Here is a 72,089-nt window from a genome sequence, read left to right as displayed (position 1 = left end):
TTATATTAAAGCTCTAGTTGATTTCTTGTAGTTCATAAACTTACCCAAAATTTCCTGATAACTTAATTACGTTAATAAAGCTGGTGTTTAAAAATAATAATTTAAGTTTAATAAATAAACTCGAAATTATCGTAAAACTTTCTTGTATACTTTAATTGATGATTTTTGTTTAGTACTTTATGTTAACTATAAACAAGTTCATTAAAAAAAAATGTTTCAGAAAAGTACCATGCAACAAAAATAAAACAGTTACTTTATTTTTATGGTTTATATACTTTTAGTTTATTATATTCAGGTATTTATTTAAATTTTCAGGTTGTAATGTTATTTATAAAGCTAAACAGAATTTATTTTCTGCGTAAAAAACAAAACAGCTAATTCTAAAATATTTGTTTTCAATTTACATATAAACTGAATAACTATTCAAAAAGTGACAGTTAAAAAAATGTTTACTTTTTATTTTAATAGTAATAAAGCATAAAATAAAATCAGGTCCGAAAGGAAACGTACTTAAAGCAGAAAAAATGGAAATTGATGATACGCCTGTTGAAGAGAAAGGTAAATATATTTAGATTAAATGATTTGTTTTTTAAGTGCTTTTTGCGTTATATTTATATTTTTTGACAAATATTATGAAACTAATGGTCATTATTCTACTAAAACGGAATTTAAACTGTGATTGTAATTTATCAACTTACCATAAAGTTCCTTTCTGTTTTTATTATGGTTATAAATTTGTTACTTAACTAAAATATTGTGTGTATTTTATTTGAAATAACTCTTTTAAAGTTTTAGTATTAAACTTGTTTAAAGGATATGATATAAGGCGTTTAAAACAAAATTTGCTTTATTTTTTTATTAATAAATCCTATAAAAAAGTTACTTATTTATATACCTTATTCAGTTCATTATGAAAATAAACTCAAAATCAATTTTAGGTCGTAATGATACAAATGAAGCGAACTTGCTTCAGATTCAAAAACGGACGAAACAAGGCCTCAATGCGATGTTTGCCTCAAAAAATTTGCAACCATACAAAGCCTCAGAAGACACAAGATCACTCATACTGGAAAAAAGCGGTTTAAATGCCCTGAGTGTGCGTCATCATTTTACAGGAAAGAAAATTTGACTTCTCACCTGAAAGTTCACAGCAATGTAAAAAGTCACACATGTCATCAATGTCAAAAAGCTTTCAAACATTTGAAGTCGTTGCGAAGTCATATGAAACGTCTACACCCGGAAGAATAAATACGGTGGCAGAACCATCGTCGTATAATTAAACTTAAATGAATTAAGACAGTTTATTATTAAATATATTTTAAAAGATTTAATAGAAAAAATATTATTTAAAAATAGTTAAAATTTTATAATGTTAAAGCTACTTCTCTTCTTGAATTTAATGCTATGACTTAAAAGTATGTTTTTGTAACGATTGAAAAAAATAACTTCTTATGACATCTGATTATAATAAAATTAACTTTTTTATTTTAGTAAAACTTTGAACTTTTTATTCTTTTTTGACTTTTTTTAACTGAAGTTTCTTAATTAATTATTTATAGTTAAATTTAAATATGACACAAATTGTTTGCAATTTATTATATTTAAATAAGTTAGTTGCCGATAATTAATTTAATAAAAGGATTGATCATTCCACTTTGATTATAAGACCACAAGTTTTTCGGTTGTTACTGACTGATGAGTCCTAATTAGGACGAAACTGGTCTTAGTCTATCGAAAGCTTGCGGTCTAAAGATCGAGTTCTCTGCCGAATAGATCGAATTGGCATAATCAACTCTTTTGTTAAACTTTAGCTTGTCTCACGACATACGATAGTCCAGGTTTCTGCTCTGCAGACTTTCGCCGATATTTTTGTTGGTAATTAGTTTGAAAATGTAAATATATGCTAGTTGAAAACGATTTTTAAATTATGTGTTTTTAAATAATAATTGTTATAGAAGAATAAAGTTGTTTAAAAAATTATCAGTAGTTTTTATATTGTTTTTCATATCTACATTTAATATTTTAAAATAAAAAAAATTATATCAATTTAGTTGAAGTTTAAAAGACAAAATATATATTTTTATATAATTTATCATAAAGTATACTAAAAACTAGTCAGAAATAATCGCTTAGTGATTAATTTTTCAAATAAGTACATTTCAAAATTTATAAAAACTTGGTGTTAACAGATACAAAATTGCACGTTGCAGCATTTAGTTTGTTTTCGCCAAGTATTTGTGTTTTCTTGTTTCGGAGAATTCTCCTACAACGAGTGAAAAATAGTTTTTTTAAAATGGTATGGGCGTCTTTCGTTAAGTCTTTAGTTTTGCAAATCAGTATTTAATTTTTAATTTTTGACGTATTTTGTTCAAAAATGACGTCATTAATAAGCATTTTTTGGCCCTAAAAAATAGTTTCGGAGAATTGTCATAACCAAGAGTAAAAAAGGTCCTAAAAATTATAAAGCGTCTTTCCGAAGGTCTGCATTTTTGCAAATCTTTTTAAATTTTAAATTTTTGACATATTTTGTTTAAAAATAACATTACAAAAAAGTCATTGTTTGCCTTAAAAAAATAGTTTCGGAGAATTCTCATATAAACAGTCGAAAACTGGTCTTTAAAAATGGCATGAGCGTTTTCTTCAAGGTTTTAATTGTTGAAACATCATTTTTAAATATTAATTTTATCATTTTTATCATATAAAAATAACTGTTTATATTTTTTTTCAGATAACATATAATTTTTAATAGCATATTTCAATAATTAAATTAATTGGTAAGCAAACATTAATGTAAAATATTTAACTAAAATCTACACCGAAACTGGTGTTATACATTACTATGTTATATATCTTATTGACATTAAAAAAACTTTTATATTACTAAGAATTAAGCAAGTAATTATGGTCGTGAATTATTGATTTATAAAAAGTTAAATTTATTTTAGGTCTTTTTTTTAATTAGAAAGTTTTTACAATGGTGCACTTAAATTCAACTGATTTTTTTAGACCTTGGAAATTCTTTCCGTAATATGACCAACCATTATTATTATACATCCATTTTTCCAAAAAAATTATCAAAATTCTAAACAAGAATAGTTGAAAACAATGTGCAAGTTTAAATGTACCAGTTCTTCGGGTTATAGAGCTGTATTCTAATCCTACTTTGAACAATGTAACAAAATAAATAGATTTGTTAAAATACTTTAAGGTCTTTTTCTCTACTTGGTTCGTTATGTTAATATAATTATATTCTATTATATGGAGTTTAAAGTTATGTGAATTTCATTTGAGTACGGTTTTTTTGTTAATGAGCCAACAATCACATCATCTTCTGTAATCCCATCAAAGTTTTTATTTGACTTACTTCTACTTGAGCGTTCGTTATAAACAAGTTGAAGCCTGATACCAAACGATTCTGATAGTTAGTTAATAAAACAAGTTTAGCCTGGAACTTGAGTGGTTTTTGATCACACTCCCTGTTGGGTCAAAAAAGAGTTAACAAGAAAAAACAAGAAAAGTTACTAAATTAATGATATAAAAACTATTTACACTAAATAGATTTCAAAACGATGGTTCGTTTTAGCCAAATAGTGTGTGCAATGAGTTTTTGAAACAAAGTGTGCAAAGTTTCTTTTCCTTGAATTGATTTTTTAAACCATTTGCTATCAAAATTCAGTACACAAAAGGGGTCAATTTTAGAAAAGTACTTGTTCACTATCAGTTTATTGTATCCTAATAGTACTGTTTTCTGATTCCACTTAAAAAGTGATGATATATCTACTACTAACAAGTCCCATTAAAAATGGTTAATAACTTCGTTCAAACTTCTAAAATTTTTCTGAAAGCAGTTAATTAAAATTTTAAAATTAAAAACTCTGTAAACTGCTCATGCTTTGATGCATTTCTTTTTCTTCCTTGTGACTATCAATCTATTTTTGTTTATAAATTTATAACAGTCGAAAACATAAAACAAAATAAACTATAAAGGGTACTTTTACTTGCTCATCCAAATTTTTAAACAAACATTCACTGTCATAACATTTCACCTGTTTGTAAATTTAAGAAATATGATATAATAGCTTCGTTTTATTAAATTACAATAGAAAAGGTATAAAAGAGAAAATTGTATACTTTTAAAAATTGAAAAAATATTGCTGTTGAAGACAAAAACCGTAAAATTATAAACTTTAAAAACATATTTTTATATTCAAAGCAGAAATTTAAAAATTTTGATAGTTTAAAAAGGTTTCAATAGTTTAACATTTATAAAGCTTTTATAACTTATCGCTGATTAATTAGACATTTTAATAAAAAATTAATGTTCAAAAACATCTAAAAAGTTTAATAATTTATATATAGCGTCGTTATTAATTTTTTTTTACATAATGGTTTTAATTCTTTAGTGTTCTTAGTAAACAACAAAAAAAGGAGAACTATACTTTTTACTTTGATGTAGCATAAAAAAACCATGATAATCAAAAATTTATTTACAAAACAATTTGATTACTAAAAGTTAAAACAAATTATAACAACTATTTATTTAGTTTGTTTTACAAACTTTTCAAATATTTTTAAACGGCTATCAGTAAACAGCTGACTTTTTACTTTTTAAACAAAAGTAAAGTAACTTGTTTTAGTTATCAATTCAGTTACTCTATTTACTATACTTTGAATTGTTAAAATAAATTTTGAATTTTACTACTTATTGTAGTAGTGTTTTGTACACTTTTTTAACTTTGACATATAAATATTTTCTTCATTTGTTTTTATAACTAGTTTAATGTTTTTTAAATGAATTTAAATTAATTGTTATTTAAGCATCGAAAACTATTTAATTTGAAAAAATTTACAAAATGAATTTATATCAGATCAGTTTAAAAATTATATATATGTAATCTAATTAGTTTTAACAAGTTAATTTAAAATGATACTCAGAAAACTAAAGAGCTAAAAGAGAAAGCTAATACATTTTTAAGAATTAAATTAAATTTTTTTAAATACAAAACGTTTTTAAAATAGTCAGAAAACAATTAGCAAAATTACAAAACTTTATAAAGATTTTTTTTCAGTTAATCCACGTTATGTTGAAATAAACTAAAAATATATTTTTTAAGCTATTGTTTTTCTATGAACTAATTTCAAAAAATATCGATAATCAAAAATTATATTTCAAAAATAAAAACCTTGAAAAAGACGCCAATACTATTTTGAATAATCAATTTTAGCTCTTTATAGAAGAATTCTCCGAAAAAAGTTTTTTAAGGCAAAAAATGACTGAGACGTCATTTTTGAACAAAATACGCCAAAAATTAAAATCAAGACTGATTAGCAAAACTACAGACCTTGAGGAAGACGCCCATACCATTTTTAAGACCAACTTTGACTATTTATAGAAGAATCCTCCGAAACAAGTTTTTTAGGATATCATAAATAAAAAAACAAAAATACTATTATTGTGACGTAATTTAGGGTAAGTAAAAAATTATAAACTTAAAATTTAAAACAGTTTTCTGAACCTTCAGACCTTCACGAATAAGAAGGTACTTTTTTTGTTATATACATAACTTTTACAGTAGACTACCGCTTAAGTACGCAAGTTGAACCCGACCAAAAAGTGCGTACTTAGCACGGGTAGTGCGTACTTTTTGACGACATAGTATAATATGAAATTTTTTTTTTTTTTCTTACAACTAGCCACCAAATAATTAAACCAAATAAACAAGTCTTTTTATTTTAAATAACATTTAATACATAATTCTAATCTGCAAAATTTGTTAACAGATTTTGAAATGATTTATTTTTTCTATAAAAAGTTTCTACATAATTAATACATACATTTAATATAGAAAGTTAATGATATAAAAAAGAATATTGAGCCATATTTTCCATATTTTGTTTTGTTAGAGGGAAAGTACCAAACTACGTTCTGTTTACCAAACATTTTCAAAATATCAATGTGTGTACATTTATTTTAAATTATGACTTAACTATGTTGTAATTGTAGGTTTTTTTTTAACATTGTCATCTATATTAATTTTTTTTATAGCATTACAGCTCAAATATCATTATTCTTTTCACTTTTCCGCAACCACTTCATAAGTAATTAGTTTATTAACATTTAATAACAGGACTGTCACAGCCTCAGGCCACTTAGACTACTCAGGATTACTCACCCTAGTTTAAAAGTTTATCTAAAATTGATATAAATATTTTAAAAAAATATATAAAAAATTTTTGTCTTTCTGGATAAGTGCGTACTTAAGGCGGGGTGCGTACCAAAAAAAAGTGCGTACTTAAGCGGTAGTCTACTGTATATGGTAAATTATCTTTTGAAAAAAAGTCGAATATTTGGCGAATTCTACAATAAATGCTACAACGTCAAAATTACTACTAGTTTTATAAATATTGGGTTATTTAAGTTTTCTATTAGCGAATATTTTCCTTTTAAAATTCAAATTAAGATTGGTAATACTTGAGTAAATAAAACTAAAATGTACTTTAACTGTTCAAAAGGCTCTTTGAAAACGTTTAATAACATATCCTTTTCCATTTCCAAAAAACCTTTTAATTTATAAATTAGTAAATAATCTAAGACAATTATTTTTTCTACTAAATTTATTTTTGTTTTTAATGAAAAGATTATTTTTCCGAGGTCTTTTATATTTATATTCTAAAAATTTGTATAAATAAATATTTTTTCATAATTCACATTTATGCATGTACTTAAATTGTGTAAAACAACTAATATAATCAAATATTAGTCGAATTTTTTTTATAACAATTTATTAATTTTGACTACAGCTGAAAAAATAGCATAAAAATTTACTAAAATAAAATTTAAAACGTACAACAAAATTATTACAAAACCAAAGTGTTAAACGGTGATAGCTTTTAAGCTATACAATTTTTAATTTCTTGTTTTTAAAATTTAAAAGACTTTATTGGTGTTGTCTAGTCATTAAAAAAAATACATTTATCAATCGGAAAAGCGCTAAATATGGTCTTTAAAATTATAAAAAGCCTAGTTTTAAGTAGTAAAATATCAGAAGTTCAAAGTTTTACATACTATTTGTATATTCAAAGCAAGTTAATTAGTAATTCTTTATACTATCACATTATACTAGAGTTACACGAAACTTTAAAATTTATCTACTATTTCTATTCAATATTCAGTTTTCCGTCATTTTGCTTCCACTTTCCGTTCCAATTTCCATCAGTTCTCCTGTAAATTTTTACCGCGTCCTCAACAGATTCCTTCAACCTCAAGTAATCAACTTGTTTCTCTTTAACTGGTGATTTCGCATCAGTTGGAAGGTTGTCAGTCACCTGTTTTGAAAATCACAAGCAGTTTAGTTAAACACTTTGTGCTCATGAATTTTTTAAGCTATTATTAAATTGTTGTAATGCATACATTTTTAAGTATATAAGAATTAAGAGCAAGTTATTTGTTTCTATAAGTATCTATTCTGATGTTTTTCTATAACAAAACTAAAGACGTAAAGACGTAGGGGGTCCAACATTTTTTTAATACTAAATTAATGTTGGTTATTATATCAGGGTTGCCACTGGTTCTTAGAAAATTTTCTCCAGGTTTTCAGAGATTTCTCCAGATTTTTTCAACTACACGTTTTTGGGTCTATGTTTATCTTAAATTAAGGTTTAAGGTAAAAAATGTGTTAATTATCATAACAACATTGAAAATATATTTTAAAGCTATTTTAAAAGTGTTTTTTAATTAAAAAAGTTTTGATGATAACAAAAAAAAAATTATCTGTATGGTATAATTTTTGTTTCAAATCGAAACAAAACCGTAAAAAGTAATTTCAACTTCAAAAAAAAATCTTAAGTAGTAAAAGTAGTAATAGTAGCCGTATCTATATGCACCCCACTGTATATAGTTAATAAGTAGTTTGGGGTAGTCTTATATATTTACTTAATAAGTTGTACAGAGTTCGTGCGCGAAATTTTTTTCATTTAGCCTGACTGAGAACAATTTAGCCTGAAATTTTTCATTGTAAGGAAAATCCCCTATAGAAGTAATTTTAGGTATTGGGGGGTCTTGATCAGTACTATTGTAGTCTCTGACTTCAACCAGCTTTATCTCAAAAATATTTTGAGTTTTAAAGATTTACAAAAAGCAACTCATAACTTAGTTACAACTCAATAAAGTAAGACTTAATTGTGAATTAGGTGATTGACCCCCCCCCCCCCCCCCCATGCCCTTAACATGACAAATTCAGTGATAAGTTTTAAGATAAGTGTTATATCTAATCTATTACTAATATATATTACTAAACACAACTGTTCAATTCAATTAAGCACTTGTAAAAACATTTTAACCAGAAGATTTATAATAAAACAACGTGCATTTTTGTGTTTTAGTAAATATTAAAATGAAATGCTTACACGAGAACTAAAATAAGTAAAAAATGTTTATTACAGTATTTTGACTAGTATTTAAAATTGATTCATCTATAAATCCTAAACTCTAAATAAATACAGTGATTGTTGATGTCATATCAGATTTAAAAAGCTTACATTTAAACTTAAAAAAAACTTTAATACTTTATTCTTGTAAATAAAAATGAACTATACCTAAAATTTGTACTCCCACAAAACTTAGTACTTAAATCTTAAAGCTAAGATTTAGTGTTGTGAATATCTCTAATAACTTTAAACAAACAATAAAATATATGAGTGAACTGCTAAGAATTTTAATCTAAAAAGTATTTGGTATAAAGCCTTTAAATTAGAAACTAAAACAGTTCAACCAACTAAGCTCTGAAAAACATAGCTGGTGTAAAAAAATTCAAACAAACAGCTAAGTTGTTGAACTAAACTGTATTGTTTAAACTGTATTTTTTTTATGAATTTTCATAATTATGAGGTATATAATCTACTCAAAACATAATAGTGAAGATTTTTAAAATTTAGAGATTCAACAAAAGGTTTTAAGCATTTATTTTTACAAATACTGACTGATTTAGTCTTTAATAACTAAATCATTATTTAGAAATAAATTCACATCCCAGTTTAATCTTAAATAGATTTCTAATTTTTTTTAATCATTAAATTTCAAGCATTTTAACTGAAAAAAACAGATATTCTCCAATTTTTTAAATAAAAAAACTGATTTGGCCTGACGTTTTTTAACTTTTTCAAAAAAAAATGATTTAGCCTGACTTAGCCTGATTTAGCCTGACGCGCACAAATCCTGGTTATAATATATTTAAAATTTAACAAAAAAAAACACTCACCAATTTCCTGGCTCTGTTCTCCAAAATGGTCCAGACCCGGTGGTGGACTTTCTGCTGCTCGGGAAGAGAAATTCCCTGCACCCTTCTCATGTTAGGGGAAATTTTGTGGAGCTGGAAAATTATATTGAGTTTCATAAAACTATTTATATCTGTTTAAGAGTTTAGTGTAGAACGAATATTAAAAAACTTTTTTTTTGTGATATTCGTTAATTAATTTTCACTAACTATGAAAAAATTAATGAATGTTTAATGAGAATGAAATTCTAATGAATTTTTTTTAAATGTTAAGAAAAATTATAGAGATATTGACAAAAAATGAGTGGATATATAGCAATAACAAAACAAAATTAAATTCAGCTTAAATATTATATTACTAATTATCTTTAAAGAAATAACTTTAAATTAACAGCGGTGACAACATAATGAAACACGTGTTTCGATGTAACTTTTATTCATTTTATTTTTTTCAATGTAATCTCCCAATCTGTGCAATAATTAACTTTTATTCATTTTATTTTTTTTAATGTAATCTCCCAATCTGTGCAATGATTGTATATATACTATTAAATGAAAAATATATTTTTTACTTAAATACGATCACCAAACCTGATAATAATAAGTTTATTTCATTAAATTATAAACTTAAGTTAATTTAATTTCAATGAATTTTCCGAATCTTTTCAATAAATGAATTTGTATTAATAAATGATAAATAAAATTTTCATTTCAATTAATACTCTAAATTGTACACCAATTAAGTTTATTTTATTATATGATATAATTAGTTATTATTTCGATATGTTCTACAAACCTGTACAGCGAAACTTGATCGTCCGGCTGATATGGAGATAATCTGTCTAATCTCGCTCTGTTGGGAAATGTTATAAGTTTTAGATGAAAACCTTATTTTGTAGCTTTTCTGTGTTACTGTTAAACTAAGAAAGAGATAAACTTAACAGACTGCAACTCATATAAATTACTAAAATACTATAATTTATTAACATCTGTTTTGAATTTTAAACTAAACAGAAAATAAATAATTAATACTTTTGAATTAAAAGGTTATACCCTCTATACGCTACATTTTCTTATTTCTTTTAATCTAAGACAATTAGTTTTAAAATATTTATTAATTTACAAATTAAAATAAATATTAAAACCTATCACCTATCCAGTTAGGTACATAAATTACGTATTTTAGATCTTTGTGTTTAAAATTATAGGGTTTTTGGCAAATTCCTCCACATAGAAATTACACGTTTTTGGGTCTAATTGAAGTTTAAAATTGAAATTATGGTAAAAAGTAAAATCGTATAACGACATTAAAAAGCAACTTTAAAATAAGTTATTTAAACAAATTAAATGATGATAAAAATTATTTATCTATGTGATATATTTTTAACGTCAAATCAAACTTTACTAGTTAACATGTAAAATTTGTTTAAAATTCCAGATTTTTCAGGTATTTTAGTTGTTTATGTTTAAAATTCCAGGTTTTTTTTCTCAAACTCCATAATTTTAGGTTAAATAACATTTAGCCAAAATAAAAACCTTTTATGACAAAAAATATGTTTTAATAAGCGAAAAATGTTTTCGAAGTTTTAATAAGAGCTTTTTATCTAAAAGTTCATTATTGCCAGTTTTTCTATTATCCTGCTTAACTTATATTTTTAAATAATTTTTCTTATGTTTTACAAACATCTGTTTAAGACGTTTTTAAGTGTTTTTGTAATTTTTTTCCTAAAAGTTTGTTCATTGAAAGGTTTTTTATAAAAACTGTTAAACTTTGATATATAATATATTTTTAAATTGGTTATACTGAAATCTAGGATATTATAAATATTTTATAAAGAGTTTTTTTCTAAACATTTAATTTACTTAAAAGGATCAATGTTTGTACATATATATACTTTGTATATTAAAAATATATGTATTTATGTATTTAGATAGAGTTATAAAAACTACAGACTATAAACAATTAGATTTTAAGTAAAACTAGGTATAGTATAGCTTAAAAAAGATTATAAACTCGGGAATATACGGTTTTTTTATGAGTTATAAATAAATATTATTACCTTTCTTTTGAATTATTATATTAAACTCTCTTAAACTTAACTTTATTAATCAAATTTTATTTTGAATAATTTTACGTTTGTTTTTATTTTGTACCTAATTAAATTTATTTATAGTAATTAAATTATCAAGTTATATACATAATATAAAAAATAACTTATTATTATTATTAAGAATTAAAATATTTATTATTTTACATAACGTATGTTTTCGAATTTTTTATGTTTTCTAATCCTTATTTTTTTATTACTTACTTTTGATACTTTCTGTTTATAAATATTTTGACAGCACATTTTTAGAATCATAATTATTATTAAAGGTTTATATTTAATTAATTTAGATTTTATAACATACTATTTTTTTTTATTTTTTCTTCAAAAGATTACGTTTTAAAAATAGTGGTATATATAACATTTTGATTTACACTAAAAAAGTTTAACATAAGTTGCTAATTAAAACATTTGCTGTAATTTATTAAATAAAAACTTAATAAATAGTTATATCATTAAGTTATTTAAAACTACCAACTGAATCTACAGAATTCATTAAATTAATTACGATAGTAATGTTTTATATTGCGATTTTTTTTTCTTAAGATTATTTACTTCCTTTCATATGGTTTACGATCTTATGGTTATTATTCTTTGCTATTGCATTCTTTATTTTACTTTTAAGCCCTGCTTTTAAAACTATTTAAGAAAAAAACTATTTAAATAAGGGAATATTCGCTGAAAACTGGTAAAATTCTGGTTTAGATGGTAAAACTATCGTTTTTGACTTATCCATAGTCTATAAATTTTAGTGACATGATAGATTGACAATAATATGTAAAATCATGAGATAAAAATAAATATTTTGTATAGGATAATTTGATAAATAAATAATTAAGAGTTAGATGGGCGGACTAAATACTCGTTTTTTTTGTTATTATTTCAAAATTACACTAAACTAGGGGTGGGCAACGTAAATAATTGACGGGCCAGATCAAAAAAAAAGTCCTCAGCGGGCCGGAGCATTTCGAGTCAGTGATCTACCGGATTCAGTCGGATCCTTTTTTAGATCCGAATCTTTATTCAAAAATATTTTACGGATCAGGCTAAATACTAATTTTAGACAAGGTTCGTATCCGAATAGAACTTACTTCTAAAGACTTGGATCCGGCTGGATGCTAATTGATCTGGTGTTTTAAAATTTTAATTCAATTTACTAATTACCAAGGTTCTCAAGTTTAAAACTTTAAGTTAATTTTTATTAAGTACTCATATTTCTGTATTTATTACAACTCTGGACCGAATCAATACTAGTTAGTTTTATAAAAACAATAATTTACTTACTAAAAGTTATTTGAGCCTAAGATTTAAAACTAAAGCATTTAAAATTTTCAAGTATTCAAAATTATCTAATCTTGGTTACCCTTGGCTCGAGGCTACATTAAAATTATTATTCAGAAGTTGACCAACATTCCAATGTTAAACTACTATCTTTTTATTTAAAAAAACTTATAAAGATTCATTAAAATTTTGTTAGATTGTAAACTGTTATTAGAAACATACACAAATAAATTTCCTAAACAAATCATACTTAAAGTTAATGAGATCTTGTTTTGAAATATTGTCATCAGTTGGTCATCAATAAACTTAACCATTTAATTAATCAAAAATCCCTTAATTAAAATATCAATAGCAGAAAAGAGAGCAAACTGTAATCTCTACTTAGAATATTCTACTAAAATGTAAAGCTGAGCAGTTTTACTTAAATTAGGTGTCAACGTTATAAAAAACTACTTTTCTTAAGATATATAAGAACAACTCACTACACATCTGGGAAAGACATCAATTTTTTACATGTCATTTTTTATGAAAATCATTATGATAGGTAGGATCATCAAAGTTAGCTCAGCAAACAATTTTTTTGGATAGTTTGAGAAAGAATTAATTCAACTGAATTTAACTGACTCGATAATAGGGCTTGGGGGCCGGTCATTTCGACTCCGGGGGCCAGATCCGGCCCGGGGGCCAGATCCGGCCCGCGGGCCGTACGTTGCCCACCCCTACACTAAACTAACGTTTTTGAATTTAAAATGCATTTTAATTTAAATACCAGGTCCAATCATTTACATAAATAAGGTGAACGACTATTGTAATTTGAATAATTCAATTTCCTTTCTTTGGTTGCCACTTTAAAAGTAATTTACTAATTGATATCTTTAAGCCATTTTCTTTTTTGTAAATTTTAGTTTTTTTTTGAGATATATTTAAAAAATTTATATTGTATATTAAATGCTATATTTCTTAATACCTCGAAAAAAAAATTCAGAAAAAATGGTTTGTAGATATTGATAAAATTTACACACCTATTTAGTTATTATTAAAAATGTTTATACTGTAAAATATGGTTTCTTAAATACTTTTTATACGAATTTGAATTATCATGTACCACATATACACTACAACAAATAAAGTTTACTTAAACTTATTCGTAACTAAAAATAATATAATAAATGTAAAACTTTTAAAATGTTTGCACATATACGGTGAGTAAGAATAAATATATTAATAGTACACTTGATTGAAATTATAAAATAACAAAAATAATGCTTTTTACATACTTTTTGTTATACCTTTAGTTTTTTCTATTAATTTTTAAATATTTTTCACGTAAAGTATAATTATAATTTAATACTATATTCAGTTTAAAAATGTAAAATTTGCGATAACTATTACTTTGAAAATAGTTAATAAAAAATAATACTTCTTAGAATTTTTTTCTTAATTCTTAAGTTTTTTCTTCATTTTATTATATACAGCCTTCCTTAATAAAAACAAACAATTTTTTTTTTTTTTTAACAAATATCAACAAATTTTCGTCGAAGTGGTACAATTGTAGCAAAATAAAGAAAACTTAACCTTATATAGCCTTATAATTACATCAAAAATTATTTTATCAAGCAATGTACTAAACAAAAAAATATTTTAAGTGTTTAGTGTATCAGTACAAACATCAATTAACTTTTTCATAGTTACATTTGTAAAAAGCTCGTTACATGTAATTGCAAAGAAAAGTATCATTAGCTTTTTGATGTTTTAATTCATCCACAAATTCGAAAAAGTCTATTATAATAAGTTCTGAAAAACATTTCAAAACTAGTTCTAAAAAATTTTTTCAATATCTAGATAATACATGTTGCGGAGCTCTTACAATAGAGATAATAGGGGTACATCAACAACTTTACGTAAATTTGGTAGACTATACTAACGTGGTCCTATAGAACCTACTGTTGTACTTAAATAATAATTTTCTTGTGATAGGTTTTTTGTTTTCAATAACTCCTTTTAGTATTTTACAGATTCATTTTTCGAACTTATTTTTTTTAAATTGTCTTTCACGGGTTTTAATTCTTTAAACTTCGTGTCATTAATTATTATTTTCATCACTTTAGAAACAAAATCATCTTTGTTTAGATTACTTCATTTAATTACTATTTTGTTTTTGCTTTGTTAACTAGCATTTGATTTTTTATAAAGTTATATAAGTAATGAGATTTCTTTATTTTGTTACTATTGTATCACACTGAGAAAATTAGTTGAAATATGTATGTTTTGAATAAAAAAGACTTCGTTTATTTTTATTTTTCTAAATGTAAATTATATGTTTACTATATTTATGTAAAATCAACTATATTAAACAAATCTGCTCAAATATTGTATTTAAACATTTTTTCACATAAAAAAAGAATTATAATTAGGTTGTATAGGATGTTTTTCTCATTCTTGTAACTAAAAATGTTTTTTTTTGTTAGTTTGAAAACTTCAACTACTAATTTTACAATTTTTTGTCATAAATTTACTTTAAAGGGTTCTGTTAAGGATGTTTTATCAAGTTTTTGAATTACTGCTGTTATCAAGTATTGTCTGTTATTCTCATAAACGTTTATAAAAAGGTCGTTTAATCCTTTCCTAGTGTTTAATAAAATTAAAATACTTATATTTCGGAAACTAATAATGTTTTAATCAACTTAGACATTTGATTATAAAACTTTGGTTAGATTTACTAATTTAATAGTTTGTAAACTCCTCTATAGATATTTTCACAGTTTTTTGTTTCTGTTTTGAATAAAAAGTATCCTTATAGTCAATAATTACATAAAAGTCTTTTTTAAATAGTTTTAGTCGTATTTTTATATTCATATGTAAATAATTAATTAAAACATATGGTTTTTAGTCTCAAAACCTCACTGAAAGTATTAAAGAAAATTTATATTTTAACCAAATAAGATATACTTTAATGTTTTTTATGTTTATGTCTTAAAGACGTGGTCTCTAGCAGGGGCGTCGCGTGGGGTGGCACACTGGAGCTGCAGTCCCACCTATTCAAAAAAAAAAAGAAAAAAAAAAGAAAATTTCCCTTTGTTTCAGTTTTCCTGCTTTTTTTTAATTGAACTTAACGATAAATTTGTTAGTTTTTCAAATTTTACATTCAATTTTCAAATATTCGTTAAATGGCTGGCGATGCAAGATAAAACTGTGTGTGCTGCATTTTAAACATATTCAAATATCCTATACAAAAAGTTGTTAAAAAGCTTATTTTTGGAGCTGCATTCAATGCAGCGACATGTGAATTAAACTGAATATAAAGAATATAGTGAATATGAATATACTGCTAATTAGTTTTTGAACATTGTACATTGAAAAAACTACTAAATGTAAACAACTTGAATACAGTGAAAGCAAAGTTTAGTTTTTGAGGTGAAAGTTGCAAGATCAAAACCCAGTGGTCAACACATATACAAAAAAATCTATATAAGCCAAAAGTTCTAACAAGTTTTTAAAGGATATTATTAAAAAAATTTCAAAACTCAATAAATTTGTGTGTGTTTTATTGATAATTCTTTAAAAAATGGTCATTAAGTTTTTTTTATATATCATAATTTTTTATTCCAGATTACCTTAAAGTCAAAGAAAACAAAGACTACCTATCTTATTTACTAACTTCTTTTAAATATAATTAACTTTGTTTTTTGATAATTTTTAGTATTGAAATAAGCAATATGTAGCTAACAAGTTACATGCAAGTTTTAAATGTAACTGCCTTATATTGATAATAAAATTTGTGTAAAAAATAAAAATTTTCAAGTTTAGATCTACAACCTAAAGTTTTCTCAACTTAATGTAAAAATATTTAGAACAAGATTATGATTAAAGATATAAAAAAAATTATTTTAAACTAAATACCGCTCAAAAATTGAAAACTTTATTCTTAAAAAATTTCAAAAAATCTTAATTATTTTGCTAAAAACTTTGTTAACAATTGCTGAAAATAAAGGAAAAGGTAAGATATAGTTAAATATTTTTTTTTCTGTAAAATTGCTTACATAAAGAACCTGTTGTTGCCCTAGTTTTATTTTAAGCATCTATTTGATTCTGATCAAAATAACAAAAATTTTTTTAAAAAGAACTCTGATACCACTCCATGATTTCTGTATGGTTTGACATGAAATTTAAATTGATAACAAAGCATTTATAAAATAGGTTAATACAGCTTGAGCTTACTTTGTAGACTTTTAAGTAAACTATAAATTGTTTTGAATTGCTCTTTGAATTGAATTTTGACATATAGTTAATTAAAGTTGGAGAGCACTAAAATTTTATAAAGAGAGGAAAGTACAAACTGACTTAACAAAAGAAAAACTAATTGTTTATCTCCAATTTAATTTTTTAGGCAAATACATTAAAGTTTTTAGATAAACTTACTTACACAACAAAAGACAATTCTCATAGTTAAACTTATATCAACCTGTTTTAAAACTAACAAGTTTCATCTATTTAATTTAAATGAAAAAATTGTTTAATACAAAGGACATAGGGGGTCTATCATATTTTTATAACAAAAATTAGCATTAGAAATTGTATTAAAGCGTTACTTATATATTACAAGATAGTTTTCAGATTAAAAAAAATAATTAGCTTTGAAATATCAGTACCGTGTAAAGATTTTCACAAATAGTTCAACACGGGCATAATTAATTTTTTAGGTTGTTTAAAAAATAACAACATGCAAACTACAAATTATAAAGAATGGACTGTGGATCAGCTTAAACGCCTTGATATAAATGCTTTGTATGAGGTTGAAAAGCTCAAGTTAAAAAACAGCAGACCAACACCAGATATTCCAATTACCCAAGAGTGTACATCAAGAGGTTTGAAGTTTATTATGTGACTAAGCTAAAAGTTTGAACTATATGAAAAAAATATTTTATTTTATATATGTGTTTGTTACTTTAAAAAGAAAATATATTATGAGGAAAAAGTTATTATGTTTACAAAGATTGTTGCAGTTTTAACTAAAATATTAGCTTTATAACTTAAAGTCTTTAGAGCTAAGGTATATTTGAAACATTGTTTCATCCTAATATATTTTTTAGCTGAGATTAATTAAGATTATTTTGTTTTGTGTTTTTGATTAATATTTATTGTTATTAAGTATTAAAGTTTATATGTTACTTTCAAACTTTTAATTTTTATAGTTTGCAAATAGGAACTACCTAAAATATTTTATTTTTAATTCTCTGTACTGAATGCTACTTTTGACTAAACTTTATATTTTTTTTTTTTCAGATACATTATATGTTTATAGTTAGTATTTCATTAAATAGATGCTAATGCTTGTAGGTTATTTTACAAATTTTATTTTTTTAGTCAACAAATTAAGAACTATCACATAGATTTGCTTTGATTGTTAATTTTGTATATGAAAACTAATTCTGACTTAACTTCAATTATGTTTTTAGTAAAAGTTAGTTGTTTTAGATAATTATTTTTTGATCCTAGATATAAACTTTTAAAGGTTATTTTACAACTTGTAGTTATTTAATTTGCAAACAAAGACCTTTTAAACAAATTTTGCTTCATTTGTTTATTATCTATATGAAAGCTAATTCTGACTAAATTTTTCTTTTTAGTTTTTTATAAGTGATATTAAAATTATATATGTTTCAAAACGTATGTAGAATTTTATTTAATTTTTTAGTGTATAAAACTATTTTAATAATAAAGTCAATTTTTTTTTTACTGCTGTAATAATTATAACTTTTTCAAGACCTTTGTGTTGCATTGTAAAAGTTTTAATAGAAAATTCCTTCTCGTGTGATTTTTTTTTCAATTTTAATGTTTTTTTTTACTGTTGAAAAATAAGTAAGTAACTCAAAAGAAACAAAGTTACTGTTTAAAGCAATTTGTTTTTATTTGCTTTAAAAGTTACTTTACTTTTTGAGTTAACTTTATAATCTACAAAAAAGTTATTAATGAAACTTTTTGATCCTTAATTTTAATTTTTTAAACATGTTTTCTTCTTTTTGTTAATGAAAGCATTGATACTTAAATAGTTAAATACGTAGTTTTTAATTTTTTTAAAAGTTGTATTGTAAGAAGTTATTTAAACACGAAAAATAAATATTTTTTTAATCTGTAAAAAAAAACTTATTTTGCTCTTATAATTAAGTTATGTTAATACAAACAAACTTTTTATCAATGTATGATATATTGTAAATTTATGTACTGTATTATGATAAACTTTTTTAGCAACATAGTAATCTATTTCCTTCATTAAGTACTTTTAAACAAATTTCTCGTATATTACAAATTAAGTATAAAATATATGTTTTGAAGTACATATATCATGTTTTTTTTATATTCATATTAAGAAGTATTTAAGCTAATATCTTAAAGACTTTTAGCTTGAAAATTTCCCTATTTCTCTCTAACTCCTTGAGCTTTATTTTAGTGTTCCAAATTAGGGGATTTTTTTAAGTTGACAACTCAATCTGCAGCACCCCCTAACAAAAATACCACGCGACGCCACTGGTCTCTAGTAACTTACTAACTGATTGGTTTAGTTACGAGTAGCTTACAGTAACAGTTAAAACTTATTCCTAAGTTAAGAATAAAACACTTTTTGAATTAATGCAGCTACTTTATTTAAAATGTTAACTATAAGTTTTGAAGAAAGAAACTATCAAATCACGACACAAATAAAGTCTATTAAAAAGTATTAACAATCGTAAAGTACAACAAAATACTAATGTTTTTTAGCACGCTATGTGGTACTTGATTCTCGAAACTTGTCTTTGAAACGTTGAATTTAATCGTAACTTGAAGTGCGGAATAACTAAATAATTAAACGCGAATTTGAAATGACAAACGCAGTTATATACCTGTCAAAATGAAATTAACACCTATGAATATTAATGTTGCTCTGGGAATTGGTAAAACTGTTTTCAGAAATTTTATCTAATGCTTTTATTGTAACGAAAAATTTCGTATTTATTCACACGCTTTAAAATTATAAAATGAAATGAACATTTCCTTACAATTTAATCAAGTTTTCAAATTTTAATAAATAAAAAGGTATACAATTGTGTTTTTATTTTAAACTTCAAATACATACTTGTTTATCAAATTTGATTTAATAAAATATGACTAAACAACCATATAATATAAACTATTTTTTTTTAAATTATAACTCAATTGTTATACAAAACTTTAAGCTTTATAAACTCAATAAAAAATATCTAAATTTATAGACAAAATGAAACACCCCTATGCCTTTCATGCATACTGTTTAATATATAAAAAATTGTTCAATTTTCAAATTAACAGTAAACTTAAACAATGCGAACTTTGTTAAAGAAAGCTAAAAAGAAAATATTTACAAATTAAATAACAAGATATTACCAAAAAAATACTTATTTCTTACATTCGTAACAGTTGTTTTAAAAGGTCATTATAACTTTTTTATAACATGTAAAAATCATTTTTGATATACTTTTAACATTTCTACCATAACTGTAAATTTGTTAAATTTGTTATTGATTGGAATATAGGTCATCTTGGTTGTAGTATTTAAACCAGTTGAATATCAAAATAGAAGCAAAAACCACAGTTACCAGAATTTTATAGCTATTTTTGCCCTTATATAGTTTTTAAGGAAAATTTGACGTACAAAATATTTTAACCGTTTGGTGTCGCCCAAGAGCTAAGTTTGACTTTCTTTGAATATCAATTAATGCTTAAATTACTGTTGAAAACTTATAGTATAGTGTTGTCTCACAAATTTCTAGTTTATGAAAGTAAAGGTTTTCATGACTAAATATTTAAACTATAGCTTTTGCATGAAAGCAGAACAATTCCTTTACTGTCTTTTAGGTGTTTAAAAAGCTACTTTCATAATTTATAATTTTTTGTTAATCAAACTTAGGACTATTTCTAAATGAAAAACTTTGTGATTTTGCACAGTCGGTTAAATGTGCAACTTATGAGTTCGCACTGCTACTTAAGTTTGAATTTTAAGAAATTGTGTTAAAATTATTTTTCTATTTTTTGCTAAGTAAATTAAACTTGAAAACTTTTATTTTAATGTAGTTATTTTTAATTCAATATTTTATTCTAATTAATATACTTAAACGAAATATAAGAAATTTACAATGTTAAAATTTCATTAAATGGTCTAATCAACAAAAACCATTCGCTAGTTTGCAATTTTAGCGATATTTTAAAACTCAATATCAAAATATTAGTAATCAATACTTATTCTTTTAAAAACAAATAGTCCCATAAATACTTTTGGTTCTTTATTAAAAACTTACCTTATTTGAGATCTGTAATAAATATTGTATTCAATGTTCAGAACTTAATCAATACCTTAATTATTTTAGTGATTTTTTATTTGAATGAAACAAAATATCAATGTCGATATATAAGCTGAAAAAGTTATAAAACAGTTGACTATTTATAACAAAGCAAAACTAAAACTGTGAATGCACCCTAAAAACAGTGAAATTTATTAAACAATGAAAGATACATAGAAGCTTTAGTTTTAATTTTGAGCTGGTCTTATAATCCTTTATGTTAATCATAAAAATGAAAAAAAAACATATAGATTAAAGCTACTTTAAAAATAACTTCTATGGGTTTTTATAAAAATTAATAAAAATAAAATATTATTTACATTCTTTGTTTAATAGTTTTATGTCATTAACTTAAATTAAATTAAAAAAAAAGTCAAACAACATCAGTAGATATACTTTGAAGTTAACAAAAAATCAGTTAAAATATTATTTACACTGGTATTCTTAATAGTCAAATTTAAACTATAATGTATAGCTTAAAGTTGTAGTTAAAAAAATTCAATTAAATACTTGTGTAATAAAAAATTAACCTTTAAAATATATAAATTTGATTAGAAGATACAGCTAAAAATACTTTTCACACTTATATAAAAATAAATATCAAAAGTTACAACAATAAGTTTAATTACACACTAAACCTCCTTTTTACAATGTAAAAAGTATACTTAGTTTGAAGCATTCACATACTACCAATGTTGCAAAAAAAAAACAGAGATTAAAAAAATAAAATTGAATAAAAAATGTTTAAAACATTACATGGGCCTAGTTTATATACAGTAATAATATGGTAGTAGTTTGTAAAAAAAAGGAATAAATATATGTTCCTTTAGTCTAATAAACTTACAATTTACTACACAACATATTTGTTCATGTAGTATAAATGAAATCTCTCTTAAATTTTTTTTTCTAGGGGTTAAAATAACCAAACTAAATGTTTAAAACAACTTACTCCAATACAACTTTCAAATAAGTTTTAAATAACTAAGCTTTTAAGAGCATTTTAAATTGCAACCTTGTGTATTTTTGTTTGTTCGACATAAATATGAAAATCAAATAAAACTTAGAATTTTTAAATCAGTTTTTAAACAAAAAACTTAGTTAAATGTAGTTTATTAAAAATAAGTAGAAAAAAAAAACAGTCATAACCATTTGGTAGATATTACAGTTGACTTAAAAAGTAAAGAAACTTTTAATGCAATCAACAACTAAATTGCCTTCATCAGTAACTTTTTTAAAGACCCTTACTTTGTTTTATCAAATTAAATTAACATCAAAGTTAATACAAAATTCACAATTTTCTTTTGAAAATTTTTCCTTTCAAAATAAAACTCTTCAAAGTGTTATCAACACTACAATGATAAAAGTATTATGTAATTGATTCGTTATTAACATGAAGAAAAAACAAACAGCAAAAATATATCTTTTTGTTCAATTTAGAATAGATTTACATACTCTATTACAACAAAAAAAAATATGTAGAAGATCTGAAACAAATTTAAATTTAGAAAACAATACTTTATCTAGTTGTTAAGATTGTTTCACAAATCAGTAAGTGATAAAGCTACAATTCTAACAACATGATAAAATAAAAGAAGAACATTTTTTTAAGATTTCAAATTAAAATTATTAAAAAAAAAATTTAAATTTTTAAAAAACTGTGAGTTACTGTGAGTTTAAAAAACTATAAGTATGTATTAATTAGCGTAAATATAGAAAATCTCTAAAAAGCTGTCTTTTTCTAAAAATTCAGTTTAAATAAAACATTAAGAAGAAACTATTTTAATATTTAAAGTATACCAAGCTCTGAAGTTTGTTATTTTACGGTTAAATCTTAATTAAAATTGAAAAACCTATAGAAAATACAATAACTTAACAATACATACTCTTATCGTTAATTGCAAGACATGTATAAGTTAATTTTAATTTTTTTACCTAGTTCAAACTTTTTAGCATTAAAACATATTCTAAAACAACAAGTTTCAAACTTCTTGAATTATATTTTTGGGTAATTGAAGCATGTAGTGTGGGTCTGCTATTTTTGATTTGAACTTTTTCATTTCAGACAAAGACATAAACTTAAGGTTTTCAGATTTTGAACTGTCCAACCACTATCATTGATAGTTTATTTCAAACCAGTCAAACAATAATAAAGCCCGATTAATCTATTTATACTTGTTATGACAAGTGTATGAACAAGGACATTCAAGTAGACCAATTAAAGTAACAAAATAAGAGTCAAGCTAAAAAAAGTTTATTTATATAATTTCGAATTTATTTAAAAAAAGATTTAGATAATATTGTTTAACTGTTCGAGGTGATTAACAGAACTAAAGTTGACTATTTTCTAAATTTATTTCATTAGAACAGCGTTACAATGTAAACATATAAATTTTGTTGCATGTTTTACTTAATTTGCTTTAAAAAACTTTTACTGCTTTATAATTTAGGTAACATTAAAAGTTTAAAATAAGAGGTTTTTGTATATAAGACTGTTTCTTCGTTAAACCCATTTATATTAAAAGACTCGTAAAAAAGTTTCAAAACGATTACAAATCATTACTGACTATATATAATATCATTACAATATTGAAAAATAAAAATTGCAAAATTATGTAAACAATAAAAACCTTTCTACTTTATAACTAATAAATAAACAACTAAAAGAACTTAATTAAGTTTTTAAAAACATTTTAATTCTTAACAAACATAACAAAAATGAAATAATGTTAATAAATTTGTTATCTAAAAAATAATAACAATTTTTCAATGCTTACCAAAATAGCTGATTTCGCCAGCCTTATCTGTAGCCTCATCAACAAATATTGAAAGTGGTCTACAGTTAATATTTTGTATAAGTTTTTTTGCACATTGGCATGAGAACACTCTTCACTGCTGCATTACAGTTTGTTCTTGCAAGATGTGCAGACTGAAGGACCTCATGCTTTCAACAACTTTTTAAGCTTTTTATAAGACATGTACTAGTAGCCATGTTTCCATGTATAATAAGATGCATTGCAATTTTAGCTTCAATTACAGCTGTTTGCCGACACTGTGTATCTTCAACTGATGTTATAGAAGTAGAAGGAACTTGTTTTAAATTTATTAAGATTTCTTTAAGCAGAAACTTAAAGTAAAGGAAGATTTTTTTTGTTAGGACCAAATTTTTTCTCTTTGCAACACAAAACTTTTTATTATACAGTTAATGTTATAAAAAAAGCAAACATCATTTTTTTAAATTTAAGTAATGGAATGTTTAATGCCCTACTGAAAAAAATTATATAGTTAATTCAATAATAAAACACTGTTACAATATGTTAAAAACTTTCACTTTTAACTTTATATTAGAAATTTAATAAAAATAGACTATTTTTAAAAAGTGATGTGAATTAATTGATAAATACTGATATTTGAAAATTCAATTGTGTTTTTAGAAGTTTATTTTACGGTAACAATGGTTATTTGGGAAATGTTTAGCTACTAATTTTAAAATTTTTTACCCGAGTTTATGTTAACACTAGTGATGTACTGGACCCACAATTTCGGGTACGACCGGACCCGGATCCGGACTTTTTTCCAAATTAGAATCCAGCCGGAACCGGATCTGGATTTTTTTTTTCAAATTAAGATCCGGCCGGAACCGACCCGGATTCTTATTACTCTTAGTTATTTGTAATGTAAGTAGTATAAAAACTACTATGTACGATAATGCAGTTTTATATAAATAACTACTAACTAAAAATAGTTGTGTGAACTTTATATTTTATGTGGTATATCTAACTATATACTTTTGAATTTTGAAAAATTATAGTTTAAAACAAGTTCAGACTAAAAAATATTAATGTGCTGCTAAAATTTTAAATATTAAGAAAGTTTATGATATGTTATTAAGGTCTAGTTAAAATTAACATTTAAAAATAGTAGCTGGTATGTTTGCCAATTTTCTGAACAATATTTACATTTAAATTTTATTAAAATTGAAAGAACAAAAGAAAAACTTAAAATTGAAAGAACTGTAAAAAAAAACTTCAAATTAAAAGAACAATAAAACACTAAAATATTATTTTTTTGCTAAACTAATGAACTTTCCATGATTTTTTGCAACCAGAATATCACCTAATTTTAGCTAATATCAGTATGGCCACTATTTGTTCAAAAAAACTAACTTAATGATTTTAAACTTTCCTGAGTCAGAATGAGGTTTTGAAAAACCAAAAAAAAATTACTTTAAGCTAATAATCAGTACAACAGCTAGCAACAAGGTTGAACATTTTAAGTAATATTTAAAATTAAGGCTATAGGGGTGTTAAACACTTTTTTTAAAAGTTGATCTTATTTAAAAGATGACTATCTTAGCTACTAGATGCTTTTTATAGTTTTACAAAATTCAAAGTAGTTTTTAAGATATAAGCGGTCAAAACCGGAGAGTTCCATAGGGACCTAATGGAAGGCGCAAGCTGAAAACGTGAAAATGTCCATTTAACTAAAAGTCTATTTCCTCCTAGGTTTTTTAAGCTAGGTACCTCAATTTTTCATAAAAAAGTTCCTTACATAGTTTAAAAGCTTTTGAGTGCTAGAGATTCAAATAGTTGAAATTTACAAATCTAAGGTCAAAAATTAAAAAAAACACCTTTTTTTGAAAAAAGGGGACTTTTTCTCAAGATAAAATTTTTACTACTTTCAAATTATTTAAAATTTAGTAAAAAGTAAACTTTGAAGTTTTAAATAAGATTGCTTAAAAACTTTAGGAGGAGATAGATTTTTAATAAAATGTTTTTTTTTTCGCCTTTTTAGTTTGCACCTTCTATAAGGAAGCTATTGAGCTGGCCAGCTTTGACCCCTTGTATCTCGATAACTACTTTGAATTTTGTTAAGCTGTAAAAAGTATCTGGTAGCTCAGATTAAAATCTACCAAATAAGATCAACTTGTAAAAATCAAGGTGGACCCCCCATAGCCTTACCAATCTAAAATCAATTAAAATCAAGTTCTTGAACAAAATTATCTAGAAAATCAAAAAACATTCAAAACTAGATTATCTCAACTCATTCAAAATCTAAAAGAAAACTATCCTGAGTTTTTATAAAAACTAAACTAGCCTGAGGCAGCCTTAGGTTTTTAAAAATTTCTAAAAATTTTCAAACTAGCAGGGTTGCCACTGTTTAAGTCAAAAAAAAAAGCTTGAGTGAGTTTAAACTATCATGAGTCTAAAATTACTTTATTCTAATAATCAGTAGAACAGCTAGCCATAAGGTTGACAATTTGGTAGTAAAGTTTTTAATTTTACAACAAAGGTAAAGAGTTGCATTTCTGAATGTTTGTTTCATAGTTAATGAAAACAAATGTAAATTAGTCACGTATGCAAAATGAGCCAATCACGGTAGGTGTTTAATTTTTGAACGTAAATTTTGACGAAAATGACTCATTTTGATTTACACAGGGTTTGTTTTTGAAAAAATACTTTTCTGTATGCTCTATTTTACTAACAGAGATCCGGCCGGACCCGGATCCGGACTTTTTTTTTCAAATTACAATCCTGCCGGAACTGGATCTGGAGTTTTTTCATATCAAAATCCGGCCAGATCCAGATATCAGACAAAAATGCCAATAGCCTGCCGGATCCGGACCCGGTAAGTGAGTGCGGTACATCACTAGTTAATACCAGATTAGTATGGTGGGTTATATCACAACATACGGCTATTATTATTATTAATGATGCTGTTATTACTTTTATTATTTTCATTACTATGTTTATTATCGATATTACCGTTAGAAATATCATTATTATTGTTATTATTAGTATTTTAATTTGTTTTCATGTATGTTAAGTTACATTTAAAACCACTTTTTTTTAATACATTTTCGTATAGAACTTTTATTTTATAATACTTCTTCACTGGATGATAATGAGCTTAAACGTTTCTGGGTCATTATTGGGATAGCTTTCTTTATATGTCGGGGTGGTCAGAATTTGAATTGATAAAATTAGTTGAACAATTTAGTTTTCGCTAAGGGCAAAAAGTAGCATCAGATAGTTTTAAGGTGACATCTAGAAAATCAGTCACTTGATTACCCAGATAATTTTGAAATCTATATCTGACATTACCTTAAAAACTTGTTTCCTTGTTCTGTCGTATACGTCAGGCTTTGCTAGATCTATGACACCTAACCCATCGTCTCTATACAAACCAAAGTTACTGAAAACATTTCCCAGTTTACTGAGGATATTAAATCCGATAAGGTCACAAATCTCTTGACCATTGAAGCTTCCCATAGGCACAATGAAAAAAGTGTCACTATTTTAATTTTTCCAAACATTATTGTCTGAAAAAAGTTAAGAATCGCATGCATGTAAAATAATTTATTTATCGGAATCGGCAAACTTTAAATACATAAAAGCATAAATTAAAGAACTTAAAAGGTGTAGTTTGGTGATAGAAACTAAACAGAACAGTTGTGTAACTGTGTTATATTACACTTTATTTTCCTCCGATTTTCAAAGTGAATCTCACTTTTCCCTTTTGCTAAACGATAATCTCATTTAATTATGCTTCTTTTTTGGAATAATTGTGGGGAAAAGTAAGTGTTTTTGTCTAACGGTATAATTTTCGGTAGTTTTTTAAAGTTACATCAGAAAAATAAAAACATAAAGTACATTCAATTAAGCTCAAAACTAATCAAAAAGGAAATTTTGAAGCAGATATTAGCAAGAGAATAAAATATACAAAAAAGGTGTAAAGTCTCTCACATTTAAAAAACTAATAGTACTTATATGTCTCTAAAATCCTTTTCAGAATATTTAGTTCCTAAAAATTCAATAAGTAAGCAAAAACTAGCATCAACATTTATATAAAAACAAATTTTTGAACTAAAAAAACTCATTAAATTAAATATTTAGCATGTTACTGGTATATGTTTTCTTAAGTATTTATAAATATTGGCTATTTTTATAATGCTATCAAGATTCAGAGTGTTGCATAAACTTAACTTGACTTACTGTAACTTACTTTTTATTTTTATTTTGAGTTTAAAAACTTTGTTCATAATACTAGAATTGTATATTTGATTGATATCTAAACTAAATATAAATTTTAAACATATGTTTCTACACATTTAAACTACAATTTCCAATGTATTTTATATTTTTAAACAAAATGAAATAAAACTGCTATTTATATTGAAAAGCAACAAACCCCAATTGAGTATTAATATTGTCAGATCAACTTGCAAAGCCATGGGATTTTGTTGCCATAACGTTTCATTTACCAACAACATGATAGAGGAGGTTGGAAAAACAAGCCTTTATAAGGACAGAGATTATAATGTACAAGAAAAATTTTTAATGGAAGAGTTTAAGCTTTATCTGCCTGCAAATAAAACTGTTTTTAGTGCAACCAAATGTATTTCTTTTTTTTATTATTGTGTAGAGCAGTGTTACCAGTTTATTTTTCTTTTGTAAGTTTAATTATGATAAATTACATTTTTTTTTAATTAGAAAAGTTTTGTGCTTTGTTAAATGTTTATAAAACTACACTAGTTAAGATGAATATATTCATTTTAACTATTTTTAGTTCAAACCTAATACTTCAAATTGAAAATATTGACAGTTAATAAGAACGTTTTACTGTTTTTTTATCAACATCATACAGAACAATTGTTTAAGTAAAAGTCATAAAGTAATTTCGTTTACATTTTTAGTTTCTACTAATGAGGTTTTTACCTATTTTTAATGTTTTGTTTCAATGTTTAGAAAAAAGTTGTAAGTTTAAATATGAAGATTTACAGTTTGCTTTCATTAGAAAAGTTTTGTGCTTCGTAAGTAATTATTAAGCTGCAATGAATAAGATGAAAAAAATATTGTTTTTAAGTTCAAAGGTATTCTAATTTTTAAATTCTAAACATTAATCCCCTGTATGATAGTTTGTAAAAGAATAGTTTTTATGTGGTTTAACAGTTTTTTTATGACTAAAATTTAAATGACAATGTTTATTTATTCTTGTTAAAAAGATTAACTGTTTTAATTTTTTTCTTTCAAAACTTTATTTATCAAACTAATTTTCGATCAAATACCTCGTCTGTGCTTAAAAATATAAAAATCCTAGCAAAAATCTAATAGTCAAAAATTCTAAATACCATAACATTTTATAAGACTAACTGTTTTGTAGAAAAATTCAATTTAAGCACCTTCTAAACTTATCTTACATAATAATAGAAAAAAAAATGAGGTTTGTTTACAACTTTAACAATCGCGCTTAGTAGAATATAAGGCTTTGTAAGTTGGTATATTTATATATAATTGAACTAGTTATTTTTCAATTGAACCAAGCATTTTTAAAATAAAGTGTTAAATTACCATAAAAAATGTACATTTTTCTGTTTCATAAAAATATTTCTTTTACAATTTTTCATTTATTTTTAAGTACGTTTTATTGTTTAAATTAATTAATTTTTGTTCTTATAACAGCAATCATATATAACAATAGAAAAAAATATACAATACACGAAAAGTTATTTAACAATTTTAAACCTATTTAGAGTAAGGAAAAATATAGTTGAAAAATTCATAAAACAACATTGCTAACTTCTTCTTATACTTGTTCTCTCACTTGTTAAACTTCTTTTTTTTTTACAACAGCGCGTGCTTGACAACTCTCTTGCTTAAACAGCTTTAATTAAGTGAAAAACAACTTGTGACAAGTCTGCTTCTTACCATAGATGGGATCCGACCTTAAGTTCAAGGCCAAAAATAAGATCAATGAAAAGGAGAATTACCGAAGGTATTTAAAATATGTCTTCAAAATGCATATGACTTCAGATATTGAAATAAATAGTTAAATTTCTATATAAAATTTTTTTCAGAAATGAGTTCAGCCAAAGTAAAAAAACATGTAAGTTATTCAATGATTAGTTTTTTAGCTTATATTGACATATCTTGTTTTAACTATAAAATTTTACTTAAACATGAGTTTAAATTAACATCTTGTTTTTTTTTTTTTTAGTTTGATTATAATAATTTAAAACATGCCCTAAATTTTTGTACATTAATGATTTTTCTTAAGTTACTTTACAATTGTTTTCCTCTGACTAAAATTGTGTGTAAGAGTTTTTTTTATAGTTTATATTGTTTTAAAAACAAAATCTCATTTAAATAACTATAACTGCTTAATTATTAGAAATATTACAAATTTCAATAAATTTGTAGAAAAAATTTATTCAACAAACAACTTATAATCAAGTAAAATAGATTTATATTAAAATGTTAGTAGTTGTATTGCCTAAAGTTTATAAAAATTTAAAAAACATTGTTCTAAATAAATACCTTTACTAAATTTCTGATTTAAGTTTAGGCATTTTAAACTTAACTTACATTTTATATTTGAGGCAATTAATCATAACTAAAAAGCAGATTAAATTTTACAAAGAAATAGTTTTATTTTTTAGCAAGTTTCATAAAAAATAGTTTATTAAGGTTTAACAACCTATTTTTCACAATAGTTAAGGCCCAAGAGGGGTAAGATAGTTTTTTTGAAAATAGTTTGAATTTGAGTTTTCAGTTTGGCTAGAAGTTAGTTTTTACATTTACTTTGTGCTTAAACTAGTTTTTAACATTTAAGGGAACAAAGTCAGAGACTTCATTCAGTTCTTATTAAAATCAGTGGCACAAATTAAAAAGAAAAATAAAGTAAACTATTTCATTGAAAATATTAATCCACACAAAGTTTATAAGCAATTATTCTTAAACCAGGGTTGCAACTTTACCTGGAAACCTGGAAAAACCTTGAAAAACCTGGAATTCAACAATTTAGGCAAAAATAGCCTGGAATTAGAGAAATTTTGAATAAAACCTGGAAAAACCTGGAATTTTGATCAAAAAATCTAGAAAAACCCCGAATTTTAAATAATTTTAATATTTTCAGTGCTAAAATTTCAATTTGACACAAAAAATCTGTCATATAAATAAGACTTTTTTGTCATCATCAAAAAAAAATTTTTTTTTTAATATATTTAAAGTAACTTTACAGCATCTTTTAATTGTTTTTGTACTATTCAATACAATTTCTTTTATATAAATTAACTTAAAACTAAAAAAAGACCTAAAAATGTTTATTTATAAAAACCTGGAAGAAATTTGGAAAACCTGGAAAAAATTTGAAAAAACGAGTGGCAACCCTGTTAAACATTCTCAGTCTAACATTGACTTATCAATAAACAGCCCTGTTCTAGGCTAAAAAATAATAAGTAAATTTACTGACAAAAAACCATATATTTTTTTTTACTTGTTGGTTATAAAATGTTTATTTTTTTAATGTTTTGTATTACTTTTACTATTTATATTTTGATATAATGGAAGAATTTTTCCTAAAAGTTTGAATTTATTTTCTAGAGAAGTAAGTAGAGAAATAGTTTTATTACCTTTGTTTAATCTAAATTAATTTTTTTTCAAATATTTGACAATTGGAAAAAAAAAATTTCTTCATAATAAGTTTGTACCAGAAACTTTTTACTAAAACTCAAAGTTATACTTAATTACAATTAAAGTGTTTAATGAAAAACATTTAATATTGTTTAATTTGAGTCTTCATTCAAGAGCTTATGTAAACTTTTGTTTAAAAAGAGTATTGAACCCCTTTTCTTGTCTCCTTAACATAAGATCCCATATAAAACCTAAGTATAAAGTGCTAGTAAGTTTTCATAAACCACCAAATATTTAATTAACTTTTGATAAATTATAACAGCTTATACAAGTACCTGAAGCAAAATTATACTTCTTTACATATTTTTATAATTTTAAATGTTCTTCTAACTTTAAATACCTCAAGTTTTAAGAAACCTTACTTATAAAGTTAAACATTTTCGTTAAACTAGAATTATAAAAATACTAAAAAAAGACTGATAATTAGAAAAGATAAATAGTACATTTTTTTATTTTTTATACAAAGGTTTCAATACTATTTATGATATAGTATTATTTAAAATGACAAAAGGTTTCCTACAAATCTTTTTTTCAGTAAATCTGACTTTACTTTCTTTTTTATTTTAGCTTAAATAAATAACCAGTTAGATGGTTACATAAAAAAATAGTTTAATACATTTAAACAGGCTCCAAAACTCCTTTTTTAACAGCTAATTAGCTTAAAATGAGACTATTTAGTTAAGTTTAGAATAGGTAAAAAACTTATTTTTTGTCAATATTAAGTATATTAAAAAATCCTTTTGAAAACCAAGTATCCAAGTATACCAGTAATGAAATGTACTATTTTCAATTTTGATATAATTCTTTTTCAGCTAATAACTGTGGAATTTATCGTTGAAGAAGATTTCAAAGAAGAAGATTTTGTAGAAGAAGATCATGCAGAAACTGAACCTAATAAGAAACATAAGAGGAAATATCGTAAGGAATGGGAAACAGATCCAAAACTAAAAAGTAATTTTTGACACAGCTATTTTCTAAGTTGTAGTGTTGTTCATACATGTTTATTGGTTCTTCAAAATTATATATTGTAAAAAACTGATTTGCCTAACCAATAACCACTAAATTTTTAGATATAGTTGATCAAAAAATTTATTAATTCAATAATAGAGTACTGTTTTATCAATTAACTTCAGCCCATATTGTTAAGCTTGAAATATGTTTTAAAAGAAATGCTGTATTGTACTAAAGATTTCAACTAGTTAATGAAATATAAACAGTTTTGTTACAAATTTTAACTATAAACCTTTTCACATCCAATTTTCTCAAAAGTTTGATCAACCTTTTTTATCTTCTCTAGAAAATATTTTAAGCAATTTACATCAAATTTTCTAGAACTATTTTTTTATTAATTAATTAAACAAAAAACTAGCATGCATGTTTTTAGTAAATAAAATAAAGTGGTGATCTAAATTATAGATTTTATTATATTAAAATACTCATGTATTCATTCTTTTTAGAGTTTAATAATTGACTCTTTGTGAAAATTTGAAGAAGATTGCTTAAAAATGAAAGTGGACCGCCTATTCCCTTAATAATCAGTTGCAAGTACAATTTTTGTGAAGCTAATAAACAAAAACATTTTAAAAACATATTTAATTTTGTGTTTTAACATAGAAACATGGCAACTTTTAGACTGGATTCAGCCATGGGATGATGGGTTTAAGGTTCACTGTAAAAAGTGCAAAATTCAATTACTCCCAAAGAAATATACACTAAAAATGCATGCAAAAACAAACAAGCACCTATTGCATGAATTATTACCACAACCTTCTGAAAAAGATGATGATTGCATTACAGATAGAAAATTACAACAACCTCAAATAGAAGTAAGATTTGACTTGTAATAAGCATTGCACAATAAAATGAATGCTTCCAACCACTTGCTTGATGTTTTTAAAGTTACTAGTAATACTTCAAACAGTTGTACACTTCGGCTTACAAAATGTACCTCTATAACAGTCAATGTACTTGCTCCTATATTTAGAAAGTTTATTATAAGTGACACGATTATACAGCAGTACTCTTTCTACTTAGACGAAAGCACTGATATTTCAGGGAGCAGTTTTTTGGGTTAGTAATGATTTATAAATATAAATTGTCTAATATTTAATGTGATTTAAGTATAAAAGGTCTAAGTATTTCTATACTATCATAATTATAATCATAATTAATATATATATATATTTATTTTTTTGTATATGTTTTATCATGTGTTAAATTATTTTGATTTTTTTAAATATACATACTTATCAAATATTGTTGTAAAGTATTTGCAAATTTGTTTACCATTAACTAATACTAATTTTACTCTCATTACATTAATCATCAACATGATTTACCAATTTGTACTCCAATCAAAATTAGAGTTCATAATGAACTTGAAAAGTATGAATAAACTGTTTTTTTGTCAAAGTTAACCTAGAGTTTTGTTAAATCATTTTATTTGTATGTTTCACAAATAAAAAAAAATATGTATTACAATTTCTTTGATAAATTTAAAAAGTCTGTAGTTTAACATTACTTCCATTATTGGAATTAATTTTTTTTTTTGTTATTTAAGCTGAGTTTTTTGCAAAGTATCAGTTTTCAGTAGTTGTTAAAGCTTTGAATGTCAAAAAAAACGGTTTCAGCTAAGTGTTTTTGTTCAGTGCAAAACATAATTTTTACTAAGTTAATTTGGTTTTTTTTAAAGTCTACCTTTTTTAGTGAGATATAAAAATATATTAAAGATTGCATGTTTAAAGTTTTTCACTGTTGATTGATCACAGGTATTAGTATTTGCTACATAAGCAACAGTACCTAAAGGGGCTAAGTCAACTTTTCTACATTTATAAAAGATTGAAAACAAAACTGGCGCTGCAATAGCTCAGGGCTTTAGAAATGTTTTAAAAATTTACAACATTTAAATGCAAAATGTAGTTGCTATTTTTATGTGTTTGTAACATACTTCTTCTGTAGTTAAATATTTTTTATCTAAAGTGTTTAAGTAAATTTGTTAATAAACAATTTATTTCATTTTTTTTTTGTAAAAAAAAATTGGAGTTGAAGGAGTAGTAAGAAAAATATTAAATTTATGAAAGAAAACTTTTTAAAAGTATTTTAGTTCAGTTTCTTGGTCATAAAAGTATTTACTAAACAAATTGATAAAGATTAAAAATGTTGCACAATTTTTACTGTAATATATATTTTTTTAAAGTTTGGTAAACACCTTGTAAAAAACTTTCCAATTTTTTCTATTTTAATTTTTACCAACAGTTTGTTTTTTTTGGACACAATCATTTTTGTTAATTACTTTAATTGATATAGGCTCTTACCAAGGTAGCGCAATGGTAGGTTTTCACAATAATGCAGGAGCTATCCTCCGCAAAAATATCCAGACATAATTACTGTTTCATGTATCAATCATGCCCTGCAATTAGCTTGTGCAACTGCTACAAAGCACAAAATACCAAAAGAAGTCAGTTGTGTTATAATTTAAATAGAATTTCTATTGTGCACATCTGGTTTATTAACTTTTGCTTGTGTAATACAGTAGGAACTAAATTAATCAAAAATTTTTTAAGTAAATAAAACAAATTTTTGGCATTTTTACTTGCCTTATTTTCTAAAAACTTAGTATTACTAAAATATATAAAAACAAATCAAGGTGATGAACTTATAGTTCAAACATTTTCATATTTTAAACAATCTTCTATAAGGAGAAACGAATTTCAAACGTTAAGTATAGCTATGGAAGAAGGAGTTCCACTTAAATTTAAAAGTTTAAGTGGAACAAGGTGGATTGCTCATTATGGTAGCTTAAAAAGGAATAACTCCAAATGGACAGTTCTTCAAAAAAAAAATAGTGATGTAAGCTTATCAGTAACCCTTGTTTTAAGAAATCTTGCATTCTGTTGACATATATTTGTTACCAGGCTCAACGGATCAAAAATGACAGAAATGCCAGGAAAATTTTTAAGTTGCTTAATAGCAATGTTTTATAAGTTATTATGAACTTTATACATTCCATTTTGAAGGAGGTTTGTTAATAAAATTATCTTGGAACTTTTATTTTATAGTTTTCCTACATATATTTATGGTTTTTTTTAAATGAATACTTAAAGAACTTAAGTATTTTAAGTAATCCAACCTTCTTATGGTTTTCGATAGTTAGACATTGTTAATCTGACACTACAAAAAAAGAAAGTTGAGCCACTGCATTTAAGACATACTATAAATTGTCTGAAAACTTATTTGAAGCCTCTAATTTATCATCCAGAAACAAGTTATTAAAAAAATACTAAAAATAAAACTTACAGCTAATATTAGTACTTATGGTATATTTATAAAGTAAAAAAATATAGCTCAGTTTATGGCAACTCCTAATTTCCCATCAAACTCAAATTGTGGTTGAAAATTTGAATATTGAAGATGGAAAAAAAGTAAAACTATCATAAAACTTTAGTTTGTTGTAGCTGTTTTATTGTTCAGCACAATTTGTTGACTTTGTAACATTTCAAAACTTTTTTATTAAGAATCTTTAATTTTTTAGTGTAAACTAATTAAAGATACTTAAAATGTTGTGCTTTGATTTTATTTAACAACAAATTTTCAACTAAATAGGTAATGCTACCATTGAAATTTCACAGCAACTTGTTAGAAAATGTAATAAATTTAATAATTGCAACTATAATTTAAAAAAATAATATACACTTTTGTCATCAAACAAAAGTTAGTTTAAACATAAAAAGTAAGTGTTGTTTGATATAAGTTTTTTTCTATTTTAATTTACATAGCTGTGTTTTATCACAAAGATTTTAATCAAAATCGAAATTACACAACAGTTTGTAGTATAAATCTTTATAACTTTAGTTTGTGGTAGTAACTTTAAAATAAATCACTCTAAGATTGTATATATACACCCATAAATCAATTATAATTTTTTTTTTTTTGAAACAGGTTGTGTCTGTTTACAAAAAGTTCATAACAAAATTATTATTGGAGTTAGAAAAACGTATGCCAACAAATCTACGCTTCATGATGTCTTTCAAATTTGTTCACCAAGTTGGTTATGTTGTTTAGTTGATTTGTGTTTAATGAGCTATATATTTTATGATTAAAAAAATACATATAGGAGAAAAATTTCATGTATTGTTAAAAACAAATGTAATGTAAATATTTAAAAGCTTTAAGGGAGCCACAACCGAACATTGAGGATTTTTTGGATTTGCCCAATGTAAAAGTTTTGTACTGTTCTGATCACCAGCAAATTATAATCGATCAATATGAAGGGTTGATGACTTTTAATAGTTTGACTGGTTAGTTAAATTGACATTTTATAAAGATAGACCCAACTGTTGAGTAAAATCAATTGTTACTTTATTATATATGTCATTAAATGTTTGTCATCCCTGTTAGCTTTGTGCTTATGCTAACTCAGAAAGAAAAATTGTATAATAGATATTTTTAGTAAAATATTATTACTTAGTCGACTGTAAGGATTTTTTTTGTTTTATTTTTTGCTTTAAAAATTTCTTCATTAGATAAAGTAGATAAAAAACAGAAAAAAAGCATTAAATATTAACAGGAACACCAACGAACGTTACTTTTTGGTTAAGAATTTTAAAAGAAAGAAAAGAGCTGTCAACACTAATGCTGAAACTATGTACAGTGCTATTCAGCAATGCGCAGATTTTTTGTTGGTGAACCTCAGCAAAACAAAACTGCATTCAAACATGAAAGCTCCCTTGTCAAATGAAAAGATATTATTCAGTGAGAAATTTTAATTTTTTTAGTTTTTTTAAAGTAAAGTTTTCAACTATTTGTTTGCTATAAAATACCTTCTAGCATATAAACCAATAATCTTAAATTAAGTAGGCAAACTATATTTATTATAATTAATTAATATAATAACACTATTTAACAAATCAAAATGAGTTCTATTTAAAATTTTTGTTTTTAAGTTTAAACGTGTGAAATGAGTTTTTCGAAACAAAGAAAAGTATATATTTAGTACAAGAGTTTTGGAACAAGTTTTAAGTGTATAGTTGTTATATAGTCGCTAATTTTAAAACACATTTTTATGTTTACAATTACAAGCATACTTAATACAACATAACCTTCTGTTAGATCAACTTGCAAATCATCAAATCTCAGCTACTTTAATTTTCCTCTTCCGGATACCCTTTTGAAGGAAGTTGGAAAATCAACGATATATAAAAAAAGAGAATATACAGCTTTGGAAGGGTTGACTGAGGAAGAGTACAGAGAAGTTGAACTAGTTTTAAACAAATTGTGTAATAACTCTAGGCCACATTTCTAAATTAACTGTTTGTTGTTTCATTAAAAACGTGAAGTTGGTAAAACATTTCACTTAGTAATTTTTGTATGACGTTTTTATTATAGTAATTAATTAAACAATTTTTTATTTTGTGCATTGTTCAGTTTCAATTTTGTTTGTAAACTTTAACGTTAAAACTTTTTATACAAAAAAACAACTATAGCCAAGTGTAAACTATAATAATCTTTGCAAAAACTACAGTTTTTTTTTCTTTATTTTCAATGAAATCATATATTACTGTTTTTTACATTTTACAGTTATTTTTAAGTGGTTTGTTTTATTTACTCTCTTAAAAAGTCAACTACTTCTTTGCTACCTATACTACTTATATAAAAAAAAGACCTATCGGTAACAAATCACTTAAAATAATTTCTTTTAATTATAATTTGTTAATCACTTTGTTGTTTTGGTAAAATTAATGAATGACTATTAAGATATTTATTTTTACAGTTACTTTTGTGTTTCTGGGTCTTAAAAATATAATGATTTGAATAATTATAAAATACCCTGTGCTGAGTTTTAGATAATCTGAGTAAACTTTTATCTTGACACAAACCGATTTTAAGACCATCCTTTGCAAAATATATGGGATCCAAAAAATTGTGATCTTGAAACTTTTAGCTGATTTTTTTACATATCGCTAATTATAACACAAACACAACTTAAAACTATTTATAGAAAATTTATTAGCATTTCTTGTATAAGAAAATTGGTAGAAATTCATAAAAATTTACAAAAAGTGATAAAATAAATAACATCGAGAAATGCCACCTTACAACTTAATTAAATCATTTCATTTTGTTCACAATGTGTGTGTTATAATTGACTACATATAAAATAAATCTGCTTAAAACTTTAAGTCGCATTTCAAGGATTCAATGCATTTTACACTTTGGTTGACTTTAGAAAATTAATTAGTGTCAAGATAAAAGATTACTCTAATTTTGCACTGAGTGTTTTTAGGATACTTAAAAAACATAACATTTTTCCAGCCGGGAATTCAAGGGTAGCTGTTAAAATAAGCACCCTACTGCACATCAACATTACAATATATCTCACAAAAAAGTTTTTAAAGCAAACTATATTTCAGTCATATTTTTAACATGTTTTTTAAGATCTATAATATTTTAATAGTATTAGGTTTTGTTTAAATATTATTGACACTAAAGTTAATCTATATTTAAACTATTTTTAAAGTTGCTTCTATTATTTTTATAATTTGAGTTTATATTTAAAAAGTGTATCAAAGTATTTTTTTATGTGTTTGATTTTAGTTGAATAATAATTTCCTAACAAAAGTTAAATTTAGTATTAACGATCATTTGTTTTTATTCCATTGAAAATATTTTTCATTTTCGTTTACTTTAGTATTTCGTTATTCTATGTTATTTATTTCTTAGCATTACTTAAGTTAAACAGAAAGTTTTTTTTTAAGGTATAGTACTAAGAATTTTTTTACTATTGACACTTTGAAAATTGTCAACAAATATTTTGAACAATACTTTAAAAGCATGAGTAGATTATTTAATTAATAACTATTAGTATAAATGATTGATAGGTTTAAAACTAAAATTAAAAAATGGATGTTTTAATACCACGTCTTAGAAGTAATTTTATAAGACAGAAATATGGAGAATATGAAAATAAACTTATCCATCTTGCAACAGTTAGTATGCTAAATGCTTTAGCTTATAATAATGACGTAATCTTATAATGTAAATTATTTTTCATACTTTTTTTTGATGTAAGTATCAACTTTTTTTTTAATTAAAAGTTTTTTGTTACTTAAATTATAATTAGATCATACTAAATGTAGGGTCGCTGTATAAATTAATACATTGTGTATACTGCAGATTTACAATACTAACTTAAGATTTATTTGGTCCTTAATAAGTATAAATGTTATAAAATTTGTATCTATTTTAGTTAGTCTGTCGAGACAATTGTAATGAAGACCTAAATTAAAAATAACAACAACAATCATTTTTAATTATAAAAATTTTTATCTTATAAAAACTTGCTATAAGTAAGTTCTTTGACCTACTAAGTTTTGCACTTTTTTTAAACGTTAGATTTGTTATTTAAAATTTTTAGTTTCATTTTATAGCCACATTAGAATGATATTCTTAGTCTGCTATCTGAACATGCCAGTGTTATATTTAATCGAAAACAAGCGTTATTTGTATGTAAAATTTTAAAGATTTTTAAATTATAATAAAATATCTTAATACAGACAAAAGACCTGGATGTACTGCAAAAAATCCTTGTTCGTGGTCATGAAGTTAACAAAATAGTGGTTGACCTGTGTGGAACTATATATAGCGTCAATGATTTTTATAACAGTGTTAGAATTAAATTTGAAAAACGTGATATATTGCTGCTTGACATAGAAAGCCACAATCCGAACAAAGAAGATGAATTGTTTAAGAACAAAGTTAGAGAGATTAAACAAATTGTTAACCGACATGTTGAAGAAATAAATGATTTAATTGCAGCGAAAAAGAAAAGGATTGAAAATGGACTTTCTGTTAAAAGAGTTAAACAATTTCATCAGTTCAAAGCGGATGAGTCTCACGTAGGAGATCAGTGCCAAGTGTGTCAGGAAGAAGTCGAAGTTGGAAGATTGATGAAGCAACTGGACTGCGGAGGTCTGCATTCGTTTTGCAGTGTTTGCATTGATACATGGTTCGCTGAACACAAAACTTGCCCTATCTGCAGACATGTTTTTGTGTGATTATTAGGCAAATTAATGTTTTAGTAATAAATTTGTATATTGATAAAATTTTGTGTTGCATCTTGTTCCTTAATTTAACTACATTTAATAAAATAAAAAGCTTATGTGTAGGAGTTTTAGTGTAGCTAACAAAAAAAGTAGTTTTAAGACTTGTTTTTATTAATTGAATTTTGATCAACTTTTACATATTATTAAGCTTTCGGTAACTGATTTAAGTTTATTAAAACAAATACTACATATAAAAAAATTATAACTCTAGTAGTTTGAGTCAGAATTTTAAGTATAATTAAGAAAATAAACGAAAGGATGATCTAAAGATGTTTAGTTTAAGGATCTAGGTTCACGAAAGACCTCTTGTTCATCGAGCGCACAACTTTTATAAAAATCTATAATGAGCTAAAAAATAAAAATAAAACTATAAGTCGAAAATTTAAACTTTAAAATAAATATATTAGTAAAAAGAATGAATTCTTAATTTTAATTTCTAATTTGAAAAATCCATCAATTTAATATATACTTGGGGTAAATTTAAATTACCGAAAGCTTGTGGTCTGATGATCGAATTGGTATGACAAAACCCCGTAAACTTGAGCCTGTTTCCAAGCACATGATAGTCAAGGCTTCGGTTCTGTAGACTTTCGCAAATGTTTGTGTTAGTTTAATATATATTAAAGACACATAACACATATATTGAAAACTGTCCTGGGCATGATGTTAAACTGTTTTGTGTATGATTCGATAACCAAAAGGTTTTTTGTACATCAGGTCCTAGAACCAAATTTTTTGAGCGTATTTTTGTCGTTCAATAAACAATTAATATATTGAATTCTTAGTCAGATGATGCAAAGACAACTTGAAGTGTTTTTAGCTTCAAATTTTATCAATAGTTTTAGTATGTAACAAAAGTTTTATTTTTTTTTTTTTAAACAGTAATCATTAGAACAAAATTTAAGCTGAACTAAGACCTATTTACAAGTTTAACTAAGAGCTATTTTTCTACCAAAACAATAATGTAAACAAGCACAAAAAACTTAAAACAGTAAATTAGCTTTCTTTTGAAAAAAATGATATGAAAAAAAAACAAGTCAACCTATTATCAGTTTTACTTCTACAAATAATTTCGGCTAATCAATTTGATATTGATCTTTTTTTGACAAAACTAGTAAGTTTGATTACACAAATGAAATTAATTAGCTAAGTTTTTTACTAATAGAATTATTAAGTTAAAATGTTTAAATCAACAAATAAAACAATGTTACAAATTTCTACAATCTAGTCAGTCTTGAAAACCAGTTACGAAACTCAAAATATAGATACTTGATCAGATGAAAACCAACTATTGAACTTTATAACATACATACACAGTAACCTCTCGCATCTTTATGCACTCGTACGTTACGCACTCTCGTTTAGTTACGAATTTTAAAATTCTAAAAAATTCAAAGTTTTAACTTATTTTAGTATTGCACAAATTAGATTTAATGGATAATTTTAATTAAAAATATGTGTTTAAATGCTAACTCACCTCTCTATAATTTTAGACTTTCTAAACTTATGTTCCTTGAATAATTGATAGTTATACCATTTAATTATACCTCAGTATATCAGAAACTATGTTAACAATAAGAGATTAAATTAAAAATCTGAAAGAAACATGACTGTGTTAAATAATGAAAGTTTAATGAAATAATGAGAGTTTAAAACACAAATAAACAATACAGCACTGTTGCCCTATATATGAATTAATATTTAAAAATAGATGTGCTGAAACTTTCTAGCAAAAACCAGCTGAAAAAAATTAGTAAAATTTTTCTACAAGTATTATTATTTTGAATAAATTTAAATCTGTTTTAAAATATATGTATAGTTTTATCTTTTGTTTTAATATTTATTAATAAAGTAAAAAATTATTTAAAGTTGGACGGTTCCCAGTCTATTTTTAACTAAAAGCAATATCAAAAAAAAAGCCTTTATAGTATGTATATTTGGTAACTCTCGTATCTTTACGATCTCTCGTATCTTTACGCATGTTAAAATAACCGAGAGGTTACTATAAAAACATTAACTCTGTTTGTCTTATGTAAAAAAAAATAATTTATTTTAGTATTTAACAAACTATTCTTTAGTTCAACTTGAACCTTCCAAAACAGCTTTATTCTTTTAAATAGTATGTAAGTCTGTTTATAGCTTATAACCTTTATAAGCAAGTTAATTATGTCCAACTTTTCTATTATATCTTTGTAAGTAACAGTTTATTTTAAAAGACCTTGTATAATACTTATGGTCATTTTTAAGACTTATAAAAAAAAAAAAATTCTGTTTGTGTATAATTATCGTTAAATTTAAGTATGAAGAGACCTAACTCATATATCACAGTTTATCAAAATCCTTTTTTTTTTGTTTTAAAAATTATTTTCTAACACTGCAAACATAATTTTTATAACGTATTCATCTAAGTGAAGTGTTTATGAGAATACTTGTATAATTTATGAACTTTTAATTGCTTTTCATAACCACATATATTTAACATGGCTCATAGAAAAAGAATTAAAGTAAATTTAATGCTTTTTCAATTACGAAATGTCATGTATTATACGAAAAGTAATAATGTTTGCATTTTTGCTTTTACAGTTTGTACGTGTCGTGGCGATTTTATATTTATGTCTAAAATTAATCCCTTTTATTCTTAAGTATGAGTCTTTTTAACAAGTGTTTTAGCTATTTTTATACTAATATTTTAATTAATATTAAGATTTTTTTGAAATTAATTTTTACTTGATGTAAATCCTACTTCTGATTCTATCAACGTTTAGTTTCAGCTTGTTTATCATAAGCCAATCTGATACTCTTTTTTAATAATGTGTGGGCTAAGGATGTTGGTGGGCAAACATCTAAAGCCTCAGTAGGGTCAGGTTTACTTTTTATTGGTAGATTATCAACCTGACCTTTTTGTTCTTACTTTTCCTGCAAGCCGGGTGACCTTCTAACAGGCTTATGCTCAGAACCCGCTGCAGGCAACTTATCATAAATACTATCTAAGTTGGACATAATAACTATAAACTACTTAATGCTACTCTAGGCTACTTTATATAAATCAGACAAGACAGTTTTAAGTGATGAATCTTTTATATAAAACACAACAAGAAATACTAGCATATACAAAAATGCAAATTACTATGATAACATTTTAAAAACTGGAAGCTACTTAAATCTATATCAAAAGACTTCAAAAACTCAAAACTTAAAATTAAATTAAACTTTAAGTAAACAAGAAACTGCGAAAAGTAAAATAAATTATTAAACTATTAACCTGGCTTAAATATTTAAACAACTAAACACCAGTTGAAATATTCACTTTTAAAACAAAACAATACTTACAATAAGCATTTACAAAAAAGTTCAAGATATGTTGTTGCTTCAAGCTGTACACTAAACTAACTGACTCACTGCTTACATAAAAATGCCTGTCATATTTTGATGTTTTGTTGCATCAGTATTTAGTTTGAAACATTACGTCAAATGATTCTTATTGGCTCGCGGAATTTCGCATTGTCTTTTATGTTTTTGTTTTTCATAATTTTGTATCATCTGTAAAGTTGAAGACGCTAAGGATAGCTTTACTCTCTGTAAGTCATTTATATGTAATAAATGACAACACTGCTAAGACGAAGTCTTGTGGTCCACCTTTTATTCTTTAGTAATTTTATTTATATCCTTAAAAGCTTACAAACTGTTTTATTTGTACTCGAAATAAACTAATAAATTAATACATATTACCTCTTACGCTAAAAAATTCCAATTCCTTTAGTTAAATGTTTTGTCGACACTATCAAATGCTTTACTTTAAAAAAGAACTGCTATTCAAAAAATTCCATTATTTGAATTGGACAGTACCTCTTCAGCATTCTCTGAAAAGGCCGCAGTTGGTAGAATGACCCTCTACAAATTCAAACTGAGATTTGTATATAACATTATGTAAAAACTGTACAGGCGATGAACATTACTTTTACAATTTTTTTTAAAGCTAGATAAAAGTGAAATCGGTCTATATGTTCTGGTAAGTTTTTATCCTGACTTAAATACTTAAACTCATTTCGCTAACTCTAAACGATTTGGATTTTTATTTCATAATATGCTTCACTAATTTATTTATGTACTTTAAATACTATTTAATGTGTTACATTGTTATTGTTTTACGAACTTATACAGAGATATTATCATCACATCGTCCTTGTTTGAATCTAAGTGTGTATAATATTTAATATTTCCGCACCTTTTATATCTAAACAGAAAAAAAACTGTTACAGATTTTTTTTTTCGCTTGCTGAATTTAGAGTATTATTTTGTATTGTATAAGTTTTGTTTCGCAATAATAGAAAATAGAACGTTAAGTTTATCAACTATTTTATTTATATCTAGCTAATATTGGATAAAATTACAAAATAGAAGGATCGAACAGTTTCTTACTTGATTCCTATTGGTTGTGCTACTAACTAATCTCAAAATTTTAGATATGTATTTATATCAGAGGTTTAAAGCATGTTTTCACAGTATTACTTTATTGATATTTTTCTAATTATTGAAATTTTTTTCTATATCTTTTGTATTCTTAAACTTTAGCTTCATTATTAAAATTAATTTTGTAGAGATTTTTGTATAATATAACTTTACTTTAAAGGGTTTCAATTTGGTTTGACTTATTCTGATATCAAATTTAGTTTAAGTTTAGATAGTTTTGTACTTAATAATTTTTGAGGGTAATCTCTTTAATTATTTCATTAAGTTATTAAACTTTGTACTAATAGAACTATCAGATTGTATTATTTTATTAGTTTTAAGATTGCTTAAATCAAGGGAAGCATCTGTTAAAAGTATTTTAGGTGTTACTTTTTGAAAAGTTTTGAAAGTATTTGTTATGAATTTAAACTTGATTTTTTGTTTAATTGCTATTTTAAGATTTATATAAAGCAGAAAGTGACATGATGTGTCTGACAGGAGCACTATGCTATGAATAACTTTTTCTGCTGTTGAGCAAAAGAAACCCAGAATTATAATTTGTAGTTGGTACTTTGATGAGATTTGTAAAACCAAATCCGTTATTTTAGTTCAAGTAATTTTTAATGTTCAGTAAGCTTTCGCATATTTACGCACTCGTGACGTTACGCACTGTCGTTTAGTTACGCATTTTAGAATTTAAAAAAAATTTAAATTATACAAATTAGGTTCATTGCATATTTTTGATTTAAAATATGTTTTTAAACACTAACTCACCTCTCTATATCTTTAGACTTTGTAAACTTAGGTTCCTTGACTAATTGATAAACATATAGTTATAACTCAATATATCAGAAATTTTGTTAGCAAAAAGAGATTAAATTAAAATTCTTAAATAAATATGACTGTGTTAAATAATGAAAGTATAATGAAATAACAAGAGTTTAAAACATAAATAAATAATACAGAACTCTTGCCCTATATATGATTAAACATCAAAAAAATAAATCTAATGAAACTTCCTAGCAAAAAGTAGCAGTGATACTTAATAAATATAGAGCTTACACTTAAAACAAATGAATTTTTAGTAAACATATCATATATTTTTCTACAAGTATTATTTTTTTAAATAACTTAAATCTTTTTTTATAATGCATGTATAGTTTTATATTTTGTCTTCATATTTATAAATTAAGTACACAAATTCTTAAAAATGGGAAAATTCCCAGTCTGCTTATAATTAGAAGTAATTTCAAAAAACAGCCATTATAGTAAGTATATTTGATACCTCTCGTATCTTTACGATCTCTCGTATCTATACACATTTTTTTCTGTGGAAACAATGTGCGTAAATAAAGCGAGAGGTTACTGTAGTAATTTTTCATATATATTATATATATCAATATTTTCAAATATAGAAGTATCTTTATAACTAATTATAACTCCTAACTAAAATTCTAAAAACCTTTTACTCTTATCAGGAGAAATGTTATGCATCGAATTTATTCTACTATATATACAAAGTATTTTTACTACTTTTAATATTAAATCCTATTGATACTCATCCAAATTCTCTTAAAAATAAAATTTGTTTTATTTTATCACAGTTAAACAAAAGTACTATAAGATACATATAAGTACTTATAGCCATTAGTAAAAAGCATTTTTTTCTTAGTGTTAAAATTTGAATTGTCGTTGTAAAATAAGTTTAAAATAAAACTTTAAGTTAAGTTAAAGATGCAGCAATGCTTTGCCTTATTTTTCTTTTAAAAGGAGTTTTAATTTTAAATAGTTTTTGATTACTTTTTGTTTTAAATAACAATATCTAAATCTTCTCACTATATGATTTCTGTTAGTACATAAAAAAAAACAGCAAACGGGTCGAATATGCACGAAGACAATTTTGCACGGAGGGTCAGTTTTGCCTCAGAGTAAAGATATTAAAAACATTATAAAAAAAATATATATATTACCAACCGAGGGTAAAGGTTAGGGGTAACATAGAAAGTAAAAATAAAAAATAAAAACAAACAGTTAGAACTTATAAAAATTATTAATAAAAAAAATAAATAAAGTTATAATAATAAAATTAAAAAGAATAAACAACAGAAAGAAAAAAGTAACCGACCGAGGGTTTAAAACAAAAAGTTAAATTCTTTAGTTTTTCAAGTTGTATGAAATCCATTCAATTTCTAAAAGGATTGCAAAATTTAAGAAAGGTCTAAGTTTAATTTGGTAGTGTTCTGTGAGACAAATTAAGACTGTATTGTTGTAATCAAAAAGTTCTTATTATTTAGAACTAATTCTTACAATCAACTATAATACAATTCTTGTAAAAAAGTTTATTGACGTTGGTATAATACTAAATTATGCTGTAAAACACCGAAAACGTAGTAAAACATAAGGTAACATTTGTTTTCAATCTTAAATACTATATAAGTTAATCAATCTTTGTTACATTCAACTTGCTATAGAATAAGGTTAGACAACATACAGCTAGTTGCAGGTAAACAAAACCGTGGTTTTCTATAATACGCACTGCTGGTAAGTACGTATTTTTTCGCGGTATTAAATTTCAAAATGCTTAATTTTGTTTAGCGGCTGGTTTTGTAGTTAATGCAGTTATCATAGTTCTAAAACGTATTTTCTTTTTTAATTTTTTATACTAATTTTTATTAGAAATTTATAATGAATATTGTAATGTCAAGACAAAATGATTTTTTTTTTTTAATTTATTAACAATTTTATATACTGAGAGGTGTTTTTAGCTACTTAAGCCAATACAAAATAGGGCCTATGGAGGTAAACAAGACCAGGGATTCTTGAGTACGCAATTTTGTGCGGTAATCAACTTCAAAATGCTTAAGTTTTTGTACTTAAGCCGCAGATTTTTGTAGAATGTAGTTAAACAGTGTTAATAGTTCAAATATATATATTTTTTTACTATTGTTTACTACCAATCTATTATTAAAACTGTGTAATGTCAAAACAAAATAAATAATTTAAACATTTTCTATTTATTAACAGTTTTACATTTAAATGTTTTAATAGAAAAAGAATAATTCAAATTTTTAAAAAAATTTTCTATTCCTCCAAAAAGTTTTGTAGAATAACTAAAAAACAAAAGTATTTTTTTAATTTGAAAAATTAAAATTTAAGCAGAATTATACACAATGAAGCATATTAAAATTATTTTAAGTATAAAAAAAAAAATACAAGTAGTAAAACAAGGCCTCAAATTTTAAAAATTTTTTTATTTCAGTGAAACAAATTTCGAAGAAAATTGCAAATTAAAAAATTTAAATGTCTATATACTGCCACGTGTTTTTAGCTTTATGCTCCTTGACGTAATAAACCAATTGCTTTGAATGATTCTCGCAAAACTCCGTTGTAGACTTCAACTCCCTAAAGTAATCATTGCTCAGTTTGTGAACTTTAAATTTCAAAACAGCGCTCAACCTTTCAAATTTAGCCTCTAAATATCCTTGGTTGAGTTGGAATATTGCTTTGTTGGCTGTGTTATCCTTAAGGTAGTAGGCAAACACGTAAGAGTACATAAGAGTTTTACGGCATTCGCTTAACACTTCACACGCTTTCTTTATGATGTTTCTTTTGTAGATGTCTGCAAGTTTATCATTAGCCGTGGAAACTTCTTTTACACCATCTTCTTCATTATCGTTTATCAATGTATGCGGATTTTACTTTTTAATTTTTATACTGTTTTCCAACTGTTGCGGCTTTTGGTAACTTTTATAAACACTCTCTATATCAGTTTTGCTTTCAATTTCAAGGCTTGTCTTGTGTCTGCGGTAGAACTTGTGGTAATCCATGTAGCGTTTAGTTTCTTTCCTACTTTCCTGAATGTTGTTATCTTCTACCTTTTGCTTGCAATCGTAGTGCGGTCCTGCCCATTCTGTCATGCATACCCAGCACATCTCGTACTTGCACTTGAAATAAGTCATCTTGGTGCATCCTCCGTTCTTTTCAATTTTCAGCGTGACAATTCGGGCACGCTTTAGTGTTTTTCGAAAGCCAGTCACCGTTTTATGTGTCTTTGAACTTCTTGAGCCACTGTTTAAGCATATTGCAATCCAAGGGTTCGTACCAAGCCCCTTGGCAGTTGAAGCAGCTTTTGTGTCCCTTGGAGTATTCTACGTTGTAGTTGTTGTAAAACTGTTTGCACCTTAGTATTGTATTACAGTCGGTTTCGGGACACCAAACAGTGTTTTTGTTTTTGTCCACGTACGACTGACCTAACAACCGCAAGAACTTTTAAAGGTTTCCTCTGCTAAGGTATCTTTGATAGTTTCTAAGTCTACAAGAAGTTCACATTTCTCTCCAGGACATTCAATGTCAACAATCCTGTTGTTAATGTTTTCAAGGATATGATCCTTCAAGCACCTTTTACAAATGACATGGCCGCATGTAAAGTTTTCTTTTTCATCCTTGAAGAAGTCATCCATGCAAATTTCGCATTCGGAAGAGCTTGTTTCAATACATCGGCGTTTTACCGGGTCCATTTTATTTCTACTTTTTCTTCCTCTTTTCCTTTCTTTATTCAGGGCTGTGAGTGCTTTATCAACATTCCATTGGTTGTTTTTGAGCCGACGCCTTGCATACGGTTCAATGAGATCACCTACAATTGACCTATAACGTCGCGTTGAGATATCTTTTCAAAGACTGAATTCACAGGCTCCGTTTCAGCAACTTCCATTTCATCTCCACTGTCACTGTAGTTGTTGTCAGAATCGTTCGTTTCAATGTATAACATTTTCGAATCAACTCCATTTTGCGTTTCTTAGGAGGGAAGAAATAAATAAATTAGGCAATTTATACAAATTTTCACCGTAACGGACTTAAGCGAAGTAAGTATACCACTAGAAACAGCAGAGCGTTTTTGTAAAATTTTATTTTTTTATAACAATTTTTTTTGATTTTTAGAAAGTTTTAGCTAAAAAATGTTTAAATGGTAACTTTGATAAAGTTTTAATATTTAAATTCAGAAGAAAAATTACTTAAACTTTTATTTTAAATTTTCTTCATCTCAATAATTCAAATATAAACATTTGGAAAGTAATACTTTTTACTTAAGTTTATTTAATTTTTGTTACAAACTGAATAATTTAAATTAAGCACTTAAATGTGAATTACTCAGATTTATATTGTCATTTATTCTTAATTTTTTGGTTTCACACATGTATAACAAAAGCTCGGAATAATTATTGCTAGCTATCTTGTTTGTTTCTTTACAATCTTTTTAGGCTTGTCAAACATAACTTTTATTTTTAATTCTTTTCTATACTAAGCAGCTTTTCATTTTCTGGATGTTTAAGTTTAGTATGTTATTATATTTAGTTATAATTATTATTTTAGTTAGTTTTAATTAATTATCATTAATTATATTTTAGTTATTGTTTGAAGTTTACTTCACTATTGAAATTTTTAGGTTCTGTAAAGTATTTGATGTATCGTAAACAATAAACATTAAGTTAAAAAAAAAGAAATTTTAGAAACTAATAATAGTTTTAATCTTGTTAAAATAAATTAAAGTTATAGTTACTTTAATAATGTTTATAAATTTTAACCACTTTAAATGTATACAATGGTGATAAAAATAATGTTAGTTTCACTCTTTTCTGAAAATTAAATGTTTTATCAAAATAATTATAATGAAAAATTTAAAAATGAAAAAATAGTTAACAATTTGATAATAGTTAACAAAGTATAGTTTGACCACTAGTGGGCGATAAAGCAATCACGTTAGCCGAGGTTCGTAACCACTAGTACATATAAACAGGTTTGAAGAAATTCTAGCATTCATCAAAACATCATGTCACCTGTTTTAAATTTTACCGACTTTTTAGAAAAAAGCTACACAAACATCTGCTTTACTTTAGCGCTCTTTGATAACTTAATTCATGAAAAATCAATACTTTTAACGACTAACATTGTTATAATATTTAGAATTTTAGAATGTTTTTATTTCTAATCGTATTTATCAAAAAATATATAACTATTTTTCCAAACTTGAACTTTAAGTTACTCAAAGTTCTAAAATAATGTAATCACTTTCACAAAAGAATGATTTTTGAAAATATTAAAAAAAAATAAAATTACGTTACAAAAATAAACTTACGTTACACGGTTTTTGAACTAGTACTTATGAATAAAAAAGTGTTATACTAATAACACTTAAATTCAAAAATTATTGTAAAAAGTGTGCTTTACTATTGAAATACGTCCGTTTGATATATTGTATGTTATCAAATATGTTTGATGTATTGTAAACATTTAGATTAACAAAAAGAAGTTATAAAAACTTAAAAAAAACTATTAGTGTACTTTTAATTAATTAAGTTGTTATAGTTTTTATAATAATAATTTAAAGTTTTAATCACCTAAAACGTATAACATGGTGATAAAAGCAGTGTTTGTTTCTTTTTTTTTTTTATTCAGATAATTGTATCAAAACAACTAAAATCAAAATTAAAAAGGTTTGAAAAAAAATAAAAATGTTTTACCAAAATTATTAACAATCTTTGCTTGTTTAATTTAGTTAATAATAGCATTAAATACCGGTATTTTAAGAAAAGTGTTTTTTAAACTATAATAGTGATCAAAAACACTAAAATGCATTTAAATAAAAATTCATAAAATTCTTTATATTTTCCTTTGATAAGTTTTGGATCGAAATCTATTTCTATCATAACGTTCAGTTTATAGAGTATGTAGAATAGTTTTCTATAGTTTGTATAGTTTATATGTAGTTTATAGAATATGTAGATTTCATTTCTCTTCCAACTTTAAAATATTTCTTTAAGTTTCAAAACGAGGTAAGACATTGCTTCAAAACGTAACATAAAGAAATAGGAATGACAACTCTTAAAGTTCCACTAGTTGGCATTATAATTAACCATTAGACGAGGTTCGTAACGAGACTAAATAAAATAAATATCTTTAGGCGATTATTAATTAACAAAGATATAAAAGCAGTAAAGTACGTTCTAGCTGACGGCAATAAGAAGGGCAGATCTCGTCGCAAGGAAAACTTCAGCATCTACGTGTAGAATATGCTCAAGCAAGTACACCCTGATACTGTAACTGCCAGCAAGACCATCATCCTCATGAATTCATTTGTCAACATTAATTTAAGCGTAAAGCAACCTGTATTTCTACAACAAGCGATCAACCACAAGCATTCGTGAAACTCAAACTGCTGTATGTCTTTTGTTGCCCGGTGAGTTGACTAAACACGATGTCTGTGAGGGTACCAAAGCAGTCACCAACTACACCAGCTTGAAATAATGTTGTTTTTTAAACCAGGCTCTTTGAAGAGTCAACCATGTTTTCGATTTTAGTTATAGTACAAACTAATTAAGTTGTACCAGGTATGTAAAAAACATAATTTTATAATGCATTTGGTAAAGTAGAAGTCTATTTAAATTGTAAAGTTGGTAAAGTTAATAAAAAATTGTTTTATATAATTTATTATTTTAAGTTCTGCTATGTTTTAATTAATAACTAATTCAAAGTTTATCTCATTAAATAATTTGAGAAGTAAAGTTATTAAAATTTCACAAAGAGTAGTGTGACCACTTGTGGGCGATAAAGCAATTACATTAGTCGAGGTTCGTAACCTCTAGTACACATAAACATATTTGAAGAAATTTTATCGTTCATCAAAGCATCATGTCACGACGCAGAAAAGGATTAATATATCAATCCTAGCTTTAGATAGGTACAGAGGAATAAAATACTGATTAACACTTATAGTTTTTTTAGTTAAATATATTTAGTTATCTACATAAATTTAGAAATAGTGTAATATGTTATCTAATGATAAATATAACTTATAATTTAATTGATATTTTTTTTGTTCAAGGTAAAGTTATTTAGACGGTGGCCCTTAAAAGGGCCGTGAGGCCGGTGTTTGAAACACCAGAAGTTGTGTGCTTTTAAGCACCACGTTCACCACGAATGCGGCGAGCCAACTGGATATCCTTTGGCATGATGGTCACTCGTTTGGCGTGGATGGCGCACAGGTTGGTATCCTCGAAAAGTCCGACCAAGTAGGCTTCGGAAGCTTCTTGCAAAGCGCCGATAGCTGCACTCTGGAAACGCAAGTCGGTCTTGTAGTCTTGAGCGATTTCACGCACGAGACGTTGGAATGGCAGCTTGCGGATCAAAAGCTCAGTGGACTTCTGGTAACGACGGATCTCACGAAGAGCCACGATACCTGGGCGGTAACGATGAGGCTTCTTGACTCCACCGGTGTTTGGTGCACTTTTGCGTGCAGACTTGGTGGCGATTTACTTGCGGGGAGCTTTTCCTCCAGTTGATTTGCGGGCGGTTTGTTTTGTTCGGGCCATTGTTGTCTCGACTGTAGAATCACTCTAAACTGTTACTTATATAGTCTAAATGCGTTACGGACGTAAACGAAGTGTGACCAATTTTGGACTTTTTTGACTCAAAATTCACAACTTTAGTTAATAAGTTTTCAACAAAGATTGAGAAAATCAGAAATTTGTTTTCAAAAATAAATTATTTATATACATATTTTATTCTAAATAAAGCTGTCAACTTAAAATCAGGTAAATGTAAAACGGATATACTTTTATATGAAGAAAGGTCATCTTTATATCTTACACATATATGAATGAAACTAATTTATAAGTTTGCGCTAAAATTTTGTAACAATATTAACAAAAAACATTTGAAGTAAAATATTTTTTTTAGATAGAGGGCAATAGTTTAATAATATGTATACATCTATTTTATATTACTGTTCATTGAAAAATATTTTTTTTCATAAACTAATGAGAAATATGTTATGCTAATGAAATAATAGTAATATAAACACATACCTTAAATAATGCAAGAAAATCTATTCTAACCATATATATTTTCTTTCAAACTATATAAATAAGACATTTTTTTTCAGGACAATATATATTTCATGCTTCTTATCGTCAGTTTTATACTAAGCAATAAAAATAAAATTTCAAATCTAGCTTATATAGTGAAAATTAACTATTTTATCACTATATTGAAATTTGCAAAAAATTAAAAGATATTTAGAAAAACTTTTTTTTTTTTTGTGAATACCTTGTTTAAATAGCAACGTTTTTGAATCTTGGCTTTTTTACATTTTTTTATCCTTTAAAAATACTGACTGATTTGATGTAACTGATTTCAACTTTTTTGTTTCAAAATATTGCAACGAGGAAAACTTTAAATAGATAATTAAAGTATTTAAGGGTTTTAAAAGAAATACTTGGGCTGTTAAAAATTAAATTAATGTTACAAGTTTTGTTTGTATTTTACTTAACTTAAAAAAACAAATGTAACTTTAAACATATTAAGTGCAATGTATTGAATATATAAATATTATTTTAAACAACTTACAGTAAAATAATAACTAAATAAATAGCAGTTGATTATATAAAAAGTATACAAAGTGATGAACATCTGTTTTTTGAGCTTAGTTTTTTACAGATTTCTGCATGGAATGGGTATCTACAAAATGCAAAAAAAACTATAAGAAAGAGAAAAACAACATTATATGTGACCGAACTAGAATAGGAAATGGATATCAAATTTTATTAATTGTTTTACTGCAACACTGTGTTTACATATGATCTTTTATCGTTGTGTAACATGTAATCTTTTTTTTTAACACAAAACTTCTGATAGATTGCTTATTTCATTGTTGAAGAGTTAGGTGGTAATGAAAAGAATAAAATTGTTATACTATTTTAATAAATATATAAGTTATAATAGAAATAGTACTTGGACATAAGTATTTTATCTAATACTAATTTTATACTCTAAAACAAAAATAAAAATTAAATGGGCCAGGCCAGACCGTTATAAGTAGCTAAATATAACTAAAACCGATAAAAAATAAAAACTGACTTATACTAAAACTGCGGCCAGCATTAAACTTGAAATTTGGCCTGTGAGAACTATTTGCCTGTCGACCCCTGGTGTAAAATAACAGAGTAGTTTCCAATATGACTTGTTTTATTTATTTGTAATAAGTTCTTGATATTATAAACAGGCTGCTTAAAGTTTTAGCATTAGTTTTTATTTATATTTATCTTCTACGAATGATGTAGTTGACGATTCTAAAATACTTGCCTTACGAGCAGCAAAACAAACAAATTCTGTAAACCGTTCTATCTGAAAACACATTTTAAATCAGTTTTTTAGGAATCAAATTTTGAATTATGAAACACAAAAAATGTTAGTTGTTCAGCTGATCTACAAACAGGCTGCTTACAACACACAAGCGTAATAAATAAGAAGAAAGCTTGTTGTGCTTACAGGCAGTCTGACTAACTGTTGACTTAATAAAAGCTTCCTGCTTATTAGTTGCTTGGAAATGAGCAAATAGGTAAGCGTAAAGTGAACAAAAAGAGCAGCTTGCTTACTGTGTTAGTTTTAAAGTAAATAAATTTAGTTTACTTTTGATGGTTTAAAAAGCAGCGGAACGCCTAATTTTCAAAAGATATGCACTACTGTACATAGCAGACCAAATTATTTATAAAAAAAAGTTTTATTAACTTTAAAAAGATAATTATACCTAGTTTATATGTACAATATAAAGTAATTTAAAAAATACTTTCTGCTTCTACACTACACACTTTTTGGTTGTTGTATCTATTTTAAACCATTTTATACTTATCTGACTTGCTAAAATAAAACAATTCTATAAGTTATATTTTATTGAAAACTGTTTGTTCACTTAATACTTGTACAATTTTTGGCTTAGTTCATGTGGCTTAAACAAATTTTGAAAGTTATTTTATTGTTAAACCTTTTAATTATCTTATTCTAAGTAAAAATAAGACTTTTTACTTTTTTAAAAACTTACAAAATTGAAAATTTAAGAACAGTTATATAACTTTATCACAATTAAATACCAAAAAATTTTTAACCTTAAGATAAATTCGCTTATTTCTGCTTACTTTTTTGATAATTCAAAACTTATTTTTTTTGCATATACCTCTTAAAATTAAAACTATTCTGTTTAAATATTAACCATAAAAGTACAAAAGCGAGTAAAAATTAAATTGCGTCAATACTGCACAGTGCGTCACTTTTGCACGGCATCACTTAAACACGGTAGGTCAGTATGCACACCGTCACTTTAGCACGAAGCGTCATTTTAGCATGCTGCGACATTTCTGCACATCGTCACTTTATCATTAAGTGTCTGACAAAAACTAAATCAACGGCCCGCGGAAAATTTTGAAACTTGAAATTTGGCCCGCGATAACCAGTTGCTTGCCGATCCCTGTTCCAGACCGTTACTTCTTTTCACCTTTAAATTTTAAACTTTATTTTGTATTTGTAGCCACTTAACTTTATTGCATCACTGTAACCCTATCTTATATCATTGGATAAATTTTTATTGCTAGAGTTTTTGGAAATACAATATTATGCTACAATTTTTTGATGTATTAATTTAAACATTTTGTAATAAAGAGATTTAATATAAAGATAAATGTTAAGTAAAACCTAAACTTTCACTAGAGACATAGTAAAGATATTAAAACTAGTAATAGTATGCCAGAGTTTTTCAATAATTTAAAGTTGTCTGGGATAACCTTAGTAGTCTGCGTGTATGACAACCATGCTCAAAACACAAAACACATTTACAAAAGTAGAAATCAACAAACAAAAAGTTACTCTATAATAATCCTAGAACAAAGGGTAATCTAAGTCGTTTATCATTATTAAAACATTGAAAACACGACCATTTTTTTATTTCTTTGCCCTGAAAGCATACATTTTATAGTGTTTACAACTAAATAATAAAGCCTAAACAAACTATGTTTGTTTTGAATCAGGGTTTATTGGGTCTATCTTAGAAACCTTAGAGAAAGTGGGATATTTTGGTTATTTTAATTCTTTGCAACATTTACAAAAAATAAATATACTTTTGTTTTTAAATATTCTTTACTTAATTAACTTGAACAGTCAGTGTCGTTGTTTTTTTATAAAAACTTTATGTTTTTAAAGATGTAGGTAAAACTTTAACACTAATGTGAATCCCCTATTACATTTTATAAAACTATCATATCCGGAACACAAATTTTTAATTTACAACTAATAAATTTGAACTTTTTATCACGAACAAGAAGCTCAATTGTAGATGTTATAGATGTTTACCATAAGTTACGATGTTAAACATTATTTGCCAAAATTGTCTTATTTTTCATATTTTTTTATTTTTGGCAGTAGTGGCAATATTTTTTCCATAACTGCTCTTTTTTTTACTATATTTGCAATCGTTTGATAAGTGAAAAATTTACTATTTGCTGTAAAAATCTATCAGTTTTGCTATTTTTGACAAATAGTAATGCCATAAAATTTTTTAATACAACAAACAATATTCATTACATCTACACTAGATGTTTTTGTCCTTATATAAAAATTCTCCTAATATTTAAGGCACTTTTGATTTTATCAGTTTTTGTATCAATTATGCTCTTCTTGCTAAGTCATAGTTAAAATTAATAAAAATGAAAACCAACTGACTAATAAAGTGTTTTTGTTATAGTTAAGACACTATTTTTTTTTCTACTTGTTTTATCATGAGTAGTAGGTAGCTTTGTAGACCGAACCTTAGAAATTTGCTTAGCAAATTTTTTGTACTTTGAAAATCCAATTAACAACCACGATACAAAAAATATCTTTCTAGCTATAAACCTGTTAGCGCAAAACACTCAAGAAAATTATGTTTTATATCGTTGTTATATAATTTTAACAAGGTGGGTCATTTTCTTTAAACAGCTCTAACTTGTAGAGTTCTATCCAAGCTATAAGTTGTTTTTAATATTTATTTAATTTTGCATCACGCTTCTATTATTATCTTTTTCTTTTGACAAAAGACTTTTATTTTATCTAACTTTGAGCATTGCTACATATTAAAGCTAACAGAGGCTAATTTACCTTTTCAGAACATTTAAAGTAACTCCGGCAATTTAAAAAATAACTATGTTTTCTTTTATAAAACTTAATTTTATTGGTACTTTTTTAAAATTTCTGATGGGTATTATGACTTAACGGGTTGGCTTAGGTATTAATAGCTCAAATTAGTAAAACAGCTGCATCCACCTGCATCTATACACTGATATGCTTAAATGGGTAAAGGTTAGCTTAGAGGAAGAATTTGGTATGAGTTTAAAATATAAGGGTACAATAAAAAAAGAAAAGATTCAAGAAAGAAAATATAAATGAACTCATTCAAATTTAATTTCATTCAAAAAAAAAGAGTCTGCCTATTAAATTTATCATGTTATAGTCACCCATTATCTAAAATTTTGCACAGGGTGTTTTTATAATATTTTTGAAACATAACATATTTTAAGCAAGAAATTCAAAATAAGCTGTAAAAATTAAGCACCTTACTGCCCATCAAAATCAGAATGTGCATCATTAAAGGTTTTTAAGTCGAAACAATACTTAATCGGCTTTTTAATATATTTTGATTATGATAGTTTTTTATTAGATTTAGTTTTTATTACAATTTTATTAATAGTAAAGTTTATTTTATTCTAATCAAACGTTTTTTACAGCTACTTCTATACATTTTGTATTCAGAGTTTAAATTTGAAAGTACAATAAAACATAGTTTTTTAGACCTTAATTTATCGTCAGGTAACATTTTCATTAAAAATATTTAACTGAGTTTTATTATCAATTAAATATATAATTTTATCCTTAATTTAATGACTTAGTATTAAGTAATTCAATGTCATTATTGACTTTACACAATTAATTTCAATTGGTTTCTTTTTAGCATAACTCGAAGTACATTAAATACTTACAGGTTTTATAGTGTTTAGAGTTATGGAGTATTTTAACAATTTAAATCTTGAAAACAATCAACAAACTAACTTAGACAATGTATCTATCAATGTTTAGTTTCTCTTATTTTTTGTTAATGATAAATATTAAAATATTAAGGTTTTTGTTCTTAATTGAAAATTTGTTAATCATATATAATTACTAATGCTAAGTTCACACTTAACTAATATTAATACAAATAATTTTAAGGTTTTAAAACTGATAAATACAATGGGTAACTTAGAACCGGAGCCAGGATTTTATAATAGTAACGGATATGGATACGTAGAAAAGCAACTTCTCCATCATGCAACAGTTAGTATGTTAAATATTTTCGTTTATAATAATGATGTCAGTCTTATTAATTATTTATTTTATAAATCTTTATAACATAGAAAAAAAAATCTTTTTCTATGTTTCTTTTTCTTTTCTTTTAATCTTTTTCTTTCGTTTTGTATTTTGATAGTTTTCATAACAAAAATTAGTTCAATATATTAGTTAATAAGCATAAGTAGGTGTATAACTTAATTTATAGTGTAAAATATACAATCAGACCTTAGCTTGATATTTATTTTGTCTTTTATAAGTATATCTATTATAAAATCTTTATCTACATTATTTAATACGCCAAGACTATATAAATAAAGATCTAAGTTGAAAATAACAATAAAATTTCTATATTAGTTACTAAAAGGCTAAACTTATGATATATGTTAATAAGTTAAGTATATGTACTGCTAAGTGTTGCACTCTTTTTTTATACTTGAATGCAATAGTTATACTTAGAAAGAGCAATATTAATTTAAGCCACGTTTGATTGAATACTTGCAGATTTCTTTTTGAGCTTTATGCAGGCCAGTGTAAAATTATATCACAAAAAATTATTAGTATGAAATATTTGAAATAAATTTAAAATTAAAAAAAAAAATGTTATTTAGACTAAAGACCTGGATACACTGCAAAAAGACCTTGTAGATGGTCAAGAAGCGGACAAACAACAGCTTCGCCAGTTAGAAGATATAGACAGTGTTAATATATTTGAGAACGATGTGAAAAATAGATCACGAAAATCCCGTTTACTGCTGTATCACATCAATTGGTTAAATCCGAACAAAACTCATCAATCGTTTAGGATCAAAGTTCAAGAGATCGGGCTAGATGTTTACCGACTAGCTCAAGAAATGAATGATCTTTTAGAAGCAAAAAAGCAAGTGCTAGGGGAAGAACTTGTTAGGATGAATAATCTGTCTTATCAGTCTCACGTAGGAGATCAGTGTCCCGTGTGTCTAGAAGTAGTCGAGGTAGGAAAACTGATGAGGCAATTGAACTGCGATAGTCGGCATTCTTTTTGCAGCGGTTGCATCACTCAATGGTTTGCTGAAAAAAACACTTGTCCTGTCTGCAGACATGCATTTGTGTGACTTTGAGTCCATTAAAATTTAAGTTATAAGTTGATTTATAAAAGAATTCTAGTGTTTCTTTGTGTTATATTTTATACAAGAACTTTTTTATTTTCATAAGAGCTTATTTTAGGCTTAGTTTTCGCAAATGGTTCAGTTTAATAAACTTTTGCTGTTAACATAACTCCCTCTTATTAAATTATATTTTCAAACTAACTTAATCAGTTTTTATTACCTTAATGATTAAAAATTTACATTATTAAAAATGAAGGTACATTCCAAACAAATCAATTATATAGTAAATAATTTTTAACAAAAATCATTTTTACAAAAAATAATTTAAATCTGTTCCATTTTCTTAAAATTAGTATTCGCCTGTATAGTTCCATACAATAAATATTTTTACGGTAAAGCTAATGTTACTTAAAAAATTTTATGTCTTGCTGAATATCCTTCTGTTCCATTCTTATAAAGGTACGTTAGTGATTCCCATCTGATCAATCATAAGCCAAATTAATTTTATTTCAAATCGATTACTACAAATAAAAACTTTAATTACTAAAAACAACATTTCGCATATTTCAGATCTAAATAAGTTAAACTGTGTTCGATATCGATTACAATATGTAAAATAATAATGGAAGTTTATAATTTAATCAGGACATAAGCAAATTTTTTGAATTTTAAAACCTTGGAATCTAATGTATAATCAATAAGTTTAATGCTCAGTTAGTTGTCTAGTCTAGTCTAATTGTTAACATTTAAAATAACAGTATTAAGTTTTAAATTGAATTTTTGATAAGATCTAAAATAGGATTTAACAAAAACAATATAATAAACAAAAGTAATGTATTTAGTCTTATAATAAGATATTTTTTAGTTAAAAAACTTAATTATCTTAACGATAATTAAAATAAGTTGATTTTACAATTTCGCTAATTAGGTCCTAGCTTTTAGTTATAAACTATTTTTTTTTTTATCAATTTAGTTAGGTAGTTTTATCTTCATTTGAACAAAACTGATAATATTAACGTACATTTACTTCATTTTATACATATCATATACTTTGTCAACTACATAGTATTTCAAAATGACTGAAGCTTATGGTAAAACTTATAAATTTTATTTCTCAACACTTGTAACAGCTATACTAGAAAGTTTATTTTTCGTTTTAGGGAATTTGTTGATCCCCTTGTAAACTATATAGTTTAAACTTATTTAGATTAATCAATGTATATTATTTTTTAATAAAGATATCTTGAGTACTCGTTTCTATTAAGCTTTTTAAAGGGTTTATGTTTTGTTTAAGGGAAATGTAAACGAAACATATTAAGTTATAGTACTTAGTATCTTAAACTTAAAATTCAGTTTTGTAGTTCAGTATGATATAGCCCTTTTTTAAATATTAATGCTCAACTAATCGATAAAGTAATCATGTTAAAGATAAAAATTGTAGTAACTATTTTACTTATTTTTCCAAAAAAAAAAGTTTTATAAAAAAAAAAAAAAAATATTACTAATAGAAGAAAATGATGAACACTGTAGTATTAGTAAGTATTTTATAATGTTTTATTTTATTCTAATGAAATATTGCTAAATTTCCTGAAGCTTTATAAAGAACTCAAGGTTAATTCTTTTTTTATTTTTTTTTCTTTTAATAAACGTACTTAGTTGTTAACAAAATAGAAATATGAAAATACTAAGTCAGCTAGATGTTGCAGTATTATATCAGTTAATATTATTTCTCGGTGTCAAAGTATTTATTTATTTATATGTTTTTATATTTGTAAGATATAGTTCTATATGTTTAACAACCATTCTTTTATTTTAACTTTTTTTACTAAATTTCTTTTTTTTTACCAATAGTGCTAGTTTAGTTATATTAATTTGTATTGAAAATTTAGTTGAAAATTAGAAATAAAGTAACTTATACAACTAAACTGAATCTTCATAATCAAAAACTTTAAAAATATGACGCATAAAATAAAATTAACAATCTTGACACATCTATTTATGTCGTTACTATTTAAAAAACTAATTTCGATAACATTTTTCTCGATAGTATTTTACGTTGATCAACTCCCTATGCAAAATAGTTACAAATTGTTCTAAACAAACAAAACAAACAAAGTTGCTCTTAAAAGCTTAAAAGTAATTAACAATAAAATAGGTACTTTCTCCAGAAAATGTCAACCGGTATAACAATAACCAACTGATATTAGGTTTTATATATTTTTAGTTGGACATTTTTTTTTCAAATCTACATAAAGGTTGTATAGACTTCTGAGCCTTTTTTGAGAAAAATACATGTAAGAAATAGCTAACTAAATATTTACCATTAAAGTAGAAATTTATATTTTAATCATTAGTAGTTGACATACTTATGTTTGATTGATTTAAATTTAATTTAAACACTTTTTTTTTGCCTTCATCAGTGTTTTAATCATGTAAAGTAATGAAAAAAAAAAAAGATTTTCAAAATTAAGTAAATTAGAAATACCATATTTTTCTTAACTAATAATGTATTTACGTTAAACCATTTAAAATATTTTTTGCTTTACTAAGCAGCTTCTTAATTTGCGGATGTTAAAGTTTGGTATGCTATTGTATAAATTTATTATTATTATTGTTAGTTTTAACTATTTTCATTATTATTATTTTATTTATTGTTTGAAGTGTACTTTACTATTGAATTTTTTTTGTTCTGAAAAGTATTTGATGTATGGTAAACATTAAGTTTAACAAAAACAAGTTTTAGAAACTAACGATAGTTTTGGTCTAGTTTAAATTAATTATAGTTATAGTTACTTTAATGATGTTTATAAATTTTAACCACCTTAAAAGTCTACAACGGTGATAAAAATAATGTTTGTTTCACTCTTTCTTAAAAATTAAATGTTTTATCAAAACAGTTAAAATCAAAATAAGAAAATTTAAATAATATTTTTTTTCTTAAATATAGTTTAATCCTTGCTTGTTTAATATAGCTAATAATAGCATTAAATGACGGTATTTTAACGAAAATAATTTTTAAAACTAACATGTAGAACAAAGAATTTAAAATTCTTTTAATTAAAAAGTCGAAACAGTCTAGCTTTGTTTTTTTTTTTTTTTCTTTTTGATAAGTTTTAGGTTGAAATCTCATGGTATCACAACTTAGAGTTTATAAAGTATATCTAAATTATTTTCTCATTTCAAATGTATTTAAATTTTGAAACGAGGTAAGGCATTTCAATAAATTGTAACTTAAAGAAAAAAATAAATGGGAAAACTAGAAAAAATCCACTGGTGGGCGCTGTAACTGACCATTAGACGAGGTTCGTAACGATGCTATTTATAATAAAACTCTTTAGACAATTATTAATTCATAATTACAGCGTTCGAGGTAGCAAGAAAGCAATAAAGAACGTCCCGATTGTTGGCAAAAAGAAGGTAAAGTTTCGTCGCAAGGAAAGCTTTATAATCTACGTGAACAGTAGTGCTTAAGCAAGTTCATCCTGATACTGGAATTTCCAGCTTGGCCAACAGCAGTCGCGAAACTCAAGCTGTTGTTGCCTGGTGAGTTGGTTAAACACGCAGTCTCTGAAGTTACCGAAGCATTTGCTAAGTACACTAGCTCAAAATAAAAGTGTTTTTTTTCAAACCAGGTCTTTTTTCAAAGCCACTTATATCTTCAACTTTAGTCATATTACAAATTAATTAAGTTGAACCAGATAGTATGCAAAACTACGAAGCTTTGAATGCATTCTGTAAAGTAGAACTTTTTAAATTAATAATTAATATTGCTAGTTATAGATTTGTTTATATTTTTATTATTATATAAATTTTATTAAAATGTGCTTTATTTAAATATACAATTTAAACAAAATATATCTAATTGAACAATTTGAGAAGCAAAGGTGATAAAAGTTCACAAAACATAGGTTGACCACTTGTCGGCGATAAAGCAATTACATTAGCCGAGGTTCGTAACCACTAATAAATATAAACAGATTTGAAAATATTTTATTATTCATCAAAAAATTATATCAGAACGCTAAGCCTTAAACGGATTAAAATTTGAATCGTTGTATGGGCATCCAAGAGTCAAGGACGGACTTTGTACGGATTCGGAGGTTATTTAATTTAAATACCTCGGCTCTCTAACAGCCTCCCTAGCTATTAAACTTAAAGAACTATGTAAAAAACTGTTTTTATATTAAACCATTTTACTAATTTTATTTTCTACAATCACTTATTGTGTATTTATTAATTTTATTTTCTACAATCAGTTTTTTTTTTTTTTATTAACTTTATTTTCTACTACAAAGATTTATACTTTTGTTTTTGTTTAAAAATAACTTTAGTTATACTCGGTAGCCCAAAAGCCGAAAGCTGCTGTTATAATATCCTGTAAATAAGTTAATGAGGGCTATTGATAACAATTATATTCCACCAAACAGAAAATGCTTAGTTTAACTTATGTAGCTTGTAAAAATAAATTTAATGACCTTAGTTAGTAAAATTATTTCCCAAATATTAAAAATTGAATTATTGAGATGGAAAAAGTATAAAATAAAAGTTTACGTTAATTTTTCTTCTTAATTTACAAGTTATAAACTTATGGAATATACAATATCAAACATTTTTTGGCTACATTAACTTAAAAATTACATAATTTTTTTTCGAATAAAACATTTAAAGTTTCTTTAAAACGCTTTGCTGCCTCTAGTGTTATACTTACATTGCTTAAGTCGGTTATCATGAAAATTTGTGCAAATTATCAACTTTTATCGTTGTTTCATTATTTTAAGCCAGCCCACACATAACAAACTGCCTGCAAATCAACTGGAGTAAAAGCTGCTCGCAAGCAAATTGACACCAAGGCTACCATAAAAAATGCACCATTAACTGGATTTTTCAAGAAGCCTCGTCGTTACCGCCCAGGTACCGTTGCTCTTCGTGAGGTCTGTCGTTATTTAAACTCAACTTAGACCTAAATTATAGCTCATTATTTCATGTAGACGAATTTTGCTAGTACAGTATGATAAAACTAAAGTTTAATAAATTTTATAAAACTTACACTAACAACTATAGCAGAAAGTGTTTTTACAAAGCAAACAGTATTAAATTCTGAGAAACTTTTAAACGCTTTAAAACAATTTTAATCGGGATATTTTGAAACTTTCAAAATTCTCCTCGTTTATTCTTTTTTATCATCATTCTTTTTTTTTTTTTTTTTGAACTTTTTTTTTTGTTATCGGAACTTTGAATAAAGAGATTTTTGACTTATTGTACTAAAAGCAAAATAAAATTGATGGTACTTAAAAGAAATATTTAAAATACAAAATGACTGATATTCACTCTTTGTTATTTTAAACATATGTTTTCTTGTGTACTTTATGTTTTTTTTTAGTAGCAAAGTTTAAACTCATTTACCTTAACCACATTTTTGTAAAAATAATATGTATAAAACTAAAGTACCAAAACTATTTTTTAAAAATTAGAACATAAAAAATTGGAACTTTAGTTATTTATTGTATTAATAGTATGCGCTTTAACATTAGTAAGATAACATGAAAATAAATAAATCTGTTTAGTATTTTACCGATTTTTTAGAAATAAGCTGAACAAATACCTGCTTTACTTTAGCGCTTTTTGATAACTTAATTCATAAAAACTAATTATTTTAAACTACTTACATTATCATAATATTTTGAGTTTTAGAATGTTTTTATTTCTAATCTTTTTTTTCTAAAAATTATAACTTTTTTTTTTTAAATTCCAAAGTTCCAAAGTTCCAGCTCTAAGTTAATCAAAATTCAAAAATAAAGGAATCCCTTTCACATAAAAATTATTTTTAAAAGTATTTATAAAAAATAAAGTCTTACGTAACTTGTTTTTGGACTAGTACTTATGAAAGAAATAAGAAGTGTTATACTACTTGAAATCTAAATTTAAAACAATTAAAGTAAAATTAATTGTATAAAATGTGCTTTACTATTGAAATATTATCGCTCTTAAAAAATATTTGATGTATTGTAAACATTTAGCTAAACGGATAGAAATTTTAAAAACTTAAAAAACTTTTAATGTAGTTTAATTAATTAAATTTTTAGTTTTTATAATAAAATTAAAAAATTTTAACCACCTTAAATGTATAACATGGTGAAAAAATAGTGTTTGTTTCATTCTTTTATTTAATTAGAATGTTATATTAAAACAACTAAAATCTAAATTAAAAAATGTTTGAATGAAAATTAATGATACTTTTCTAAAAATATTTTTTTAAAACTAATATGATGAAGAAAAAACTAAAATGCATTTAAATATAAAGTCATAAAATTCTATTTTTATTTCCTTTAATAAATTTTGGATTGGAATCTATTTCTATCACAACGTCTAGTTCATAATGTAGATTTCATTCATCTTCTTCCTTTTAAATATTTTTTAATTTTATAACGACATAAGCCATTGCTATTAAACGTAACATAAAGAAAAAGGAATAAGAACTCTAAAAAATCCACTAGTTTTAATTAACCATTAGACGAGGTTCGTAACGATGCAATATAAAATAAAACTCTTTAGTCAACTATTAATTCACACTGATATCAAAGCAGTAAAGTATGTACCAGCTGACGACAGGAAGAAAGGCAGATCTCGTCGCAAGGAAAACTTTAGCATCTTCGTGTACAATATGCTCAAGCAACTACATCCTGATACTGGAATTGCCAGCAAGGACATGACCATGATTTAAGCGAAAAGCCGCCTGTTTTTCTAAAACAAGCGATCAACCACAAGCATTCGTGAAACTCAAACTGCTGTACGTCTTTTGTTGCCCGGTTATTTGACTAAACACGCTGTCTCTGAGGGTACTAATTACAAAAGCAGACACCTACTACACGAGCTTGAAAGGAATACTTTTTTTTTTAATTACGCTTTTCTAAGAGCAAACAATGTTTTCAATTTTAGTTGTATTACAAATAAATTAAAGTTGTACCCGATAGTTTGTAAATAAGAGAGTTTTATAATGTATTCTGTAAAGTAGAACATTTTTGATATTATGAAAAACTAACACATATATTTAAAGATTGTTTTATACAAAAAATTTTGTCAAGTTTAGCTTTATTTTAACTTATAATTAATATAACATGTATTTCATAAAACGATTTAAGAAGTAAAATTAATATAAGTTCACAAAGAACAGTTTGACCACTTGTGGGCGATAAAGCAATTACATTAGCCGAGGTTCGTAACCAGTACTACATATAAACAGATATGAAGAATTTTAATCATTCATCAGAGCATCATGTCAGGAAGCAGAAAGGGAATAACATTTCAATCCTAGCCAAGGATAGGTTCATCACGCGTTTTATTTCAGTTTACTGTTGGTCGTATTCACCGTCTGCTGAGAAACGGTAACTACTAGTAACTAACGGTAACTAGTTGAGAACACTTAGTTTTATACTATGAGATGTGTTTACTAATTTAAATTAAAGCTATAAAAGTTTTTAGACAAATAAAACACTGTTTACCACTTGTAAACACTTTTAGTTTTTTAGTTGAATTTATTAAAATATCTACATTAATTTAGAAGCACTATGAAATGTTATCTAATGAAAAGAATAATTTATAGTTTAATTGAATTATTTTTTTTTAAGGTCTAAACTAAATTTACACTTTAAAGTTATATAGTTGGCGGCCCTTAAAAGGGCCGTGGGGCCGGTGTTTGAAACACCAGAAGTTGTGTGCTTTTAAGCATCACGTTCACCACGAATGCGGCGAGCCAACTGGATATCCTTTGGCATGATGGTCACTCGTTTGGCGTGGATGGCGCACAGGTTGGTATCCTCGAAAAGTCCGACCAAGTAGGCTTCGGAAGCTTCTTGCAAAGCGCCGATAGCCGCACTCTGGAAACGCAAGTCGGTCTTGTAGTCTTGAGCGATTTCACGCACAAGACGTTGGAATGGCAGCTTGCGGATCAAAAGCTCAGTGGACTTCTGGTAACGACGGATCTCACGAAGAGCAACGGTACCTGGGCGGTAACGATGAGCCTTCTTGACTCCACCGGTGTTTGGTGCACTTTTGCGTGCTGACTTGGTGGCGATTTTCTTGCGGGGAGCTTTTCCTCCAGTTGATTTGCGGGCGGTTTGTTTTGTGCGGGCCATTGTTGTCTCGACTGTAAAATCACTCTAAACTGTTAATTATATACTCTAAATGCGTTACGGACGTAAACGAAGTGTAAAAGATTTTGGACTTTTCTGATTCAAAATTCACAACTTTAGTTAATAAGTTTTCAACAAAGGTTGAGAAAATCAGGAATATGTTTTCACAAATAAAATTTTAAATATACATTTTTCGTTCTAAATAAATCTTTCAATTTAAACTTCACGTAAATGTAAAACGGATACACTTTTGAATCTAAACAGGTCGGCTTTATAGCTTACACATATATGAATGAAACTAATTGATAAGTTTGAGCTAAACTGTTGAAACAAAATTTAACAAAAATAACATTTAAATTATTTTTTTTAATAAAGAAGGGAATAATTTAATAATATATATACGTCTAATTTATATTACTGTTCATTAAAAGTTTATTTTTATAAACTAATAAGAAATAGGTTATGCTAAAGAAATAATAATATAAACACATACCTTAAATAATACAAGAATATCTATTTTAACCAAACATAATTTCTTTTAAACAATATAAATAAGATTCTTTTTTTTTTCAGAACAATATATATTTCATGCTTCTTGTGTCAGTTGTATACTAAGCAGTAAAATAAAATTTCAAATCTAGCTTATATAGTGCAAATGCAATCAACTTAATTAATAATAAAGCAAAGAGTAGTTAGCAATACATAAGTACTTCTAATTACAATGCAACTAAAAAAATTAATGAAACAGAGCAACAACTTATAAAATATTTTAAGAAAACAACGAAATAGTATAAACAAAATCTTTATGTTTACACAACTTAGGTTTTCTTAACAAAATACAAAAAGCCTCAAGTTTAATTAAATCAGAAATTTTAATTTTTTTTTAAATAATTTTAAATCTTTTTAAATTATAATTACTAGCACAATCAAGGTTATTTATTAAGTGTTCAGCAATAGTAGATCTTTTTGAAGCATTTATTACTCTAATAGACTTAGTTTTCTTATTACTCATAGAAAAAATCCTAAAGATACTAAGATCCGATAGCAGAATTTAAACAAAGTATGGTAGTTTACAAGTTTAACTGCTTCTGTGAAGCTAGTAATGTCGGGATGATCTCAAGACAACTTAAAAAAAAATTTAAAAAACATATTCCAAAAAGTATCGATGAATTTAGTATGATTAATAAAAAAAATAAAACTATTAGAGTAAAAAATGCTTCAAAAAGATCTGCTATTGCTGAACAATTAGTAAATAACCTTGATTGTGTTTGTAGTTATAATTTAAAAAGATTTAAAATTATTAAAAAAAAAATTCACATTTCTTATTTAACTAAACTTGATGCTTTTTGTATTTTGTTAAGAAAACCTAAGTTGTGTAAACATAAAGATTTTGCTTATACTGTTTCGTTGTTTTCTTAAACTGTTTTATAAATTTTTTTAGTCGCATTGTAATTACAGGTACTTATGTATTCTTAATGACTCTTTGCTTTATTTTTAATTACGTTGGTTGCATTTTCACTATATAAGCTAGATTTGGAATTTTATTTTTATTGCTTAGTATAAAACTGACGAAAGAAGCATGAAATATATATTGTTCTGAAAAAAAATAGAGTCTTATTTATATTGTATGAAAGAATTTATTAAAGTGTCAAAAAATGTTTAATTTTCTAAAAAATATATTTTCAACTAAAAAAATGAGTATCAAACTTTTTTTTAATAAGTGAAAATCAACGAAGTTAATAATGCATACTTCTTTGTTAAATACTTATAATATTTTACTTTTATAAGGCCTATAAATATGATTAAACAAAAAGTAGCTATGCATATGATCTTGTTTTACTGTTTATGAAAAGTTTATCAAATATGTAATACAGCAGTCTGCGTTTATTTTTGTTTTTTACTTTAACTTTTAAATAGTTTGTTACTCAAACATTTTATTTTCATTTATACCTATATAAATTAAGTGTATTTGCATTTTAAAGGCGCCAACAATTTTGCAAAATTAAGACAAACTAAATGTATTTAACTTTTAAAAAGATCAATTATTATTAGCATTTTTTAATAAATAAATATTTATTATTAAAACTATTGTCGTATTAGTGAAAGACAAATGTTTTTATCGTTATTTTTGAACAAAATTAAATAACTATAATTCTTCTAATAACTTTATTAACTGCGTTGGGATCCATTTGCTGTTAATTAACTTCTTGTTCCTTCCTTCTCGCCCTAGTAACTCTTCGTTACACTGAAAATTTATTCTTGGGTTTTATTGACTTGGTGCAAAGGCCGGTGTTTGACATTTAACTATTGTTAACTATAATTATAAAACCCTAGATTATTTAGTATAATCTTTTTCTTTTCAACAGCTAAGTAAAAAGTGAACACAATTTTATAACTACGATAGCTGACAGTGAAATAAAATTATAAAATTTAGAGTTCTTGATTGAATTATATTTCAAAACCGCTCAAATAAAATTAAAAAGTCATTTAAAATATAGGTAACGGTAATACTTTTCGTTTACTTCCGTAACGTTGGCGAACTAATTTTGCGTATCTGCTATGAGAGGATTAGTTTTTCTTACTTCGCTTCGACAAGCGTCAAAACTCCAAGTTAAAACGAATGGAATTACTTAACAAAATGATAGAGATAAACATAAACGCCGGTAGCGACAATGAACTATATATTGGGCCCTACTCGAAAAGCAAACGCCGATATATATCCGTTGTAAAATAAAAAAACCTTAGAATAAACAAAACTGTTTTGAAAAATAGGTAAAATATATTTGGAAGAAGCCTATTGTTGTTTATTGTTTACGTTTTAAAATAAATTGTTTCTATAAACTATAAATACTTTATGCCTTTGGCTCATTATCCTCCTTTACCGTTAATTATGCTGACATTTGTCCGCTTCTTAAATAATTTTAATACCTTAGTTCTTAGCGTACAATAATCTTAATAAAGTATTCTACTCGCGGTTTAAAAAGACAATACTTGAGATATTCTTTCAAAAATTGTTAGTTTAAGCAAAAAAAATAAAAGCAATTTAAAAGATGTTTCTATTTTTAAAGTTGAAAAATTTTTCCATCGAAAATTGAGAAGCTATTTTATTCAAATTTAAAATTCCCATAATTTAAATGAGTCCATTAGAGTAACTGGCTCACAATGCCCCAAATTATATTGACCTCAAAAAACTCATAAGGAAGGTATTCCATGCAGTCCTGTTTTAAATATGATAACTTCTGCCCAGTATAATTTAGCTAAACTTTTGATTTCTGTTTCAAATCAAATCTTTAAAAAGTTTTCTTAATTTTGTGCTAAATACTCAACTCTTTAAAACTCTTTGTAACAACTCTACTAACATTAAAAGCCTTTATACCACTTGATGAAACGATTAAAATTTGTATTAAAGGACTTTACAACTTAAACTTTCATCCACTAATTGTCCCAAAAGAAGTAGTTAAGAGCACGTTATATATGGCTGTAAAGAATGTTGTATTTAAACTTAACAATTTTATTTAAAGACAAATTGATGATGTGGCCTTCGGAAGCCTATTAGGTCCTGAACTATAAAATATTTTTTTCGGGCATTTTGAATCTCTTTTATCCAAAAATATAAGTAAGCCCTTAAGTAACTTTAGATATGAAGATAATATTTTTAGT

General features: G+C 25.3%; 3 protein-coding genes across 3 annotated transcripts; all 3 read right to left on the bottom strand.

The window, feature by feature from the left end:
• Nucleotides 1-48,327: 48,327 nt before the first annotated feature.
• Nucleotides 48,328-49,799, bottom strand: LOC145829029 (E3 ubiquitin-protein ligase ariadne-1-like). The gene is made up of 4 exons (XM_082936767.1): nucleotides 49,676-49,799; nucleotides 49,348-49,592; nucleotides 48,747-49,179; nucleotides 48,328-48,695 (listed from the first exon to the last, which is right to left on the bottom strand). The coding sequence occupies exons 1-4, from the start codon at nucleotides 49,797-49,799 to the stop codon at nucleotides 48,328-48,330; spliced, it is 1,170 nt and encodes a 389-aa protein (XP_082792893.1).
• A 3,184-nt stretch (nucleotides 49,800-52,983) lies between these two features.
• On the bottom strand, nucleotides 52,984-53,397 carry LOC145829028 (histone H3.3A-like). Its single transcript, XM_082936766.1, has 2 exons — nucleotides 53,342-53,397; nucleotides 52,984-53,311 (listed from the first exon to the last, which is right to left on the bottom strand). The coding sequence occupies exons 1-2, from the start codon at nucleotides 53,395-53,397 to the stop codon at nucleotides 52,984-52,986; spliced, it is 384 nt and encodes a 127-aa protein (XP_082792892.1).
• A 14,621-nt stretch (nucleotides 53,398-68,018) lies between these two features.
• LOC145829027 (histone H3.3A-like) lies at nucleotides 68,019-68,432 on the bottom strand. The gene has a single exon (XM_082936765.1). It carries the CDS (start codon nucleotides 68,430-68,432, stop codon nucleotides 68,019-68,021), a length of 414 nt encoding a protein of 137 aa, XP_082792891.1.
• Between the last annotated feature and the right edge of the window lie 3,657 nt (nucleotides 68,433-72,089).

The sequence above is a fragment of the Thalia democratica genome, chromosome 2 (genome assembly GCF_965202585.1).
Source record: "Thalia democratica chromosome 2, ktThaDemo2.hap1.1, whole genome shotgun sequence".
Classification (NCBI taxonomy): domain Eukaryota; kingdom Metazoa; phylum Chordata; class Thaliacea; order Salpida; family Salpidae; genus Thalia; species Thalia democratica.
This window is presented reverse-complemented; position numbering and strand designations above follow the sequence as displayed.

Excerpts from the sequence above, each read along its gene's own strand:
- LOC145829029 (XM_082936767.1), bottom strand. The coding sequence starts at position 49,799 with ATGTTATACATTGAAACGAACGATTCTGACAACAACTACAGTGACAGT. Across the intron at positions 49,180-49,347 it reads GAGAGAAATGTGAACTTCTT|AATACTCCAAGGGACACAAA; the intron begins GTAGACTTAGAA and ends ACTACAACGTAG. Across the intron at positions 48,696-48,746 it reads GCCGCAACAGTTGGAAAACA|AAGATGGTGTAAAAGAAGTT; the intron begins GTATAAAAATTA and ends ACGATAATGAAG.
- LOC145829028 (XM_082936766.1), bottom strand. The coding sequence starts at position 53,397 with ATGGCCCGAACAAAACAAACCGCCCGCAAATCAACTGGAGGAAAAGCT. Across the intron at positions 53,312-53,341 it reads GGAGGAAAAGCTCCCCGCAA|TGCACCAAACACCGGTGGAG; the intron begins GTAAATCGCCAC and ends TGCACGCAAAAG.
- LOC145829027 (XM_082936765.1), bottom strand. The coding sequence starts at position 68,432 with ATGGCCCGCACAAAACAAACCGCCCGCAAATCAACTGGAGGAAAAGCT.